At 42.7% G+C, this 72,089-nt stretch overlaps 2 protein-coding genes across 3 annotated transcripts in view; both read right to left on the reverse strand.

Annotated features, from left to right (window-relative positions):
• Nucleotides 1-14,604: 14,604 nt before the first annotated feature.
• Nucleotides 14,605-48,761, reverse strand: NUP62 (nucleoporin 62). 2 transcript variants are annotated; one of them, XM_085860158.1, is made up of 13 exons: nt 48,628-48,686; nt 38,995-39,133; nt 37,767-38,424; nt 35,807-35,919; nt 29,830-29,937; nt 25,173-25,412; nt 24,702-24,966; nt 21,638-21,779; nt 17,984-18,033; nt 17,740-17,874; nt 17,174-17,285; nt 15,030-15,096; nt 14,605-14,925 (listed from the first exon to the last, which is right to left on the reverse strand). In XM_085860158.1, the coding sequence occupies exons 3-13, from the start codon at nt 38,396-38,398 to the stop codon at nt 14,840-14,842; spliced, it is 1,950 nt and encodes a 649-aa protein (XP_085716284.1). In that variant the 5' UTR covers nt 38,399-38,424; nt 38,995-39,133; nt 48,628-48,686; the 3' UTR covers nt 14,605-14,839. The 2 variants fall into 2 exon arrangements, with proteins under 2 accessions (XP_085716284.1, XP_085716283.1); XM_085860157.1 differs by lacking the exon at nt 38,995-39,133 and having other exon boundaries at nt 48,628-48,761.
• Nucleotides 48,762-69,756: 20,995 nt separating this feature from the next.
• The window catches only part of LOC147010956 (ileal sodium/bile acid cotransporter-like), a 7,806-nt gene continuing 5,473 nt past the window's right edge, over nt 69,757-72,089 (reverse strand). The window contains exon 6 of the mRNA XM_085858809.1: nt 69,757-70,602. Coding sequence (XP_085714935.1) covers nt 70,439-70,602 — 164 coding nt within the window. The 3' untranslated portion in view covers nt 69,757-70,438. The remainder of the gene's footprint in view (nt 70,603-72,089) is intronic.

Genomic DNA, 72,089 nt, shown 5'->3' on the forward strand with positions numbered 1-72,089 from the left:
AACATGGGCTGTGGTGAACCGGTTGAAACAGGGTAAAGCTCCAGGGATCTGTGGCATCCATGCTGAACTTCAAGGCTGGTGGAAATGCTGCACTCGTGTTGTTGCATGCAGTTTTGTGCTCTGCCTGGAACACAGGCATCATCCCAACTGATTGGAAGAGGGGCCTTGTTGTCCCTCTCTGGAAAGGGCAGGGTGATCGCCAAGACTGCAACAACTACCGAGGGGTGACGCTGCTCTCAGTGCCGGGCAAGGTCTTTGCTCGGATAATTCTTGATAGGGTTCACCACCATCTGCTTGAGCACCAGCGTCCAAAGCAGTCAGGCTTTACACCAAAGAGGTCAACGATTGACTGTAACCTTGCTCTTCGTGTCCTCACCGAAAGCAGACGAGAGTTTCGGCAGGGGCTGCTTGCAGCCTCTGTTGATCTCTGTAAAGCGTTCGATTCAGTGAATCGGGATGTCCTCTGGACGATTCTTGGTCTTCGTGGGTGCCACCAAAACTGATCGATCTGATGTCTGTACTCTACTCTTGTACTGAGAGTGCTGTGAAGTGTGGTGGTACCATCTCTGACTAATTTCCAGTTGTTACTGGAGTTCGTCAGGGGTGTGTACTGGCCCCCACACTTTTCAGCACTTGTATGGACTGGATTTTAGGGAGGATGTCGGAAAGATCAAGCTGCGGTGCATCGTTTGGGAATGTCAAGATCTCGGACCTTGATTTTGCAGATGATGTAGTCATCTTTGCGGAGACTTTCAATATCCTTTTGGGGGCCCTCAAGGTGCTGAATGAGGAGTCTGAGCCGCTGGGATTACGGGTTTCTTGGGTCAAAACTAAGATCCAGGCTTTCAATGACATCTTGGATGCTGCTGTCCTGTCTGTGTCTGTTTGTGGTGAGGATGTTGAGGTCGTGGAGAGATTCACTTACCTTGGCAGTGATATTCATGTCTCTGCTGGCTGTGAGTCAGAGGTCAATAGACGTCTGGGTCGGGCCTGGGGAGTCATGGATTTACTGGATCGTGGGGTGTTGCGCTGCCAGTACCTGTGCGGGACGACGAAAGTCCGAGTCTTCAGGTCATTGGTGCTTCCAGTCTTGCTCTATGGATGCGAGACTTGGACTCTGACCAAGGATCTGAGACAGAGACTTAAATCCTTTGGTACCAGGTCTCTTCGGAGAATCCTTGGCTATCGCTGGTCAGATTTTGTGTCCAACGAGCGGTTGCTGAGAGAGACTCGGATGAGATTTGTTACCTGCATGGTCCGTGAGCGTCAGTTGCGGCTGTATGGACATGTGGCTCATTTTCCTGACGCTGATCCTGCTCACCAGATTCTCTCAGCGAGGGAGACTCGTGAGTGGAGGAGGCCAATTGGCCGACCACGTGCCTCGTGGTTGCAGCAGGTTGACCAGCATCTCAAGGAGATGGGGATGGGCCTGGCATTTGCCTGGGGGAAGGCCAGACGGAGGCCCCTGGAGTACCGGCGGAAAGTGGACGCAGCGACGCGCTGTTCAGGCACATGCTCCCATACCTGACCTGACCTTATCAAACCAATGGGAGACCAAACGTGCTTTGTGGATGGGGACATTGGGGGGTTTTTATGGCCTCTACCTTTTTTATTCGAAAAAAAATTATACCCACACCGGAGTTATTATTCCAATTAACGAACAGCACACCAGACCAACACACAGATGGTGAGAAGTTTTTCTATGTTAGAATAAATCAATCAATTAAAATAAATGAGATCAACAGGGAAGGGCAAAATAATGCGTATTACAATGATTGTACTACACACTTAGGATTACAGGAACCCTCATGCTCACCAAACCTTGACCGGCATATTCTGCTATCTTATCTCGTTCACATGGCAGATAGGGAATAACAAGAAGAAGACTCCAATAACCTGACTTCCAGAAGATGCTTATGTGAGGTCCTCCAAGAAATCTGCTCGAGGGAGCTAGCAATGACAGAGTTCTTAATGGCAAAGACAGGTCTGGCAGTCACTTCCTGGGCCCCATGGCCTCTTCACACGCACACACACACACACGCACACACACACCATTGTGCTGCTCTCTGGGCTTCCTCCACAGCACATCTCTTTCTTCCTGCCACACACCACACCCACCCAAACTTTATCAATCGTACAACATGCTGCACCCTGTACAGCCAGCGCTCCACCCCCCCATATTCACCCCCCTCCCCCCCCCCCAATCATGGCTTATTTGGCGCTCCCCACGAACCTTAGTGCCATGATATGCCTACTGCCAGCAAGCGGTGGCAGTCTCTATCTCAGCGTTTAGCCGTGAGGTGTACCAGGGTCATCCTGGCAGGGGATATGCTTGGCTTGTGGAGCTGGACCAACAGTTCGTTCGAAGGAAAACACAGATGACAAAGGAATGGTTCAAGAGCTTAAGAAGAGGAGGCAAGGAAAGTGGAGGCTTAGACACATGAGGGGAAGAGGAACACAATTCTCATATCCTGAATGAATTTCAACACGTGACCTATCGTTTTCACACAGATACCATACTCTTGCACGAAACATGTACTGATGGCATAACTAGGCCACATTGTTATGGAGCCGAAGTTTCGGTGGCGATAAAAGATCACTAGGTGGAGCAGTAGAGTCGTTTCCACCAAACACCCAGAATTTAGGTCGTGATTCGGACAACTCCGAAAGGTCACGGGTCACTGAGAGGACCGTGGTTGCCAATATTTTCGACAGCGTGAGCTAAGGTCCACTTGTCTAACTCCAATTTACCAAAGTACTCATGCCGTCCAACTCCGGGGAAACCACACCCTCGGCCGACTTTGTCCGAATCGAGTCGCCATCACCGACTCAGATCTGGCGTAACCGAGCGGAATTACCAAAGCCGCGCCGGACCCAATTAACAATTTACCGGCCCGAACGGCCTTACTAATTCTCAACACGCACCAGGCCAAACCAATGAAGAAAACACAAAAACGAGCTGATACATTCAACAAATGGATATCTATATATATATAAAGTTGAAAGTGTGTGTGTGTTTCTCTCTGACCAATGCACGCGAAAAGTACTGGACTGATCCTCACCAAACTTCACATGCTGACAGAACATGTACCCGGGAGTGTCCTGATGTAAAAGAATTGTACTTCCGACTTCCGGTTTCCGAATTATGACGTCATCATCTGATTTCGTAACGTTAATTTTTCAAGTTCATCCGATTGCCATGGGGCCAACGCCATATACAATAAATCTAACATGTGATTTTAAGTTTTTGTTTGTTTGTTTGTCTGCACGCGCTAATCTCCTGAAAGGTGAAAGATAGGAGCTAACCACTGCAACAAAAAATGTCGGGATGGGCCCCGGGAAGGTTATCGGCTATGTGGCAAGGCCCCTCGGCCGGGGGGGGGGGAGGGGGGAAGGGGGTGCGTTTCCCCCTCACCAACCCCCTTAGCCTATGACTGCCATGGCCCAATAGGAAACTGATACTGTGCTCGAGTCAGACATATGTATTGTTGTGGTTGACGAAATTCGCAAACCACCATTCAGGTCCCGTAGGTGAGATATCTCTGTAAGTATATGTGTAGTTAGGCCCAAACCCGTTGTTTAGAGGGAATAAATGTCATTCATTCGGGCTGCGACCCTTTTAGATAGCCGTTTTTCTTTTACTATCTTTATTTTGGACCAGCCGCCATTACTACCACCACAACCACCACCAACCACGTCTCAACAGCCATCACACAACAACCACCAACCGCAACGCCGCTTCACAACAACAGCCACGACCCTTGCCGTCACATCTCGCTCTCGCAACCATCGCATCACCGCCAGTGCTTTATAGTGCGACAGGAGAAATCATATGCAGATTTTTGGATCAGGAATCGCTCGGGGGCGGAGCCACGCTCCCCATTGGACAGAGGAAAAGTGGGCGTGAATGATTCTTGATCCGCGAATCTGCATATAGCGATTATACTCCGACGCACCTGGAGGCGGGGCCAAATCGCCCCACGCTCGCTGATAGGACGGAACAGAAGTGGGCGTGAATCGTTCTTGATCCGATTTCTCGGAAAGCCTGGTGTTTTTGCATCCGCTGCTCGGTGCGCGCCCTGTACGAGTCCAGGATCGGTGCCCACAAGCGGCGCGGGAATGGCGGTGATGCGATGGTTGCGAGAGCGAGATGTGACGGCAAGGGTCGTGGCTGTTGTTGTGAAGCGGCGTTGCGGTTGGTGGTTGTTGTGTGATGGCTGTTGAAACGTGGTTGGTGGTGGTTGTGGTTGGTAGTAATGGCGGCTGGTCCAAAATAAAGATAGTAAAAGAAAAACGGCTATCTAAAAGGGTCGCAGCCCGAATGAATGACATTTATTCCCTCTAAACAACGGGTTTGGGCCTAACTACACTTATACTTACAGAGATATCTCACCTACGGGACCTGAATGGTGGTTTGCGAATTTCATCAACCACAACACTACCCCCTCCCCTTTTTACAGACTCGTCCCGAGTCGTCAAATTTTCGTGTGCCATCATGTGTAGTTCTCCCCTAGTACATTTTACCTACGGATCCCTGAGTGCGACATTCATGGTATTCGTGTCCCCAAAATAAATAACCTGAGGGCTGAGTAACTACCTAAACAAACTCACTCACACGGACGACTTAAATAAAATTGCCGGCGCTAAGACAGACATGCCGGGGGCGCACTCATATGTACAGTACATCTTAACCTTCACTTACAAATTTTACACGAAACCATGGCCCAGGATCAATGGTCTCTGCAAAAAGAAAGCAGTTAGCAGGGAGCCAGGCTGCTCGCATGCAGTCTCTGACTCAACAATGCAGGTGACGGGGAACGTGGCCGGCTGCTCACTCGCAGTCCAAGGCCTTCCCTTTTTAACTGAACGCAGTGAACCACAACGGTGCATGGGCTGCACAAACGCAGTCTCCGTGCCAGCTCAAGTGGCACACGCAATGAACACAATGAATGGATGGATGAATGGATGGACGCAAACACGGTGCACGGGCCGCCACTGCAGGCCCGTGTTGTAGCTGCCAACAGGGCAGTTCTCGCAGCTTGCAAACTGTTGCTTTCTGATCCTGGCGCACATGGCAATGAACAGGGGGGGGGGCAAGCAAAAATTGAACGGGGCTGGTGAACAGGGGCAGTGGGCATGGCATAGGTGATCAGGCAAACACAGCCTGCAGAACAAGGCCGCTGCAGGCAAACACAGCCGGCAGATGAACTGGCCGGCACAGGCCTTGCAGAAAACAGCTGCAGACGATCCGGCCGGCACAGGCCTTGCAGCACAGCAGCTGCAGCCGATCCAGCCGGCACAGGCCTTGCAGCAAAACAACAGCTGCCGATGAAGTGGGCCGGCCTTTGCCTTGCAGCAACGCAGCCAGCAGATGAAGCTGGCCAGCCTTTGCCGTTCAGTGGAGGTTGGTGGAGGGAGTGCGATGGTGCTCGCCACTCGGAAGGCGGGCTCGGACCTACCCTACGGTCTCCCTCCCAACCTATCGCCTTTGCCTGTCACTGTCTATACCCACTCCCTTAATTTGTCAAACCCCAATTTAGCCCCAACTTTTTTTTTTTTGTTGTTTTTATTTTTACTTCCCCACTATAAATCTTCCCCTAACCCCCTTTACTGTCCTTGTTCGGCTAACCTATCCTGTCACCTCGCCTACTCCCAACCCCTACGTTCCCTTCCCGGAGGGGAACAAGGGAGAGCTAGCGTCCTGTGTCGAGGCCCAATCCAAGCCTCAGAATGGCCTCCCCAGACTTCAGCGATCTAAACCAAAGTGGGTCCAGTGGCCCACAACGAGAGCGAGGGGATGGATGGTGCGGAGGGGTACACTTCCTATTCTACCCTATCCATTTAACTGTTAAACTACCCCGGGGCTTTCAACAAGCGCCTCTCGCTTAAACTATCGGTTCTATAAACCCAGATTCCCGTCGCCTGTGTTAGTGTCCTTACAATTTCGGGCCTCGCCCCCCAATTTTCTCTCCGTGCCCTCACACGGTCTCATGGCTGGGACGCGTGGCTCCCCTTGGCAGGCACGACCCTCTGCCGATTCTCCCGCTATGGCAACCCCGGGCACTACACTGCCTCCGAGCCTACCAGCTCCCTAAACACCGGGGAGTGCCCCCCATGGCACCTCCTCTGAAACGCACACGTGGCAGGCTGGCTTCCCAGGCCCCTTTCCGAGGGTCACCCGTGCCCACAACACTGCCCACGCGGCTAATGGCGCCCCGGGCCCCCGCACCAAGCAGGCGCACCCGTGCCCACTACGCTATCCCGGCCCCCCATGGGCCCTTGGCCTACCACGGCCGACTAGCCTGGTGCCCGGGGTACCCACTCAGCGATACTCACCTTTCGCAGCCACGCTCCCAGCCCGTCAACAGGGCTCCTGCACCCCTCCAAATGGGTTTCGAGCCTACTTTCCCACCAACAACAAAACGACTTCCATATTTCAATTTAACTAACCCCCTAACTCACTCTACACTGACCCCGGGGTCTCTTGGGCGGGAGTCACTCCTCCCCCCAATCACTCATCGCACCATGCATTCCCCATTCGCTCCACTCACACAGACCCGCTGGCCTCACTCACTCACCAAGCACATGCTTCCACCTCACTCACCAACAACTCTTCAACACACACACCACTGAACTCTGCCATCCTTCTAACTACATCCCCTAACTAACTCGTGCTCCCACGTCATCCCTTAAACTATAGCATGTTCCTTTTAACACTACGTAGCTAAACTACGTCCCCTCTACACATTCACAAGTCTGTCTCTGTCTCCAAAATAATCCCATACTCCATTTTCCCAACCTAAATCTGACTACAATCCCTCTAACTCATCCATTCCACGGGCCCCATGAGGACTTACCCCTGCCCCCATGGAGCCGGTCTAGCTATGCTAACCCTTCCCCCTAACTAGTTTCCATCCTGTGCCCAAGTAAGGGGGTCTTCCACCCCTTGCCCGGGAATCCTGTGCACCCGAAAGTGAGGCTTGCTTTTTTTTTTTTACATGCGCAGCACCAGCGCGGCAACTCACAGCTCGCACACTTTGCACCTGCCCGTGACGTCATGCAGCTGCACGTGTACCTCGTCCCTCCTTGGACGGTACCATCCGGCAGGGATACCCCTCCTGCCGGATTCCAACCCCACGTGCAGCCATGACGTCACCGTGCGCATAAAAAAAACACAAGCCCCACGTCTCGAGGGGTTCCCCACGCGAACACATGTGCTTTGCCCGTTGGAGCTTAACACACACGATCGCGTGGAGAACCCGTCCGGTCCAAATCCGTAATCCTGCCTAAACTTTGTCCGTCGCGGGATCGGCAACATTCACCGCGCTCGTTTCCGGACCGGGACTTCACTCTCGCAAGCGAGCACATGGGGGCCTCGTGCGTTGCACAGCACGGACCTCGCGCTCGCTGCTGGGTGAACCCGGCACGGTCCCCGAAACAACTGCAGCCGCTACTCGGCTTTCTTTCCTCTGTCGCAGTCTCCGTCTCCATTCGACACACGCACACTTGCGTGTTACGACGCTAACACACCTCACCATTAAACTCACACCGGGAGACGCGGTTGCATGTTCACACATGCCGACCGACATCTCCCTCACATACAGCGACCTTGCACACGCTGTCTCTCTCACACTCACGGTCTCCCTTGCACTCGGCCGTTCACTCACGCATGCCACCTCCCTCGCACACGTGGCTCCACTCACTCGTGGCCTTCCACTCACTCGTGCCATTTCCCTCACACAAACCATACTACTCACACACGCGGGGGCACTCGCTCGCGGTGCCTCATCCACACACGGCGTGCTGGGAAGCACGATCTTCTGCACACTTACCACCACACCACTCACACACGGGGTCGCTTCCGCACACGGGGTCTTTGTCACCCACCCGGTCGCTCTCACACACGCCCTTGCACCCGCGCTATGCGTGCGTTGCAGCACGCATTTCGCCACACTCGTGAACACACACCTCGACACCACACACACCGGGACAACCACACTGGGGATTCGTGTCCCCACAAGGGTCTCCGGGGCCTCTATACCCCCCAAGCTCTCCGTGCACCCGTTCGCAGCACTCCTCCCCCCAACCTCGCAAAGCACGACCGAACCCACCTGGTCGTGATTTTCCTCAAGGGGGCATCCTCCCTCCCCTCGTTCCTGGAGGAGGCCATCCCGCTGCTCGCACTGGGTCTCCACCCAGTCCACCAGCTCACCCCCATTGTCCTCCACTACCTCCGTGTGTGTGTGTGTGCGTCTCTATCCCCGTCTTCATCGTGTAGTCTTCCCTCTATCGTTCCCATCTCCCGTGTCTCTGCCAACTCAGTCACCTCTTCACCCTTTACCTCCCTTGTCTCAACTATTATTTCCGTCTCTTCCCTTGTTATCTCCCTCGTGCACGTCTCCGTCACCCCAATTAGTTTTTCCCTCTCGGTCACCGTCACTTTTTCCGTCACGACCCTCGCCCAACACTTCTCCCGAATTACTTTGTCACCCGCCTCCACCGCGGGCCTGACAGCTCGTTCGCTCCCACACGTGGAGTCGCCATTTTAAGCTCCCCGGTTACTGCCTTCATGCCCGCCTGCAGGCTTCGGCCCATGTTCTGCGTCTCACCCCGCAGCTCTTTCATTTCTTCCTTCATGTTTGTTTCCATTTCGTTCATTTGTTGTGTATTCGCATCCATTTTTTCGTTCATGCCTTTTATTTCGTTTTTCATTTCATTTGTGTTTGCATCCATTTTCGTTTTCACTTCGTTCATTTGCTTGTTCATGCCTTTTATTTCGTTTTTCATTTCATTTGTGTTTGTATCCATCCTCGCTGTCATTGCCGCCAGCATGGCGCATAGCTGGGCCATGTCGGGTGCGCTTGGGTGAGCCGATTCGGCAAGGATCGGGGGGTTTTGGTGGAGAGGGGGAGGGGAGGTGTCATACACCGCGGCCGCCGCCGCACCTATTTCGGGCTCTGGGTTCAGTTGGGGGAGTTTGTGTTCCTGCACAACCAACATTTCCTGCACGGGGTTTTCATCCTGGACCATGGATTCTACACATTCTAAATCCATTTCTAATACCCCCGGCTCCCGCTCGCCTTGAGACGCCATCTTATTTCTCGTAAAAGGTTAATTTGAATCGCTCGTAATTTGGAGGGAATCGGGGGTCGCTCCTCTCACCCCTGGACCGATTCCCGTAAATTTAGCTGGAGACAGGAGAGCCCGTTTTCCCGCTCTCCGACACCAGTGCCGCGAGGAGGGGGATGGGTTTGTATCTCACGACCTGACATCAGTGTTGCGGATTCGCACCCGCCGGCGTGCGAGCGGCCACGTAACTCGAATCGCGGCACGTCGCCCACCGGACGGATAATCCCGTCGTGACCCTCTCGGACTAACGCCGGGAACTAGTCACGGGTGGGCCTTTCGGCCTCACCACGATCGTGCCAATTGGCCCCCCGCGTGGGATAGGGTTGCTCGCCAAATTCGACCTACCTAAGTACCCACACGGAGGGTAGACCGGGCGATCGCACCTCGCCGCAGGTCGACTTCGGACACGGGCCACTTTAAGCGACCCGTTCCGTACTATTGGGATAACCGAGCGGTGTTATCGTCAACATCGACGGTTCGATTAATTATTGGGCGTATTTAGCCCACGACCAACCCTTTACGTGAAGTAAGATGGAGATTCAATAAAAGAAAAGACGAAGCGAAACGGGAAAAACAGTTCAACATAAAGCACATTTATTCCGCGGCAAACGGAAAGCACACATATACAATTATACACCAAAAGCAAATGTAAAAGTGCCACGACAATTCTGCACAAAAAGCAAATGTAACAATGCAGATCTACTACCGACTACCGAGCACACGGCAACTATGAGCTCATTTGCGGCTCATCACCAGACGGGTAGGCTCGACGCGGTCTCGGCCCCATGCCCGTCTGCCCCCCCTCATCGTTGAGGGTGGTCCCTTTTTCTTTTGCTTTGAGTATATGTGTTGTCGGCGCCGTCTGTGAAGTAAAACTGCATAAGTGTTGCCGTGTGCTCGGTAGTCGGTAGTAGATCTGCATTGTGTTTCTCTTTTACATTTGCTTTTGGTGTATAATTGTATATGTGTGCTTTCCGTTTGCCGCGGAATAAATGTGCTTTATGTTGAACTGTTTTTCCCGTTTCGCTTCGTCTTTTCATTTATTGAATCTCCATCTTACTTCACGTAAAGGGTTGGTCGTGGGCTAAATACGCCCAATAATTAATCGAACCGTCGAGGTTGACGATAACACCGCTCGGTTATCCCGATAGTACGGAACGGGTCGCTTAAAGTGGCCCGTGTCCGAAGTCGACCTGCGGCGAGGTGCGATCGCCCGGTCTACCCTCCGTGTGGGTACTTAGGTAGGTCGAATTTGGCGAGCAACCCTATCCCACGCGGGGGGCCGATTGGCACGATCGTGGTGAGGCCGAAAGGCCCACCCGTGACTAGTTCCCGGCGTTAGTCCAAGAGGGTTACGACGGGATTGTCCGTCCGGTGGGCGACGTGCCGCGATTCGAGTTACGTGGCCGCTCGCACGCCGGCGGGCGCGAATCCGCAACAATATACACACACACACACACCTAAAAGAAGTGGTGGCTGACGCCTTTATTTAGGCCTTCAGCTCAGAGGATAATGGAGCTGAGGGCCAGGGTCTAACTTGGACCTGTACGCCTTGTGCGGTCTTCAGGATGACTCGGTTCGGCGCCCGTCCTGGCCACCAAAACCTCGACTCCGTTCTCTCCGGCTACGACACACGACCCTTCCATCTCTGGCGGTGGATGGTCCCTCTCAAGCTCAATCCTCAGGAGGAGGAGGAGGAGGAATAAGACGTTCCAGACGGCAGTGGCAAGACCAGTCCGGGCCTTCGGAGACGAGCGCACCCGCAACACGAGTGCTCCAGCACGATGAGCGCTCCAGCAAGATCAGCTCCTTCCTTGCTTCTCACTCGCTTGCTCCTCTCTCCCTTCGCTTCTCCTCGCTGGCTGTCTGGCTCACTGCTCACTTTTTATGTGCTCTGGCGCTCAACCCTCCCTCCTCCCTCGGTGCGGGGAAAATCCCGGGGTGGGGGATTATCGTTCTTTTCTGCAGCATCCTTCCAACCGTCATTCTTGTTAACCTCCGCCATCGAAGATGGATGGAGGTTACTGTTTTCACCCCTGTCTGTTTGTTTATTTGTGAACAGTATTACGGAAAAAAACTCCTGGACGGATTTCGACGAAACTTGGTGGGGGGATTAGGTATGGTCCAAGGATCATGCCATTAGATTTTGGACTTGGTCCAAAAAAAAAAAAAAAACTTCGAAAATTTTGCAACTTTTTTTCAAAAAAATTTCGATTTCATTTGAAAAATCTTTGAATTTTTTTTTTTTGCATTTCTTCATGTTTTAAATGATTTCCAACCCCCCCCCAAAAAAATTAGAAATTTTGCAACTTTTTTTTCAAAAAAATTTCGATTTTATTTTTTTGGCATTTCTACATTCGCGTCAATCCAGTTTAGTTTATTCAATAGTGGTTCAGTCGAGTCTGATCCGTTTTGACCTGCAATGAATAGGATATCAGGTTCACTTAAGTGACCCAGCAGTATTGGCGGTGGAGGTTTTGCACTCTACAGAGTGCCCCCCCCTCTAACCGGGCGTCGTGGCGTGCGCCTGTAATCCGGCTACTCGGAGGCTTGGGTTGGAGGATCGCTTGAGGACGGGGCCTCTGCGCTGGGCCGCACGATGAGAGTGTGTAGGGCAGCCCGGAATCATGGCGAAACCCAATCCTTATCCCTGTGTCGTAAGAGGCGACCAGGGTTGCGTCAGGAAGGGCATCCGGCGTAAAACCTGTGCCAAATCAGTATGCGGATCATAACGGATGATCCGCTGTGGTGACCCCTAACGGGAGCAGCCGAAAGACGAACAACAACAGAGTGCCCCCCCTCTAGTTTACACTGCAAGAATCTCGGGGTGGGAGATGATAGTCCTCAGCTCGCAGCATCGTTCGAACCGTCATTGTTGTTGACGCTGCAAGAATCTTGGGGCAGGAGGGTTGTTGTTTTTCTCTGCAGAATCCCGATAAAACTCCTAACTATTAAAATAAATCACAGCGCATTTACATTGATTCTCCCACTAGACAAGGGAAGGAAGCTATCTATAAAACACATACTTACCGAAATAACTGAGCTATAGGAACCTGGATGTTGTGTGTGATAGTTTTCCAAATTCGCAACACTTTAACCTCAGCATTGCCCAGGTTAAAAAGGACATTGTAATACTGCACTGTACACATTTACATAGAGAATTTACGCACCCCTCTCCCCCCCTCCGTGAGAGCGTGGCCACATAACCTATGTTACCGCGCTCCTGACCGTGGCCACATAACTTGAGAGAAGGAGAGAGAGAGAGAGATGTTTGTATAAATTTACCTGCTTTCTGGTCAAAATAAGTTGTACTCTTCCCTCCAGGGAATGGCATTTATGTAAATGCACCTGCTTTACTTTGCTACTTCATATAAACTTACCTGATAAGAATTTTTGATTTTCTTTAATTTTGAATTCACCTGTTTTACTGCCACAAACAAAGTGTCTTTTACACCACCTTATCTAATGTCACATTAGTTATTCATGCCTGTTGTTTGTGTCCTTTATAACGTCCTTAAAGATAAAAAAAACAAAAAAAAAAAAAACTTTGTTTCCTGTTTGGAATGATTTTCTATTTTGTTTGACTGCCAACAGGCATGCAGAGCATAAAATAATAAGAATTAAAAAAATATTCTCACTGCACATGTGCAATCAGGAAGAATTCAAAGCCAAAGTAGTGTTAAATGGCAGGTTTGTTTTCCAATTCGTTTTGAAAATATAACATTCAATCGAAATTGTTGTTCCTAGATCATAAACTGATGGCTACAGAGACAGTCAGACATGAACCAATTGCTTAACCCAGCTTTTCGCTTCACATGTGCAGGGTAATAAATAGGGTGGTCCAAATCTCATTACTCACAGGTGACCTCAAGCTGATGCACTGTAGATCAGTCAGTGGTTGAGAAAAATAGGCTCATGTATGAGAGGCCACATAAATACATCATTCCATGAACCAAAATAAAACATCAAGGTCAACATCTCAAAATAATGAAGTTGTACAATGATGGCTTCAAACAGAAAGCAAAGACCAACTTTGAGTGGTCCATAACTCTTGTAAATGTCAATTTTTATGATATTTAAATTTATTTTTTCGATATATTGATACCATGTGCACCCTGAAGCTTCCAAAGTGGACATCAAACTGAGGTTGTGATGCTCATATACCGTGTCATAGCTCCAGACATTGAGGACCAATCGATGGGTGCTCCAAGAGAGGTTCCCAAACTTGAATCGCCGATTAGAATTGAATTGACATCACTTTGCTCAGGCTTAAATAAATAAACAAAAACGATAAAAAAAAGAAAATAAATTATTTTGCTTTATTTCTGAGTAGTTGACGCTTTACCATAAAACTGCACGTTAGTGACATAGCGGGTGTCTGCTCTTAACTACAAATGTGGGGCCATTTTTCTGGAAATTGGCATTTAAACACTGGGATACATTTCACACCACCATTACCCCTCTCCCCCACCCCTCCCATCTCATGTGTCTTTCCATTTTCATTTCCTGGGTCTACGGTATGCCTGTGTTCCATGAACCCAATTTAATCCCCAAGTTGGCTCGTGTTCCTGGCCGGTACCTTCTCAGCAATGACAACAGAAGACAGGGAGGACAAATCAAATAAGAGTACTTTGCGAGCCTTCTGGTGCTTGTCCCACAGGTTGTTATTCTCAGAAGACAAGACTTTTTCATCAAGTACCTCACCTTCTGTCCTCGTCATGCCATAAAGGTAATCAGGAAGCTTAGTATCTCTCCTTACTTATCATTGATGGCCATAATGGAAAGTAGCATTTTGATCGCTCTGTACATCGGCACACTACCTGCCAAAGATTTTTTTTTAAATTGCAATAAAGTTGGTGTGCTTGAAACACAAGGCTAACAATGGTGGACTGGATGTACTCATTTGAATCTTAAAGTTATAAGCACTCGGTGGGGGGTGAAAAATCGAACCAGGACAACACAGAATTAGATATACTGGAACATAATGGTTCACGTTATTCAAATATAATTTGCAACAAGTTTTTAGTAATCACAGCTTCATTTCTGGAGGTACTTTGAATAAGTTACAGTAACAGGCATTTCTGCAACACCATTTATTGATTGGGTAATTAAATGATGTGAATGTGTAATTATTTGCCAAGAGAATGTATAAAGAGAAAGAAATATATATATATTTATAAAGCAGACCGACAAAATATATCGATTGACTGAACCCAATACAATGTCAGAATATGGTCACCTTCATTTGGAACCTCAATGTCTGGAAAAAGATATACAAAAAGAAAAAGAAGACAAAATGTCTGTTGAGTATTGGCATCAGAATTCCTCTTTGGATTATTAAGAACAAACACCAATGTGCCAGACCAAGAAAAGGCCAATTCCAGAACGAGGGCAAAATAGCATTCCCGATTACAAAACTGTATGAGAAGAATGAAGCACAACTATCACCACAATGAGAGGACAACGGACAAAGGATTTGAGATTCCAATGCAACAACAAAAATAAAAAAGTTGTTTATTAGATTCCTGAATTACGAGTCCAGTTCTCAACACCTCAAACAATGCCAACACACGAATGGACACCCACCCACCCCAACGAGCATTCCCTACGTCGCGTGACAGCCCAGTTTAAAGTTAACGTTTGAATGGATTTTTTCACTGAATTATCCATCTATTCGCCATTACATCGCCAGAAGGAGCTCAAGTGGTCATTAGAAATCCAGCTGTTCAGCTTCACTCTCGCTTCGCCGTGCCTCGTACAGCTTCGCCACTTCGTCCACCTTCTTCTGGAGATACACTGTGGAATTGAGCAATGGTTAATCAAAATTAACAAGGCACGGTACCCAATAAGCACATCTCAATACGACACGCGGGCGCCAGAGCTTTCTCAGCTTGCAATACCGGCATTCTGATCGATCCACTGTAAGGATCCCATGTGCGCATTGAGGATTTTACAGATCTGCTGCAGCTGTTGGTGTACAAGAACAGAGGGGAGGAAATTGCAAGGGAGTGTTAGAAACGACACACAAGTGGACCTCAAAGCCATGCCATGCAAGGGAAATGTGTGGGGTTGTCACAATAATTACGATTACTTAAGTAACACCATGATCATTGTTGGTACGTCGTTTTTCCTGAAAACAAATAACCAAAGAAGAAAATCTCATATTTGAAATTGAATGATACTTGGTTTCATGCTGTGTACCTCATCATCGTTCACACGAAAATAGAGAAGTGAGAATTTAACAACATGCTAAAATATTTGACTTTTTCATTATAATTACAGTACCAGATGGCACAAAAAAAAAATGCACATGCCATACACATACAATTACCAGTAGGGCCGTAGTGAGTAGCAAGCAAAGCGCGAGGCCAGCACGCATAGCGAAGTCTATGCGGTTCGCCACTATCGCACTGTACTTCAGCGTCCAAAATCCAAGGTAAAATGCTTCATCATTCGAAGCCCATTTCAAAAGCAGACAAACTTCAATGTTTCCCAAAAACCTGCAAGCTTGGTTAAAAGCAGGGCTTGATGCGCCGTCTGTCCATGCCACTCACGAGAAAATATTGAAAGCTGGTATGGGAGAATGTCTCCACAAGCTAGTATGGGACTGTGATGCTGAGGCTAGAGATGGGAATGAATAAAAATATCCAATGCTCCAGGAGACCATTAATTTACTAATCTCTGCATTCAAATTAACTGTTGATTTGAATGCTAAACTGTACTTTCCTGTTGTATTTTGCAATCCTTATTTCATCGACTCCGTACAGCGAGTGCTTTGTTGGTTCTGTATGATTTACATCAGGTTCGTAAACCTTAGTTTATAATGAAGTATTCTTTGATGCCTGCTTCTCTTCAGTTGTGGTTACACTGCAAGTTATTTCCTCCCGATATAAACGTTCACCGTGGTTTCACATGGTTATCATCGTTGAGATTGTCATGCGTCTTGTGCCTGCTCATCATAATTTTAAAAACTCATGGACACATTTTCATGTCATTCAGCGTGGACATTTCCACATTTACAGAGACTTGTGTCTGTAAATCGCTCTCCTTGTAATGGATTTTATTTTTTTTGTGAGAATGAATTAATCTTGCACTGTACTTAAGTAGCCCACATCACGCTTCGCTATTGTGCTTCAGCATGCGTAAACATGCGCATTCTCCACCTCCATGGGAAAAATAGTGTGCAAATCAAAAGTGCTTATGCAGAGCAGAAGTGGAAAAAGGGGGTTTTCTGGAACAATTTTCGCTCGTTTTCAGTGGTGAATGTGACCAAGATACAAACTTTAAATAAAAAATATTTTTAAAATGTATCATTAAATTTCTTTGCAAACTTCTGAGTTCAGAGCCGATCTGGGACCCGGGAAACTTCTGGCAAAATTACCGAGTCAGCTCCGAACCGAGGTTTTGCTCCCGAGTCCCAGCACTAGAGCTGCTGTGCTGCGATGTGGTTCCCCCTGTAGGTTAGATAAATAATTTGTAATATGTTGAGGGTGCCGTCGATAGCTCGTCTACGATTTGCAAAGGACACCGTGGGATCTTTCACGTCCACCAACTAATGCTGGCAGACGGGACGCCCAGTTGTAAAAAAATTATTGTATCACTCGTTCTGCCTTTGTATGGGAGTGCATACTCGTATGTATATATGGAGATTAGAAAGCCCAACAGAAATAACCAATATGGGCAATGAGACCCAGCCTTCATTCTCCTCGATAATAATGTCACCTACATCTGCAAACAGGGAAGATCGGTGAATGGATGAGTGAACTAAGAAAAAAGAAAGAAATGAAGGGAGAAATGACGAGTGAAAGAAGAGAGCAGGGAGGTTCCCAAGAGATAAGACTAAAGGGAAGGGGAAAAAAGATTTATCGGACATGGGAAGCAGTGGGGGAAATCAAAGAATCCTGCCATTTGGTGCCACAGCAAGTACATGTGTAGCCTTCATTTGCAGTCATACAAGGACAACCAAATGTTCTCCAGGATGAAAAATAAAGGCATCATCATCAACATGCTACTTCAGTGCAAATTAAAAGGGATCAAAGCATACCGGGTCTGCAGTTTCTCCCGGGCCGCTGGAGGTGTTCAGGTGATCGATGACTTCCTTCAGGTCCTGTGACATGCGCTTCAGCTGTGCATCAATATTCTCTGCCAACTTGTACCTGTGAAAAAAATGTTCAAGAACAGCAAAGTGTGGCAATTTTTTTGGAGGTAAGCAAAACAATGGAGAACGTAAAACGTAACAAGGACTCATCCCTCAAAGGTTCAATTGTACTCTTCCCTCCAGGGATTCAAAGCAAGCACGGTGTGCCACCACCAACACGTCATCCCCTAAACCCCTACATGCAATGTTTTCTACCACCATCAACCCTAACCAACTCGACACACGTTTTATATCGCTGATCCCCGATCTCCTATCCCCTACCCCTCTCTTGTATTGTTAGTTTATTATCTTGCTCGTGTCGTCCTCTGCCACCTCACTCTTCTATGAGCCTCAATTTTGTATACAACAAAACAAAAATAAAATAAAAAGAGAAGTAAAGGATCCTACAAATGGAAGAGAGAATTGTGAGAATATTATGAAGAGAGTGTTGTAAGGTATGGGATGCAACATACGTGCGTTCCCTTTCTTCATTGGTCGGTTGCTGGTATATTGAAGAGCTCTGTTCTTTGACTGCCTCTTCCAATGGATTGAGCAGCTCCTCGAGCTCCCGCTGCTGTCCCAAGATAAAATCCAGCTCCTGGTCCAGCCTGGAACCAAAGGAGGTGCGCGTTGGTAGCCCTAACATCACAAATACAGTTCCAACAGTCTTGAATAAATTAAATAACGATTCAAAAATAAAATAAAATAATAATATACCGTTTCTGGTCCAACTTGACTTTTTCAACCTCTTTGTGTAGAGCCGTAATCTAAAAAGGAAGGCATAAAAGGAGAAATTAAAACTATTTATACAAATTCAAACAATCATCAACCATTATGGATATAATTACATTTCCTTTCTTCCTTGCAACCTCTAATCAGAAGATAATTTTCCAAGTGAAGACTTCCTTTTATACAATTTATGCCGCTGTATGCAAAGGTTATGATTTCAGTGCATGCGAGGCAAATTCAATTCATCAAAATAGATAATAATGTTGCAAATGGAACACACACACACACACACACACACACACACACACACACACACACACACACACACACACACACACACACACACACACACACACACACACGTCAACAGCATGGATGAGTTACAAGAAGCCATTTCATCACGTCCAACAGTCAGAGATAATAAAGTGCATGGAGATGTCGAAAAATGACCTCGAAACAACAAGGTTTTCCCTCGTATACCTTGTCTAACGTATTTTCAACCACGTCCAAACTTTGATAAACAACAAAACGAGATTATGGTCATACAATTTTATGCTAAGAAATGCAATTGTTTGATGCAGAGGTCAAAAAACAGAAACAAGTGATGTGCAAAGTTAGTTGGCCTGTATGAGTTTGTGTGACGTGTTAAACGCATGAGAGCACATTAAGAAATCAAGGCATAGCCTAAAAGGAAGTTATCTTTCATTACAAGCGTAATACAAAGAGGACCGTGAGTGTACTTACAACTTTTAAAGCAAAATATCTGGGTGATTGCCAAATCACATGCATGGTCTCATTATTTACCAATTTGGCTAATATACAATGACAGCCTTGATTTATACCAGGAATCAAAAACATAAAATAACTAGAAGGGCACTCAGTCGAGCACAAATGCCTCCGCCACGTATTGCCTGATCCATGAGAATGTATCGGGCCCAATGCATTTTTGAAATATCATACTGTACAGCACAATATCGTTTTTGGCCCAAATGCTCAATGGTGAAGAATCACTTGAAAAATTAAATAATTATCGTATCCAGATCCGGATTTGGATCTTCATCAAAATCAAATCAATTCGTCCTTGCCACACACACCCAACGTGTCCACAAGTTTCGTCCAAATCCATCCACAACTTTTTGAGATATCCTACACACAGACAGACAAACAGAAAGGGGGTGAAAACATTACGTCCTTCACCTTCGATGGTGAAGGTAACAAATATTATGCTAGATAAAGTTTTTGGCCCTATCTCGATGGTGAAGGATCACTTTAAAAATGAATTAATTCTCATATCCAGATCCGGATCCGGATCTTCACCAAAATTGAATCAATTCTTCCTTGACACAAACACAAGCTGTCGACAGTTTCATCCAAATCCATCCACAACTTTTTGAGGTATCCTGTTGTATATCGGTTTAGCCATATCTCTCAATGGTGAAGAATCACTTTAAAAATTCTAGTAGTCGGATCCAGATCAGGATATTCACCAATATCTAATCAGTTCGTCCTTGTCACACCAAACCTGTCCAGAAAATTCCATCCGAATACATTCACAACTTTTTGAGATATCCTGCTCTCGCACACAAAAAAAAAAAAGACAAAAAAAAAAAAGGACAGACAGACAAACAGTCAGACACGGGTGAAAACAACCTCCGTCCACCTCCGGTGGTGGAGGTAATAAATAAAACGATGCAATCCAGTACCAATAGCTGGACCAAAATAGTGAACCAATTGTTCACCATGAACAATTAAATCAAACTCTCAAATTCAAAACGATTCAGAAAAATTTGCAGTGCATTTCATTTAAAACTAAATACATTTATAAATTACCACGTTTATAAATAAATCTCAAAAGTATCACATCAGAGATGACCTCATGCAATATTGTAATGACTACAAGCACGTTTTTAATCAATATTCAGAGAGATCAAGCTTGTAATTTAATTGAGGTAACATCCTAATTGGAGGTAACGTCACAGAACTCAATGTACTCCATTTAACAATTTTCTGAATTCACAATTGCAGACATATTTATATTCTTCCTTGTTTTTCAATTTTTTTTAGAAAGACTTCTTTAAAACCTTCTTTCCAAGTTCATCTCCAAATTCAACCTTCTTCATGACCAACAGTTCGGCTTTAGATCTAAACATTCAACTGACATGACTGTTGTGCAATCAGTTGATAAACTCACCGATGTGGTTTGCAACAAAACATCCACGACGAGCGTTTTTATTGATGTCAAAAGCTTTCAACACAATTGACCATGGTATAGTATTCTCCTTTCCAAGCTTCAATTTTATGGTATCACGGGTACTACCCTGCAATGGTTTGCTTCTTATCTCAAGTCACCGTCAACAATTCATGACTGTTAATAAGTGCGATTCCAGTTGGAAACCATTCTACATGGTGTTCCACAGGGCTCTATCCTTGATGCTCTCCATTTTCTACTGTATATTAATGACTTGCGTTCTTCTTCTTCTTCCCTTTTACAATATATATTGTTTGCAGATAAGACAATTGTATGCTCCAATTCCAATTATGATTCCTTTGTCAATACTTTAAACTCCAAACTAAAAAAAGGTCTCCTCCTGGTTCAAAGCCAACAAACTTTCTTTAAACCAATAAAATCAAATACATGCTCCTCTCCAACTCGAAAAAGAAAAAAGAAAAAAAAATCTCTGATCAACACAAACTTGATTGAAATTGATAATATCCCCATCACCAAGGTTCAATCCGCTAAATTTTAGGAGTCATCATTCACGATAAAGTCACCTTGTCTGATCACATCTTTATCACGAAAACTTTTTCTCATAAAACAGGTGTTTTATCCAGATTATGTTAATTTCTACCCTTAATCATCACAATACTTGTTTTACCTTACCTCGTTTATGGAAATATTGTATGGGCATGCACCAGCAACAATAAGATTGTTGCTCAAAAAGAGAACCTTGAGGGTTTGTGCCTTCTCTCATCCTTGAGATCACACTGCACCTAACACCGACTTGATTATTTTAACAAATTGCACACATGGGGATATTCATGTATAATTATGTCCATAATCTACTTCCTTGCACTTTTTCCTCTAACTTCACCTCAATACGTAACGCACACACTTATCATACAATACCCTGTATCAATTTGTTCTTATCCGACACTTGCACATCATACTCCAAGAACACAATGAGATTTTAGGTCCTCGTCTTTGGAACACTATCCAGCCGTCCGTGAACAGATTCAAATCCTCCAACAACAAAAAAAAAATAAAAAAAAAATAAAAAAACTTACTCTTATCCCAATATGTACGTGGACAGTACAAAATACCCCCCTGATAATATTCAATCAATTCTTGTATTCCATTATTTTGTCCATCCTTGTGTTTGCTTTTGCTCATAATCATTTACTTATAGTTCTTGTCTGATAGTTTGTTGTCCAAGGCATTTCCCCACAAGCTTTAGCTTTCTGTAAATGCCTCTATACTCTGTCACACAAATGTGGATTATTTCTTTTTTTACTTACACTTGTACAGAGTATTGAAATAAACTTTGAAACATTGAAATTGTTGTGCGTCACATGATAACATAGCGAATTACTTACTCCAAGTTACACAGACCGATCGAGTCTCAGTCAGGACACTTACTATACCTTATCCCCATTTTCATGCATGACTCTGTCCCATGCGTTCACTTGCGTTGCTTGCACCAAGAACTGCTTCTCCTGCTCCTCGAGCTCTAGACTCCACTTGTTGATGATCTCCTCGAGCTGTCCATAAGTCATGCTCACTGCCCTTAAACACCACACGATATTCAAAGAAATCATCAATATCCATTCTTTTGAGAGGGAGCTGACATGACCTTTGTTTTCAAACAAAAATCAAGGTTCATGCAAGGGCAAAATAAATAAATACAAAAAAAATGGAGGGTTTACAGAACACCTTACCCTGTGCAGTCGAAACAGGACATGGGAAAGGTAATTTAAACTCTTGCCTTGCATTTCCGAACACCATCCATATTTCCCAAAAGCTGCCATTTTGTCTGAGACTTGATATTCCACAACAATGACAGCACGAGCGGCACATTTGATTGGTCAAGATGGCGTAAAATGGTGTAATATTTACTCCAAGTACTGTTGAACTGGAGGTTATTGGAAGGGCCAAGAAGGCGATTTGTGTTCTCATATTCATCAAGCATATTGTTGCAGATTCAGGGTGGCAGGGATCATGAGGAGGTTTCTCGAATCCTCCAAAATCGGCCAACAATCCTGCAAGCTGATGAGCCGCAAATCATTTTGCGGCGAGGCAGGAACCACGGACGCCATCGAAGACGTTCAATTCAGAAAGGGTCAGCGTCGAAATCCGCTTTAACTCTCCGGCAAATTAAACCCCCAGATAGAGTACTGTGTTCTCCACGTTCCACTGTGATAAATCAAAACGGCCAAGCGATACTGCAAGTGGAAAAGTTGGCGAATGGGCTGACCATAACGAAATGGTGTGGGTGAACTCCCTGTTACTATTCACACACTATGTTCAACCAATGGAAACTAACAATCAGTCAGTTTGGGAAACGGTTTATAGAGTTAGCAAGAAGCATGTATTTACAAGCAGTGTCACAGAAGAAAAGCTCTTACCCCTAGCACAGATCCCTTCGTATTCAGTTACTTGGTCACAGTTGTACAACACAGGTGCCTCAGTCATTCCGGGGAAACAAGTTAAGGAAGAGGATAGGGAGCTGGGTGTGTGCTGCCGCTCGCCACAGGGCGAATCCCCCTTACCTGTGGCTAATATTTTAAACCACCCATATTTACTCATGAAAACATGCCGAAGGTAAAATGCTGTGTACCAAACATACATTGGGACCACCGGGAGCACTCCCTCCTTACATTTTAATACGCCACCAACCAATCCTAAAATGCGGAGATTTTGAGCGAGCATGACTCGAAGAGAAATTTTTGATGCTGCCTCGTCAACTGGAACTGCAAACAGCAGGCCAAGAACAAACTCACTTGGGTAATGTGGAGTTTACGTTTGTCAAAGCGGTATATCGACGCTGAATCTGAAATGCTTGGTGTTACACCAACAGGTGAACATATTGTTCCGGCTGTGGAAATTCACAGAACACCATAAAGGTTCCTTATTCAGTTATTCCGGTAAGTCCGTGTTAAGTTAGATTTCCCCACCGTTGTTTAATGGGTTTTATTCGTGTCACAGGGCTGTGATCCTTTGAGGTAGGTTTTTCTTTTTCTATCGTTATTTTGAACCAACCACATCTCCACCACCATTACAAGAACCAACATCGCTCCCCTTAACCACAACGCCAACCACGATCGCCAACCACCTAACCACCTTCGCCGCTACGCCAGCTATCAATTCCCTTCTTCTCCATGGACACAGTACAATAATCTCTCCGCATTCAGTCAATAAACACGAGCAAAAGGAAGGAACTTGAGGGTGCGCGGTTTTTCCCGCCTAATATTCCCGCCTGTTTTTCTCCGCGCTTGGTGGGGGGAGGTGCGATCTGAGCAGAGGTTAAAGGTGAGAAAGGGTGGGGGCCTCTTTTTGGGGGAATGATTTCCTTGGACCTGAGCCAAAACTGACTTCCCCCATCCCCCGCACAGCGTGCGGGGAGGGGGGGGGCGAGAGGGCACGCCCCTCTTCGAGAAGTTTCTCGAAGAAGTTCGAAGGGAGGCGGAGCCGAAAACGGGGAGGAGCGAAGCACTGAGCCCCAGGAGATACAAGGCGGACAAGACGCGAGCTTCGTGGGGTGTCTTTGTCTTTTGTCTTGGTCTTTTTTTTCTTTCAAGCTGGTGTGGATCGGGGCTTTGGTGGTTTCGCCTTCTGGGGCGGACATCGAAGAGGTGCTGCCTTTCCCTCTGGGCGCAAAGTCGCAAGGGTTGTGCGTGGAGGACCAGCTCTGCCGTGCAGTCGGGAGGAGTGTGCCGAAGAGAGAGCTCGCCGACCGTCACACCACGAGGGTGCAGGTAACCAGCGTCAGTCTCGTGGGACCCATTCGGTCAGCCAAGTTCCACGCCATAAAGGCCCACGGGCCCAGTCTGACCCCCCTGTCTGTGGGGTGGTCTTTTCTCTTCTTTTGTGTGAATGATGTGGCGTCGTGTCCATAAGTAAAACTGCTTAAGTGCCTGTAAATGAGTATTGCTTTTATTCGGTCGTCGTGCTTTTCCTTTGCATACGTCACGTGATTGCTTTTGTTTGCCTTGCCTCATACATGTTGTAAGAAATAAATGTGCTTTGTTCAAATGTACCCCGTTCGTTGCGTCTTCTCCCTATTGGAAATGCCATCTTGCATCGTGGAATAAATAGTTGGGTTTTAAACACCCGTTCAATAGAATCGGATCCGGCGATAATACCCGCTCGGTTATCACTGCAGAACGGAACGGACCGCTAAAGCGGTTCGTGTCCCAAGCCGACCTGCGCAGGTACTTAGGTATATCAAATTCAGCGAGTGGCCTTATCTTGCGTGGGTAGACAATTGGCTCGGCCGTGGTGGGGATTAGAAACCCACCCGTGACTGGTTTCTGGCGTTAGCTCCGGAAAGTCACGACTGAATTGTCCGTCCGGTGGGCGACGCGGTTGCTATTAGTGGAAAGCGGCCGATCGCACGCCGGCGGGCACGAATTCGTAACAATATGTTGCAACTAAAAGCATGACACATTCCTTCATGATTCTCCAATCCACACTCATCATTCGACATACGTGGTGCTGCTGTTGCTGCCTGCAGCTGCAGTTACAGTTGCAGTGGTGGTGCTGGCCGTTGTGATTGCTGTTGGTTTGAAGAGAGACAGAGCGGATGAAGCTATGCTTGTGGCTGTACTGGTAGTGGTTGTAGCAGCAGTGGTGCTGAGCTGGCTGGATGTTGTTTTGGCAGCCAAACCAAAGGAAAAGGCAGCACCTGCTGGAACGGCAGTGGTAGATTGCTGCAGTGGAGCTGGTACTGCTGCAGTGGAGCTCAGAGAAAAGCCTGATAGGCACGCACAAATCAAAGCATGCACACAATGCACAAACCCAGCAAATACATTCCATGCAATGACGAAAGGCGGACAGATGCTACATAATATCAAATAACTCTTACAAAGCGTCATGTGGTGGTTTAACAAAACAACAAAAACATTTTAGAAATCAATCATCGCAAACCACAGCCTTGGAAAATAAGTAAACAAGACATACCTGATATAGGTGCACTAATATTTCCACTGCTGGGAGTTGCACCGACTGTGGTTGTTACGGTCTTTGCAAGATTGAGACCCAGAGGAAATGCAGCAGCGGATTGCAGAGTCGAGCCCAAAGTTACGGAGGGGGAGCTGGCCGGGGGAAGAGAAAAGGAGAGTGCTGGTGTCACTGTGCTTGCAGGAGCAGATGCTAGACCCAGGCCAGGAACTGCAGCAGTTGCTGTGGCAACGGTGGAACCTGTAGATGTCAAATAGAAAAAAAACAAAATTTACATTCAGCCTTCGTTCCCTCAAGTCATTAAGCCAAACAGTCAATTCCACATGAAGAAACAGCCTTTGAAAAGTTCCACTGTTGGTGTTAAAGGCCCAGTCACACCTTGACGTTTTAGCCAGCAATGGCAACATATCAAAATGTACGTAAAACGCTGGCCTACGTTGAACTTTTAATGTTTTTTTTAAAGATTCGGACGTATTCATAACGAGTTGGTCGTATGCACAACATATTAGTAATGGACACAGAACGTTTCATTGTCTTATAGATAACTTATAGATAACGAATGCTTAGCCTGTTGTCGGCGTTCACAACCTCTGCCCAACGATAGTCTAACTTGTGCATAGCGCGCTGCACGTATCGCCAACGATGACGTGGCGTAGGTTATGAAAAGGCTGCCGCACAACGACTGAAATCATAACGGCAGGAGAAATGGAAGTGTGAAAATCGGAGTCACACCTTGGCGATCTTGCCAGCGTATGCCGACGTCTGAAAAATGCGTCTAAAACGCTGGCGCACGTCGAATACGGTATGGGTAAGTTTGGTATACGTGCATAGAACGCTAAAGTACGCTATCATACGTTGTATTAAGTGGAGTACGTCTTGTAATTTTAAACGTGTTAAACATTTTATGACGTACTTGCCGTATGCCTCACACGTTCCGCATGCGATGGGAATAAGTTGTACGCAGTACGCACGATATGCGATCGTTGGCACGCGTCGACAAGTTACTTGTAAGGTACTCATAAGTCGAAACACGTCAAGGGAATGGTTAGCGTCAGTGTTCCAGACTCCGTTTTTTATGTTTTTTTTTTTCTTCGGTACGACGGTGATGTTGACACTTCAATTTCTAGTGTGGTTATGATTTAAATCGTTGAGTGGCAGCCTATTAATTATATTATATTATAACCGCACTAGAAATCGAAGTGTCAACATTACCATCATGCCGAAGAGAAAAAGAAATAAAAATAAAAAAAACAGGGAGTCTGGAACACTGACGCTAACCATTACCTTGACGCGTTTCGACTTATGAGTACCTTACAAGTAACACGTGTCGACGTGTGTCAACGATCGTGTAACGTGCCTACAACACGTTACTCATATGTTAGAAATAAGTTTTGGGTACGCTAAACATTAACGTGACGCGTTTCGACTTATGAGTAACTTACAAGTAACGTGTATCGATGTGTGTCAACAATCGCGTGACGTGCCTACAACTTATGGCCAGCGTTATGCAGAACGTGCGAGTCATACGCTGGCATGTCTTAAAATTTCAAGCATGGAAAATGAGGACAACTGCAAAGTACAACGTTTAAAGCCAGCGTACAACGACGTATGGCAGTGTTTTTCAGCGTGCTCTCAATGTTATCAAAACTTACCCATAATGTATTCGACGTGTACCAGCGTTTTACACAAATTATCCAAAAATCGGCATCAGCTGGCTAAAACGTCAAGGTGTGACTGGGCCTTAACATGGGATTTTGTTTATTAATTCGTTGGTTAGAGAGATTTCGGACAATGGTCACATTTTCACAGGTCATGCCCATCCCCAGTTTCTCCAAGGGCGTGAAGACATCAACAAGGTGTGGATTGATGTCACAGGTAGATCGGACCAGAACAAGAACGGACAATCCCCATTCCCTTAATAAGGTCATTAATGAGCCAACTGGGTTTCGACTGGTAATCCAATTGTGAATTGATCATTCTCCTCTTCGTTTCAGAAGCGGACAATCCAAATCATTAATACTGTTGCCTTCAGCCAAATTTGAAATCACAACCTCAGGGAGTTGCCTTAACAACATTACAGGTATCCCGAGTTAAATTCTTGGATAAAATACGTAATTTCAGGAGTGTTTTGCGGGCTTTTATTACCACCATTGGATTCCAGACTTAACTGAAGATTGGCAAAGTGTGCAATTATCCGGTCAAAAAGATATTGGATTATTGTTACAACTTCCAAGCTACATTTGATTTAATTTGAGTAATGGAACTATAAGTAACAAAATGAGACGTACTGTATTGCTTAATATGTTCCTGGTATCAAATTCCGCAAACACAAAGTAAAAATCCCCCAAACGAGTGAATCCATCCATCCATTCCATCGCCGACGATCACGTGGTGTAGGCTACTCATAGGCTGCGGCTCGCCGATTCAAATCATAACCGCACCAGACATCGAAGTGTGAAGCCGCTGTCACACCTTGACGTTTTAGCCAGCGTATGCCGACGTATGAAAAATTTGCCGAACCAAGTTGGCACACGTCGAATACGTTATGGGTAAGTTTTGTATACGTTAGTAGTACGCTGGCATACGTCATAGTATGCTGGAATACGCCGAGAAATTTTCAGCATGTTGAAAATTTCTCAACGTACTCGGCATATGACACACATTCCACATAAGCTGGCCATAAGTTGTAGGCACGTTACGCGATCGTTGACACACGTCGACATACGTTACTCATAAGTTGAAACACGTCAATGTAATGGTTAGCCGTCAGTGTTCCAGACTCCGTTTTTTTTTCTTCGGTATGACGGTGATGTTGACACTTCGATTTCTAGTGCGGTTATGATTTAAATCGTTGAGCGGCAGCCTATTAATTATATTATATTATATTATAACCACACTAGAAATCGAAGTGTCAACATCACCGTCCTACCGAAGAAAAAAAAAATAAAAACGAGGGAGTCTGGAACACTGACGCTAACCATTACCTTGATGCGTTTCGACTTATGAGTAACTTACAAGTAACGTGTGTCAACGATCGTGTAACGTGCCTACAACACGTTACTCATAGGTTAGAAATAAGTTTCGGGTCCGCTCAACATTACCTCGACTTATGAGTAACTTACAAGTAACGTGTGTCGACGTGTGTCAACGATTGCGTAACGTGCCTACAACTTATGGCCAGCGTTATGCAGAACGTGTGAGTCATACGCTGGCATACATCGAAAAATTTCAAGCATGGAAAATTTGTCTAACAGCTCGGCGTACTATGACGTATGCCAGCGTGCTCTTAACGTATACAAACTTACCCATAACGTATTCGACGTGTGCTAGCGTTTTAGCCAAATTTTTTCATACGTCAGGCATACGCTGGCTAAATCGTCAAGGTGTGACAGGGCCTTTACATCAGAATGCCGTTTGCGTGTACACTTTCGGCTCGCTAAGTAAGGCGTGCAAAAATTAGATATACATCCTAGCAATAATGCTGGATGAACCCTTGGGTGGTGGAGACCCCGGGACACTTGCCCCAGTTGCTCTTGCATAAATACGGCCTCGACTAACACTTTACAGGAACGACAAGAAGAACATTATGAGACAAAAGACTAAGGGCAAGCAAAGTGCATGAAAAGTGAGACTTTTCAACTCTGTCGAGAAACGGAGCCGAACAAACTGCAATGAGGCTGCTTTTGGGTGGGAGTTTTAGGTTGCATCAGTGCGACGCCACAAAAACCTGCACAGTAATGTAGGGAAAAGTTATACTTGCAAAGTAATAGACAAATAAAGCATCACATTTACAAATGCAGTTTCCATTCGAAAAATAATGGAATTCGTGTGATGGTACACAAAAGAAACGTACCTCGAGTTTGAGGAAACAAAAACAATTTAAATCGAGTGTTGGGAAGAGGGAAGAAATATGATGAATTGAGGCAAAGTTTTACTTGACACGATATTGCAGCAACACTGTGTGGACGGGACTGGCAACATTGCACTTTTTAAAAACCCATCCTTAAACCTTAATCTGCAGCCCACACGTTTGAGTGGCCTTCTGGCCTTGTGATGGGCAAACTTTCCATTAAAAAAAAAACAATCTTTAGCAGCGTATGTGTCATGTCAAATGCTCACGATGTACCTGCTTTGCCTTTTCATAAATTCAATAATTCCTCCAAATCCTTCCTGTACATTCCGACTGATGGTGGACTTGTCCTCTCTGTACGTTCCTACGTATGGTGTCTCTATTTTCTGACTTAGGGTGTCCATGTCCTCCCTGTACATCCCCAATAATACTGCCCTCTTCCTCTCTGTATGTCGCTACTTATTGTGCCTCTAAATTTGTTCCTTCAGTTTTTCCATCCTCCCTTGTATGGCAACTCCTTCCACAGCATCACTATGTCACCAACATCACATCTCAGTCATTCAGCTCTTCCATGAACCTCAATCTAGGCAAAAAAAAAATCCAAATTAATTGACAGTTTGCGACCTGCATCACTGCCTCGTTGTTGTCGTGACAAAACTCATCAAAATACACTCTGCTAACGAGCTATTCTGCTGGGTGGAAGAAATGTCAGATACAAGCACAAATAAAGGGAAATACAATACCACTGCAGTGAAATAATTTATCAGGAAACATAAACAACACTCCATACAATGAAGAAGAGCTCACCAGGGACAGCTCCCCCTCCAAAGGCAAAGGTAGCTGTTGGAACAGCCGCTGGAGCCGCCGTATTGGTTGTTGTGGCTACAGGCACAGTGTTTCCGAACATGAAGCCGGCTGAAAAAGACAATCACTAAATTACCTTTTATCCTGCTTACAATTACAATTGTATTTACATTTCCTGTTACAATCTTCAGCATGTAAGATTTCTGAAAGTTGTGCACAACTTGCTCTTCCATTAACCTCACTCAATCAAAGGAAGAAAAAAAAAAAAAACGTCAAGTAAATGCCTCGCTAAAGTAATACATACAATGAAAATGCTGCCCTCTGCAAAAAATGTTTTTTTTTTGCGGATACATAAGCATACTATTGCTCTTGGCAGGGTTCAATTGATACGGGAAAATGCGAGCACCACCATGTCGCTTGCAACCATCTTATAGAACAAATAAATAAATAAAAAATTGGTCAGACAATGAAACAATGGGGGCTGGAAAGATAGCTTGGAGGTATATGCACTCATATTTGAGGTGTCTAGCCTGGGTTATAATAGTGACCCACCTATAACTGTCACCCTGGTGTTTCGGATACAGAGCAAGGCCTAATTGTGTGTGCTGTCTACTGAGAGGACGTTAAGCCGAATGGCCCGTCTGCCGGCACTGGCCGTTGTTGGACGTTGCATTTTGTGAAGTGAAGATGAGTTAACGCCGGCACCCTGAACAAATTAGGAATTCCTGTCTTAATTACTTTCAGTCAAATGTCAGGCCTATCCAGCTGGTATGTGAAAGAATTTGGCCAAAAACATTGGCTGACCAAACATACAAGGTGGGGATCATTGAGTTGGCAGCAGCATTCACAGTAGACGATAAAACACCGGCACTGGAAACTCCTCAATACTTCCCATCGATCGATTCAAATGTGTTGCATGTCTTTGTGATTCTTCCCAGCTACATTCTGCAATAACAGGAAGTGGTGCAAATAAATCAAGTGAAAGAGAAAAATCTGGGTCTCTGGATAAGAAGCAAGTTTGGTTACAGAGGCCTCCAGCAGGAAATTTCCTTGTACAGATAATATATTCATGGCCAGAGATCCTCCTTAACATCTCAAAGCCAAAAACTTGTCCTTCTGACTTGTTTCTTGAAAGGGGGGGAAAAAAAGAAAAAGTTTTTCATAATATTGTGCTCAATTTTGTGTTCACATTGGTGTCGTGCATTGCCGAAAGTTCAGAGTCGATTCTTGCCAATTAATATATATATATATATATATATATATATATATATATATATATATATATATATATATATATCAAGGCAGCAGAGGCAAAATATGGACAAGGCTGTTTAATTGCTGCAAGATGTATAATCAAAGCAATGGCCTCAAAAATAAAACAGGCAGTCATAGACTGGTACTTACGAAATTGTCAACTTGACCTCTGACCTTGTCTAATAAAAGCTGTCTCGAGAGAAGGTAGCGATGCAAACCAGAAGTTTCTACTATGATTCTGTACCAAACCATCAAAAATCGAATGTTTGACCTTGCTGTGACCTTGACCTTTGACCGAATTTGACCAAAATCTAATCAGCGCGAGCCACCACCCTCCTGAATCGCGTGGTGTAATTTGACATTGGAAGCTTCTTCCGTTCGAGTTATCATTTCTTGGATGTTTGAATCACTGTAACCTTGACCTTTGACCGATTTTGACCAAAATCTAATCGGCACTAGCCATCAGCCTCCTGAATCACGTGGTGTAATTTGACATTGGTAGCTTCTTCCGTTCGAGTTATCTGTACCAAACCATCAAAAATCGAATATTTGATATCACCGTGACCTTGACCTTTGACCGATTTTGACCAAAATCTAATCCGCACTAGCCATCACCCTCCTGCATCACGTGGTGTAATTTGACATTGGTAGCTTCTTCAGTTCTCAAGTTATCGTGCCTACAAACAAACAAACAAACAAACAAACAAACAAACAAACAGAAACGGAAGGCATCAATATACTTACGAAATCTTTAAATTTCGTAAGTAACAAACAGAAACGGAAGTCATTAATATACTTACGAAATCTTTAGATTTCGTAAGTTACAAACACATGCACAAACAAACAAACACACAAAAACAAACACACAAACAGATGATGGAAGTCATCAATATACTTACAAAATCTTTAGATTTCGTAAGTAATAAACTAGAACGGCACTCTGTGGAGCACATCCCTCCACCAGGCTGAACAGCTTACATTTTAATTACAAGTGAACAGGCAAACAAACGTATGTATCTTCTTCTTCTTTCGGCTGCTCCCGTAAGGGGTCGCCACAGCGGATCATCCGTATGATCCGCATAGTGATTTGGCACATGTTTTATGCCGGATGCCCTTCCTGACGCAACCCTGGTCGCCTCTTACGACACAGGGATATGGTACACCTATTTTAACCGGGGTATACACTGGTCCAGTATACTGGTACTCATTTCGCCGACCTCGGAAGGATGACAGACCGAGTCAACCCCCTGGTGTATTAATTCAGTGGCCCAACGGGGCTTGAACTCAGGACCTTTTGGAGGCAAACAAACGTATGTATATGTGGGAAAATTACACACCCGGACTGGGAATCATACCCACGTCCTCTGGTTAACCATGACACTGGTACAAATCTAATCAATTTGTCCTTGTCATACACCAACCTGTCCACAACCTTTTGAGATACCCTGCTCACAGACAAACAGGGGTGAATACATAACCTCCATCCACCTTCAGTGGTGGAGTAATAAGCCTATCTGAATTGGTGAGCGTGGTTTGTAGGACCAAAATTACTTGATCAAGTCCAAATCATTGACGATCGACTATATATGGGATTTGACATTTGACTAAGGTTTTAGAATCATGGGCTCTGTGATCAGATGTGAACACCAAACAGGTACTTCCAAGTTCTCAACTAAAAACGTATGAAAAATGACTAATACAGTGAGATCTTAGTGCACCGATGGGTTATCTAACGTATAATGGAGGCCGTCACATTCTGGTCCATTCTAATAAAACTAGTTGGAAGCCCGAAGTAAAATAAAAACAAAAGGTCTTTTATTATTTTGCTGGTTGAAAGAGCTAAATCAAGGCAGTAATATAATTTTCCCATAGGTTTAGGTTAATTTGAAGCAACTTTACTTCATAATTATAAATCTCCCACATGTGTGTATCAATTTGAAGAAACTTTTATGAAATTTGTCAGCCGGACAGAATTGGTCAATTATAGATACAGAGCCTAAAGAACGTCTACACCCCCTTTCAAATTTCACACCTTTGGTTGCCTTATATCAGATTTTTTCCACCTCTTCACATCGTAACCAACAACTTCCAAGTGAAAAACAAATTCTACAAATTTCAGAAAATTAATGAAAAGTACAAGACTAGAATATCTAGGTCGGATAATGGTCAACCCCCTTATAATAACGTTTATAAACCAGAAGGGCACTCTGGAGAGCGCATATACCTCTGCCACGCAATGCCTGATCCACGAGAACATATTGGGCCCAATACATTTTTGAAATATCATTCTACATATCGTTTTTGGTCCTATCTCTCAATGGCGAAGAATCACTTAAAAAAAATTCTAGTAGCTGGATCTGGATATTTACCAAAATCTAATCAGTTCGTCCACGTCACACACCCGACTTGTACACAAAATTTCATCGGAATCCGTCCACAACTATTTGAGATATCCTGCACACAGACAAACAAACATACAGACAGACAAAAAGGGGTGAGGACATAACCTCCTTCACCTTCAGTGGCGGTGGTAATTAGCTCAGTTGTAATCAATCACCTTTAAAATCACACACAAAGTTAAGTGGCCTCCACCTGTTTTAAATTGGAATGATTTTGATTGTTTCATAATGAGACGGGCACTCGGTGGAGCACATACCTACACCATGTAATGCCTGATCCACGAGTACACATCGGGCCCAATACATTGATCTTGTGACCTTGATCTTGTGACGAAAATGAAAAAAAAAAAAAAAAAAAAAAAACGAGCTCCGTGGGGCTATGCAGGTGCCATTCGGCTAACCAAATACCGAAACCCCTGCCAGATTCGACAAACCCCCTCGGAGAAGATGGATTTTTATGTCAAAATTCGCAATTTTCTAAGTTCGTGACCTTGTGACGAAAATGAAAAATCGAGCTCCGTGGGGCTATGCAGGTGCCATTGGGTGAACCAAATACTGAAACCCCTACCAGATTCGACAAACCCCCTAGGAGAAGATCCAAATTGAAATCGGCGACCCCCGAAAAACAAAATTCACAATTTTCTAAGTTCGTGACCTTGTGGCCTTGACCGAGGGACGAAAATGAAAAATAAAGCTCCGTGGGGCTATGCAGGTGCCATTGGGCTAATCAAATACCGAAACCCCAGCCAGATTCGACAAACCCCTCGGAGAAGATAATTTTTTTACGTCAAAATTCGTTACCATGCCTTCACGTATCCATTAATCTCACGAAAATTAATATGCATTTTATTGCATGAAATAAGTATTTGATCACCTCCCAACCAGTAAGAATTCCGGCTCTCACAGACCTGTTAGTTTTGTCTTTAAGAAGCCCTCCCATTCTCCACTCATTACCTGTATTAACTGCACCTGTTTGAACTCGTTATCTGCATAAAAGACAGCTGTCCACACTCAATCAATCAGACTCCAACCTCTCCACAATGGGCAAGACCAGAGAACTATCTAAGGACATCAGGGACAAAATTGTAGACTTGCACAAGGCTGGGATGGGCTACAGGACAATAGGCAAGCAGCTTGGTGAGAAGGCAACAACTGTTGGCACAATTATTAGAAAATGGAAGAAGTTCAAGATAAGTCAATCTCTCTCGGTCTGGGGCTCCATGCAAGATCTCACCTGGTGGAGCCTCAATGATCATGAGAAAGGTGAGGGATCAGCCCAGAACTACATAGCAGGACCTGGTCAATGACCTGAAGAGAGCTGGGACCACAGTATCAAAGAAAACCATAAGTAACACACTACGCCGTCATGGATTAAAATCCTGCAGCGCATGCAAGGTCCCTCTGCTCAAGCCAGCGCTTGTCCAGGCCCATCTGAAGTTTGTCAATGACCATCTGGATGATCCAGAGGAGGAATGGGAGAAGGTCATGTGGTCTGATGAGACCAAAATAGAGCTTTTTGGTTTGAACTCCACTTGCCGTGTTTGGAGGAAGAAGAAGGATGAGTACAACCCCAAGAACACCATCCCAACCGTGAAGCATGGAGGTGGAAACATCATTCTTTGGGGATGCTTTTCTGCAAAGGGGACAGGACGACTGCACCGTATTGAGGGGAGGATAGATGGGGCCATGTATCACGAGATCTTGGCCAACAACCTCCTTCCCTCAACAAAAGCATTGAAGATGGGGCGTGGCTGGGTCTTCCAGCATGACAACGACCCGAAATACACAACCAGGGCAACTAAGGAGTGGCTCTGTAAGAAACATCTCAAGGTCCTGGAGTGGCCGAGCCAGTCTCCAGACCTGAACCCAATAGAAAATATTTGGAGGGAGCTGAAAGTCTGTGTTGCCCAGCGACAGCCCCGAAACCTGAAGGATCTGGTGAAGATCTGTATGGAGGAGTGGGCCAAAATCCCTGCTGCAGTCTGTGCAAACCTGGTTAAGAACTACAGGAAACGTCTGATCTTTGTAATTGCAAACAAAGGTTTCTGTACCAAATATTAAGTTCTGTTTTTCTGATGTATCAAATACTTATTTCATGCAATAAAATGCAAATTAATAATTTAAATATCATACAATGTGATTTTCAGGATTTTTGTTTTAGATTCCGTCTTTCACAGTTGAAGTGTACCTATGATAAAAATTACAGACCTCTACGTGCTTTGTAAGTGGGAAAACCTGCAAAATCGGCAGTGTATCAAATACTTGTTCTCCCCACTGTATTATGGCAGCCTCAAAATGTCAAAATATTACAACTCAAAATAAAATACCTGTGGTGGGCGCAGTATTGACAAAAGAGAAGTTGGATTTCGGGGCAGCCGTTCCATCTACTGCGTTACCAAAAGAGAATTTTGTTCCTGTTCCTGCGGTGGCTTGTGGATTCCTGAAAACAAAGCAAAAGGTAACAAAGGGACGACGAACTCCGCAAAGCAAAGGGACGACGAACTCCGCAAAGCAAAGGGACGACGAACTCCGCAAAGCAAAGGGACGACGAACTCCGCAAAGCAAAGGGACGACGAACTCCGCAAAGCAAAGGGACGACGAACTCCGCAAAGCAAAGGGACGACGAACTCCGCAAAGCAAAGGGACGACGAACTCCGCAAAGCAAAGGGACGACGAACTCCGCAAAGCAAAGGGACGACGAACTCCGCAAAGCAAAGGGACGACGAACTCCGCAAAGCAAAGGGACGATCAACTCCACAAATGGTTTGTGGAGTTCAACTTCTGCAACTACAACGAGCAGCTTCCATCCGTGTGAGTCTGTCGCACTCTATTCTAAAGGGTTCCTGCCGTCATAGAATAATAAAAATGGTACCATTGGAAAGATCACAATCAATTTGCTTTGGAAAAAAAATTTCAAAGTAGTAAACATCATGACCATTTAGTAAACATCATGACCATTTAGTAAACAGTAGTAAACATCATGAAAATGGAGAGGGGACTTGATAATCACAGGTAATGACAACAACAAAAAAAAAAATTCAGTTGAGGCCACTGCAAGAAGGCAAAAAAAAAATTCAACAATTTTGCAGCAAAAACAAATTCAACCACAATTCAACAAAAAAAATTCAATTTTTTTTTTAGAAGGCCACTCAGTCCAGCACATACCTCCACCATGCAATGCCTGATCCACTAGAACACATCAGGCCCAATAAAAATTTGAAATATCACATCATGTGATGTATCATTTTTGGCACAATCTCTCAAGAGTGAAAGATCACTTCAAAAATTAAAAAAATTATTGTGTCCTGATATGGATTCAGATGTTCACCACATCGAATCAATTCAGCCTTGTCACATACCCACCATGTCCGCCAAGTTTCGCCCTAATCCATCCATACCTTTTTGAAATATTGTGCTATACATAGTTTTAGCCCTCTCTCTCAATGGTGAAGAATCACTAAAAAAATTCTGGCAGCCCGATCCAGATCTTCACCAAAATCTTATCACTTCGTCCTTGCCACAAAGTCAACCTGTCCACCATATTTCAGCCGAATCCATCCACAACTTTTTGAGATGTCCTGCACACAACCAAATAGACAGACAGCGGTGAAAACATAACCTCCTTCCACCTTCGGTGGCGGAGGTAAAAAGTAATGGAAACCTTCAAATTAAACTGCATTAAAACCAGGTCTTTATATTTTTTTAAATGTCACTGCAGTGCACCAACATCACAGGTAGCTCGTTGGCCTCTTGGTTTTTAACTGACCTCTCCTCCGGTGTAGCTCCCTCTATTCGTTCAGCCTTCTGACCCTCCCAGCTCCTCCAAGATGTACACGTTCCTCAAGGAACTCCTCTCCTGGTTAAACTCCCACTACCTACCTCCACTTGTTTTCTCCTTTTGTGCACGTCTTCCTGAGACTGTTCTCCCCCCCCCCTCCTCCGTAAAGTGCTTCAACCTCATGGCGCATCGCCAATCGCATGTCAGTCCCCATCCGTATCCAAAATATTTTCTACCCCCATTAACCTTACCTTAAACAACCCTCTTACATGCAGGTTTCTGCATTTTCTTCCATCCTCTTCATTCATAGCCTTCTTATTGCATACCAATGTTACCCCCACTTTCTCATTGTCATTTCATATCCTCCATGAGCCTTGATCTTGTAATTAAATGAAAATAGAAGGTAACATTGAGTCCCTTTGGAAACCCACTAGAAACCCTTTGGAAAAGCATTACAAGGCCATGCCTAGCAAAAAAAAAACAAACAAAAAAAAAACTCAAAGCCATACCCAAAAGAAAATCCACCAAGTTGAGCAGGCTGGGATGGTGCTGGTGGTGGTGGTTGTGGTGCTGCCACTGTTGCTGTTGCTGTCGCTGCTGCTGCTGCGGCTGCTGCTGCTGCTGCTGCAGATGCTGCTCCCAAAGGGTTGGCAGTATTGTTAGCTAAAGTAGAATTTGCAGCAAAACCCAAAGCTGGGGTAGTTGCATCTCCAAACAATCCCAATGGGTTGGCAGCATTGCTAGCTACAGTGGAATTGGCAGCAATACCAAAAGCTGGGGTAGTTGCATTTCCAAACGAGCCCATAGGCTGTGCAGTCGGAGCAACAGCTGCTGGACTACCAAAAGAAAATGGAGTTGGCATTGCAGTAGCAGCAGTAACAGTGCCTGATGGAGCAGGTGTGGTGGATACGGCTCCAGGTGTATTGAACGAAAACCCTCCTGACGCGGCTCCAAACTGAGTCTTCACGCCAAATGTTGACGAGGCCGGTGTCATTCCAAAAGAGAAAGCGCTTGTGGGTGCGGTTTGCCCAGAATTCAATCCAGGTGTGCCGCCAAAGCTGAACATTGGAGCAGTTGTTGTGGTGGGAGCTGGGTTTGTGGCACCAAATGATAAGTTTGGTTTTCCAAAAGTGAAACTCATAATTGCAGTAAAAATGGAGAGAATGCCTGAAGAATAAGTACAAGATATTACCAAAAACAGCAGTATGAAACAGTTACATAATGAGGGAAATTCAATAAACAAATTGAATATTCATTTCATGAATAGTGCACGTGTGCAATACAATGGTGTCATGTGCAATATTGCATGGGTAAATGCAAGTCATTTGTTGACCACTTAGCATCCGACTTCTTCGTGTGTAGCGCTTGTAACCACGATGTAAAGATGGCTGCCCCACTTCAGGAGTGCACCATTATGGAGCAGTGAGGAGTCGTCAGGTTGTACACTGCACAAAGTGGCACGAACTGTATGTCACGGAAAAATATTTATGAATGGTGTGAACCATTTTGAAAAGGACGATCGAGTGTGGGCGATGAGCCATGGCCTGGGTGACGAGTACAGTCGTGGCCAAAAATCCTGGCACCCTTGCACATTTTTCAAATAATGCACCATTTTTCTTGCAGAAAATTGTTGAAATTAAAAATTATTTTAGTGTCCACATCTGTATTTCTTTGGTTTGCAGTGGACCAAAACAAACAAACAAAAAAAAAAAACAGAAAAGAATTACTAAATCTTACCTTATTCCACTCAGAAATCCTAAAATCTCCCAGACAATATTATTGACACCTTTTAGAAGTTGTTCGAAATAATTAGATTTCAAGCAGGCGATTCTCCTTCACTTTGGAATTGAACTTACCTGTGGTGAGTTGCAGTTGCCTGCAAAATAAAAATCACTCATTCAACCAGTTTGAAAAGAGAGGAGTCATCATTCTGCTGTTTTGTGTCACTGTGTGTACCGCAATGAGAAAAGAAAGAAAATCAGACAATTGTCTGGAGGTCAGACACAAGATCTCAAGGCTACAAGTACATCTACAGACATCTTGATGTTACTGTGTCCACCGTACGAAATGTTATAGTCCGGGAGCCAACCGATCAAAATTAAAAAAAAATTGCCCGGTCTGCTATAAAATTTTTGTGTTGATTTTCATAAAGAGACACCCTTTGAGTATATGAAAACCAATGTTGGCAATGGTGAAACTCTTGCGCAACAACACAGTCAACACTTTTGCGAGCCCCCTCTGATAACAAAATGTTGGCAAAAGCGAAGATGTAGGATGGGGGTAGGGGTAATTCATATTGTCCTAAAATCATAACCACTAAACCTATATACACAAATGACCCCTCATATTAAAGAGGAGTTCATTTCCTATATCACAATTGGTGTAGATTTAACCTACCTTCAATTGACAAGGTTATATGTCAAACAACAAAATATTTATGTAACTCAGAAATGCTTGACTATCAATGGGGTCAGGAACAAGAACATACTTTTACATGCCATGGTTTTAAGGAAGATAAAATTAGAAATGGATTAACACAATATTGTGACATGAAACATCCTCTTCAGAGGAAGAGTCACTCTCTGAAACAACTCCACCACATGAACCTCTCTGACCAAGGCATATGCATGTCACTCAGCAAGGCACAGCAGCCTTTTTGCATGAACATCGTTTCAGACATTTGGATAATTTGCACATGCAAGACACCGTTTTGTCTATGTTTGGCTTGGCTGGCTTAGACATGAGAATTGGGACCAGTTTTCCATTGATAAGGGTTCTGCCAAATGTTGTGGCTGGGGGAAGTGCTCGGTCACTGAGATGTGCACGTCTATACAGAAGCAATTGATACAATGCTCTTAAAACAAGGAAGTAAAACGCATCTTCTGTTGCTGGCAGTGACCTAAGGTCTAATTTTGAAGAGACAAACATATGCTGCCTGAGGGTATCCAAACAGCTGAACCCTTTTTGGCCATGCAGAGCAGTCCAGTATACTCTGGCCTCATCAATGACACATTCTGTTGCTGCCATTTCACTATCTCTTCCAAAATCAACAAGGTGGGGAAGGTTTCCTATCAGTCCCAGAGAAACCTGTGCCGCTCTTCTTTTCACAGGAACACAGGCATCATCCCAACTGACTGGAAGAGGGGCCTTGTTGTCCCTCTCTGGAAAGGGAAGGGTGATCGCCAAGACTGCAAAACTACCGAGGGGTGACGCTGCTCTCAGTGCCGGGCAAGGTCTTTGCTCGGATAATTTCTTGATAGGGTTTGCCACCATCTGCTTGAGCACCAGCGTCCAGAGCAGTCAGGCTTTACACCAAAGAGGTCCAACGATTGACCGTATCCTTGCACTTCGTGTCCTCACCGAACACAGACGAGAGTTTCGGCAGGGGCTGCTTGCAGCCTATGTTGATCTCTGTAAAGCGTTCGATTCAGTGAATCGGGATGTCCTCTGGAGGATTCTTGGTCTTCGTGGGGTGCCACCGAAACTGATCGATCTGATGTCTGAACTCTACTCTGGTACTGAGAGTGCTGTGAAGTGTGGTGGTACCATCTCTGACTTATTTCCAGTTGTTACTGGAGTTCGTCAGGGATGTGTACTTGCCCCCACACTTTTCAGCACTTGTATGGACTGGATTCTAGGGAGGATGTCGGAGAGATCAAGTTCTGCGGTGCATCGTTTGGCAAATGTCAAGATCTCGGACCTTGATTTTGCAGATGATGCAGTCATCTTTGCGGAGACTTTAGACATCCTCTTGGGGCCCTCGAGGTGCTGAATGAGGAGTCGGAGCCGTTGGGATTACGGATTTCTTGGGTCAAAACTAAGATCCAGGCTTTCGGTGACATCTTGGATGCTGCTGTCCTGTCTGTGTCTGTTTGTGGTGAGGATGTTGAGGTCGTGGAGAGATTCACTTACCTTGGCAGTGATATTCATGTCTCCGCAGGTTGTGAGCCGGAGGTCAATAGACGTCTGGGTCGGGCCTGGGGAGTCATGGATTCACTGGATCATGGGGTGTGGCGCTGCCGGTACCTGTGCGGGAGGACGAAAGTCTGAGTCTTCAGGTCCTTGGTACTTCCAGTCTTGCTCTATGGGTGCGAGACTTGGACTTTGACCAAGGATCTGAGACGGAGACTTAATTCCTTTGGTACCAGGTCTCTTCGGAGAATCCTTGGCTATCGCTGGTCGGATTTTGTGTCCAACGAGCGGTTGCTGAGAGAGACTCGGATGAGATTTGTTACCTGCATAGTCCGTGAGCGTCAGCTGCGGCTGTATGGACATGTGGCTCGTTTTCCTGACGCTGATCCTGCTCACCAGATTCTCTCAGCGAGGGAGTCTCATGAGTGGGAGGCCAGTGGGCCGACCACGTGCCTCATGGTTGCAGCAGGTTGACCATCATCTCAAGGAGATGGGGATGGGCCTGGCATCTGCCTGGGGGATGGCCAGACGGAGGCCCCTGACGCACCGGCGGAAACCGGACGCAGCGACGTGCTGTTCTGGCACATGCTCCCATACCTGACCTGACCTCTTCTTTTTCCCTTCTGAATGGGTAGCTCACTGTGTCACATCCACACAACACATATGTGCACAGAAGTGTAGCTGCGACATCAAGAGGATTTTCTGGTACTTCTTGCTCAACACTTCTACCAGCTCATGAATAGGTAGGTATTGATTCTGCCGTTGTATCCAGAGTTCTTGCAATGTGTTCAAGCAGCAGAAGTGATATATACACAGCATAATTATGTCTGTATCTGTTGCATGCACAACAGCTCGATGGTGATCAAGATATTCCACACAATACGCAAGATGAGCAATAATCCTTGTGTCTGCCTCTTCATGTTCTTCACAAGGTAAGTCCAGAACTGAACTTGATGCTGATGTGATGGAAAGAGTGTGACCTTTGTTTTCCATCATACTACCAAGAATGATGGTCACTCCATCCGGAATAGCTTCAGGACTCTCACAAAGGGAAGTGCCAATGAAGTTCTGAAGATTTCCTTTATTTCTTGGATTCTTCATGAATAAATTCCAGTCCGAATTTCTAGACTCTTGGATGGTGAGAATTGTCTTGCCTGGTCTGTCTGGTTTCTCCTCTGCTGCTCATCACCCTTCAAAGTATGGCTATCATCAAAATCATACTGATCACCAATGATGTTGACACAGTTGCACATTTCAGGTTTCAACTGCAGGATACACCTGCTTGCGAAGATACAGCTGGGGAAGTTCACCAAATGTTTTCGCACCCATTTTTTGGTATTTATTTACAAATGCCATTGTGTCTACCAGATAAACTGTGTATAGGTCACTCTGTGGTAATGATGGCAGCTGTAAAACAACATCCTGCTCAGCTTCAGCAATTAGCACTGCCACGAAATCAGACTCGTTGCCTTTGCGCATTACAACCCCTGTGCTAAGCGTGGATCAACCTCAAACAGGGATGATGGATAGTCTGTCCACTCATGGGAAAATGCAATCTGTCTTGTGACTGGGTCGGCATCTCGATAGAAACACAGCACACGTGTAGTTGCAGTCTCATCTTGATAGATCCTGATTAAACTCTGTTTCCTTGATGGTTTTGATTTCTTCTGAGGAGAAAGTTACCAGCTTCAGTGGTTCAATCTTAATAGAGACCACCTCTTCTGCTTTCATAATGGCTTCCATGCCCTTAGCTTGAGCATGGACCAAGTCTTTTGAAGCAGCCTTCTCACTAGTTGCTCTATTGAGCAGAACCACTTGGTTGTTACACTGGAATGGGTTTATCATCTGCTGGCATATCACTTTCTTGATCTCCTCAACATGCATATGTTCTTCTGTTGCCTGCTTCTGTGTTTCTCCATGATGAGTAGATTCCTGTTGGCCTAGATTAGCCATAGACTTTATGTTCTCTGATACAGCTGTGAGAAATGGTGCTGTTTTCACATATTTATCTCGAGCAGCTGGTGCCTGAGATATGCGTTTGAACAGAGATGTCTTCCCTTCATTGTTGTATGTCTGCTCCAGGGCCATGTCACTCCAAACACCATTGAATTTTCCTTTGGAAGAGTGAACTGTGAAGTACCCAACCTGGATCCAGCAAACCTTAACCGAACTGTGTTCAATAGAGTAAGAGGATTTTGGGGGTAGGGGTAACTTTGGTTGACAAAAATGTTAATTTTCTCTTTAAAAATTGATAGAACTCAATCAAATTTGCTGTTTTAATTAGCCATGGATACCATGTTCATATCACATTAAGAGAAATTAGTATTCTAATGCAGCATCTGCCTATGATAAGAAAAGTTCTAAAGGCCATCTTTAAAAAAACGTTATTTTTAAGGCATTTTTCACAAAATTATGTACTTTTACGAGGTTTACTTTCACAAAGGCAATTTTTTTTGTCATTTTACAATGCACTGATTGAATTCTTACATTTAGTTCACATTTATTTTTCATGAATGTGATTTTTTAATTTTTTTAGAAATTTTATTGACAATTGCTGTTTTATCAAATTTTTCAAATCTTCCTCAAACAAAAACGGCCGCCAAAATTTTTCGCAAGAGCTTATGAATTGCCAACATTGGTTTTCATGAACTGCAAACATATATCTAAACATCCTGGGGGTGTAAAATTTTATAGCAGAGGCTGTAAGGTCCAACCCTAAAACAGCCTCGTACACAGGTTGGCTCCCGGACTATTATCAAGAAGTTTAAGGCCCATGGCACAGTTGCCACAAGAGAAAACTTTATCGAACATTGTTCGAATGGTGGAGAAAGCATCTCGATCAACTGCCAAACAGGTTCAAGCTGACCTTCAGACACAAGGTATGACAGTTTCAACTCGCACCGTCCGTCGCCAAATCAATGAAAGGGGGTTCTATGGTACGAGACCCAGGAGGACCCCACTGCTGAGAGAGAAACATAAGAAAACCTGACTGGAGTTTGCCAAAACACACCTGAACAAGCCAATCTCCTGGGAGAATGTCCTGTGGACAGATGAGACTAAATTAGAGTTTTTTTTGGAAAAGCACATCATCTCTATGTTTACAGAAAATAAAATGAAGCCTTAAAAGAAAAGAACACCTTCCCTACAGTCAAACATGGAGGAGGTTCGGTGATGTTTTGGGGTTGCTGTGCTGTCTCTGGCACTGGGTACCTTGAATGTGTGCATGGCATCATGAAATCAGGAGATTACCAAGGCATTTTGGAGCACAATGTTCAACTCGGTGTCAGAAAGCTGGGTCTCCGTCGAAGGTCATGGGTCTTGCAGCAGGACAACGACACCAAACACACTTCAAAAAGCACCCAGGAATGGTTCAAGACAAAACGCTGGACTGTTTTGAAGTGGCCAGCAATGAGTCCAGATCTAAATCCCATTGAACACCAAATCTGTGGGGTGATCTGAAAACAGCAGTTGGAAGAAGGAACCCTTCAAGTCTGGGAGAACTGGAGCAGTTTGCTCAAGAAGAGAGGGCCAAACTTCCAGTAGAGAGGTGCAGGAAGCTCATTCATGGCTGGAGGTGGTGCTTGACTGCAGTTATTTTGTCCAAAGGCTGTGCTACCAAATATTAAGTTGAGGGTGTCAATAATTTTATCAATGCAATTTATTTTTATTTTCTGATTTAAAAGGATAAAAAAAAAGTTCTGAATAATAAAAAAATAAACCAATGTCACCCGCAGGGTGACCCGTATCTTGCCAAAAGGTGACCACGTGTGACTTCTTTAAGGTCACACTGAGGTGAACAGAGCTGCTATCCACCAGGAGCGACTCCTTGAGGAATATCTGCCTACGAGAGATTCCGATGAGAATCGTTCTCCAGAGTAACCATGAAAAATATGCGTTTGCCTCATAACGTCACCAAATGACGTCATAATGTCTCAAGCTTGACATATCAAGAAAGCACTCATCGAGGTGTTCAATTTGAGGTACTCCACGATATGGTTCCTAAAACTTGAAAGTTTGACCTTGGGGTAAAATATGTTTGACCTAAGGCGCTAACCATGAAGGTCAAGGCCAATCGCCACCAAAAATTAATCAGCTGAGCGCCAGACCATGAACTATATTCCCATGAAGTTTGAAGACGATCCGATCAAAATTACTCAAAAAAATAAGGGTTTCGTCAACTCCCCTGATTTGCGACAAAGTGACCTTGACCTTTGACCTTCAAAATTTTGTGCGCTGAAAGGGACCTCTATAGGCCTCTGATATGCAAAGTTACAAAAATTTCCAATGATACCTGAGCTCTGCAGAGTGATTTATACGTGATTCCAGACCAAAAAAAAAAAAAATAAAAAAAAAAAAAAAACACATGAAAGTCAAGGCCAATCGCCACCAAAAATTAATCAGCTGAGCGCCAGACCATGAAGTGTATTCCCATGAAGTTTGAAGACGATCCGATCAAAATTACTCAAAAAATAAGGGTTTCGTCGACTCCCCCGATTTGCGACAAAGTGACCTGGACCTTTGACCTTGACCTTCAAAATTTTGTGCACTGAAAGGGACCTCTATAGACCTCTGATATGCGAAGTTACAAAAATTTCCAATGATAACTGTGCTCTGCAGAATTTTTTTATACGTGATTAAAGACAAACAAGAAAAATAAAAATTAAAAAAACAAAAAACATACAAGCTGACTAACATATCTTGCAAAAACTTCGTTTTGGCAAAATAAAAAAGGTTCTGCAATATTAACAATGAAATAAAGAATTCTTGAGACAAAATACTTCTGTCAGTTTCAACTTATTTTTTGGGAGAAAATTGCGAGTTATTTGAAAACTAGAGTATTTTGACTGCATGCAATCGACGGGTATGCCTCCGCTCTCCCGCACAAACACTTGAGTGTTGACATATTTGACCCTTAACCTTTATCATATCTGGCCCAAAATCTAATCAGTTAATTGCCCTGTCTAACTTTACCTTTGTTCCAAGTTTGAAGAAATTCTGTCCAATATTTCTTGAGTTTGGGCATAAACTGTAAAAATTTCAGAGTTTCACATTGACCTTTATCACATCTGCCCCAAAATCTAATCAGTTAATTGCCCTGTCTAACTTTACCTTTTTACCAAGTTTGATGAAATTCAACGATTTCCTTCTTGAGTTATCGCGTAAACGAAAATCCAGACGGACGGACAAGCCGGAAACATAATGCCTCCGGCACCCTTGGTGCGGAGGCATAATAAAAAGTGCAAGGGTGCCAATATTTTTGGTCACGACTATCTGACGTCACAGACAATTTGTCCATTCTTTTCGAATCGGTCAGCACTATTTACACACATTTCTGCAACATGTGTTTCATACCATGTTGTGCGGTCATTTTCTTATGAGCCTGGTGTGGCTTAGTGGTTAAGGTGGTGGCTTGGGATCCTAAGTTCGAGCCCCACTGGCTGCTGTGTTAGCATCAGGGGGGTTGACTCAGCCAGTCATCCTTCCAAAGGTCGGCGAAACGAGCACCAGTATACTGGTAATTATCCCTGCAGGGTCGAAGGCGACTAAAGGGTTTGCATCAGGAAGGGCATCCGGCCGTAAAAACATTGCCACAAGAAAGGGTACCATGATTTGGAGCCCGCAAAAAGCTGAACCCTGCTCATGAATAAAGGCTTTCAAATGGTGTGGTGGTGGTGATGTGCGGTCATTCTCTTAAGAACGTCACACTTTGTTTGACATCTTCACAAAGTAACAACCCGATGACTCGATGCTGCTCTGTAACAGTGCACTGCTGTAATGGGGCAGCCATCTTTACCGCTCCATTAGTTGTGCTACACATGGAAAAGAAGAGTACGAAATGGTCAACAAATGACTCGCGTGTGTGCCTGTCTGTCCATCTCTGCGTGTGTCTCTGTCCGTCCGTCAGGCAGTCAGTCTGTCTCTGCATAGATCTACCTCAATATAGATCCCTCATTTTCAGATCTACTGCAATGGTAAACGCTTCTTGTTTATACCTTATTTGGTACAAACTGGGGGGAAAATAAAATGCTGTTAAAGTCAGAGCTTACACCTGTGTGGGCAATATCAATCAGGTTACACACCTTCAGTCACCAAAGAAATGCAACGAGTTCTCAAAAAGGAGAAAAAAAATATATATGAAATAAAATAAAATAAAAATCCAGCAATGAGGGACTCGAATGTATCCGATTGGAAAGAGAATAAATGTGCAATTTGTATTATTTTAATCAAAACCGAATCAAAGCAAGGCCCCGGAACAAGATTTATCAACAAATTCAAATTTCATGCATAAAAACCGACACTTCAAGGATGTGAAGCACTTTTAATAAAACGAGTGCGGGCCCGTATGTGCAGCTTCGTTCCTTCGCTCTCGTAAACGACGACTGGATTGGGGCATTGCTTCAATTAGATCGGACCAACCGTATCATAAATGGCCATAACTTGGGAAACATACTCAGGTCCCCATAGTAAATTGTGACGTCACATCAAACGAAGAAGAAGAATTGTGACGCACCCCCTCTCTCTCCCCAAACTCTCTCGCATTGTGACGCCATCTCTCTCTCACCCCTCTCTCTTGGGAACCGTTTGTCCGATTGATATCAAACCTTGAAAAGGCACATACTCAGGTCCCCAGGGTCGATTGCGACATCATACCAAACGAAGAAGAATTGTGACGTCAATCGTGCAAAAATAATAAATTGTGACGTCATAGCACAGTGTCCTGTTATTGGTTGACAGATAAATGGCCGTAACTTGGGAACCGCTCGTCCGATTGACATCAAACCTCGAAAAGGCACATCCGCGGGTCCCCAGCAATATTCCTGGCAAGTTTCAATGAGATCGGACCGGCGGTCGCAGACACACACACACACACACACACACACACACACACACACACACACACACACACACACACACACACACACACACACACACACACACAGAGATTGCTGGAATTCGAGATAGATACCCATCGTCAGGATCGTAAGACCGTCAATCTTGCGGATAACAAGTTGATCTGTAACTTACAATTAATCACTTCAGATTCGTCTCGGAGTCGTTTGTTGACAAGGCCTGAAAAATATCCACATCGACGTCTTCGGTTAAACAGATTCGCCACGAGCGCAAAGGGCTTGGTTTCATGCTCCGGATGGAGGTCGCGTCTGAGGTAAATGCAAGTAAAATTGAAGCATCGACTTTGGTCGCTTAATGTCGACCGGACGGGACAGTATTTTGACGATCTATGTAAAGGGACAATTGAGATAAACAAAGATAACGCAAGGGCCCATACGGTAACATCGACTAGTTTAGTAGCAGGCCTCCATCACTGCATACAAACTCTGCAGTTTTTAAAAAAAAAAATTCCTTCAGAATAAATTGAGACGTTAAAAAAGAACAAAAAAACAACAACATGCTTATTTGGGAAAACACTTCAATTTTACCACTTCCTTATTGTCGTACCTCAAAAACAACCCCGTCAGTTCGGGAGAAAGGAACCACAATTCCTCCCGTCACCCTTCCTCTTCACTTTATCCGTTCGCAATTCCAAATAAACAATTGTGCGAATCATTTATTTACCTTTTATGGACTCGAGGTAGTACAATAATTTGGGATAAAGTTCTTATTCATAGAACTCGACAAAAAAAATCTCCAAAGATACCGACGCTAACTATACCGTTGAAGCCGACGGAAAGTGGATGAAAAGGAAAATCGACGAGAAGCACCAACGGCGAACAAATTACCGATTTGAGTGTTGATCAATAACTTTGTAACCGAATATACCCGGATTATGGAACAGTAAAATAGGGTGATTGTAGTTTATTACAATCTATAAATTACGTACTGGAACCACATGCGTCCGAAACCATGTTAAATATCTCGTGAGGAAATCCTTCAATCACTACATGTTCACGGCCTTGCTCAAAACTGCACTACCAATCCCAAAACGATTCCGCTGTTTTGTTCGTTCCAACCGCAAAAAGGTCTTCAAGCAGTCTCCACACGCCTGACTGGGGTTGGTGTTGTCATTCGGTGTGTTCCGGACGTCGATTAATTTTGACTGCAAACCGCCGTTCTGCGGTATTCGGAGTTTAACATGAATATTAATTTAATGCATGATGAACCGGAACTGACGAGGCGGGAACCGATAGTGACGTCACAGAGCTGCGTCGTCAGGGCAGCAGGAGACTATTTAAAAAAAACGGTTGAGCTGAAGAAACCTACACTGTGGGTTGACTTTGCCGCACAACACGTTCTTCCGTTGGAAATACTAGTGCGGGCCCAGAGGTGCGTGCTCATATGTGCAAAAAAAAGAGAATTGTGACGTCATAGTGACGTCATCGCACCGTGTGCTGTCATTGGTTGGCTAATAAATGGCCGTAACTTGGGAACCGCTCGTCCGATTAATATCAAACCTTCAAAAGGCACATCCGCGGGTCCCCAGCAATATTCCTGGGGAGTTTCAATCAGATCGCACCAGGGGTTGTCGAGAAACGGTGATAGGGACACTGCATCAGCGGCACAGCTGTGTCCCAAACCAATGATGCAACCAGCAGCCACAAGGCTGCACTCGAAAGAGAGATTTTCGAAATATTTTCCATGTCAGTTCTCTTTTTACTTTTGAGCCATTTACTTTTTATACCTTTTTACATCTGTGGCCTTATAGCCTGGGATGAAATCAGACTTTTTCAAATAATTTAAATCGACTTTATTTCAATATTTCAACAAAAATTCAACAAAATTCAAAACAAAAAACAAAACTTCTTTCAGATGTAAACATCTACGTCTTCTTCTTCCCGATCTCAACATCTCCTCCTCGTCTTGATGGCCGTTGCATCTTTGGCTGATATTACTTGCCAGATCTAAAGGTGACAACATCGAATTTCAAGGTTAAAATGATCGTTCAGTATTTTCAGAAACATCCTCATACATCGGAGTTCTTAACAGCCTTATTGTAATCATTAGGACCACACACACATGAGGTCAGAGCACTTGGACGTGCTCCACTACAAGCAGTTTCCTGTAAAGCGCTCAAGTCAGCACTCCATTGGAAACCGTTGATCAGGAACGACGAATCGTGGTACACATCGGATAACCCCGACACGTCGAACCACTCACTCACTCACAGTGTGTGATCGGAAGTACTGGCGCCGACAAGTCGGTTTATATTGACGAAAGGAGGACGTCGTTGGAAACACCAGTCCGGATCTCACCTGCTGTGTTTCCCCTCAGTTTACAACACTCACCTTCCACCTGGTGCTCGTCCTGTCGAACCTTCGTCGGCGGACTTCGTTGTCATAAACGCTGAGCGTTTCGTCAACGGGAAATCTTTGAACAACATCATCCATCTATCTATCTATAATTCCAGCAATCTCTGTGTGTCTGTGTGTGTCTGTCTGTCTGTCTGTCTGTCTGTCTGCGACCGCCGTTTCTCGACGACCGCCAGTCCGATCTCATTGAAACTTGCCAGGAATATTGCTGGGGACCCGCGGATGTGCCTTTTCAAGGTTTGATAGTAATCGGACGAGCGGTTCCCAAGTTACGGCCATTTATCTGTCAACCAATGACAAGACACGGTGCTATGACATCACGAATGACGTCACAATTAATGTTTATTTATTTATTCTTTTTTTTATTTTTTGCACGATCGACGGTCCGATCTGATTGAAACTTGCCAGGAATTTTGCCGGGGACCCGCGAATGTGCTTTTCAAGGTTTGATATTAATCGGACGAGCGGTTCCCAAGTTACGGCCATTTATCTGTCGACCAATGACAGGACACGGTGCAATGACGTCACGAATGACGTCACATTAATATTTATTTATTTGTTATTTCTTTTGCACGATTCAAACTTGCCAGGAATATTGCTGGGGACCCGCGGATGTGCCTTTTCGAGGTTTGAGAGAGAGAGAGAGAGGCTGCACATACTGGCACTCACTTATGGGCCCACCCCTACGGGCCCGTACTAGTCTATCTATAATTCTAGCAATCTCTGTGTGTCTGTCTGTCTGTATCTGTGTGTCTGCGACCGCCGTTTCTCAACAACCACTGGTCCAATCCAATTGAAACTTGCCAGGTATATTGCTGGGGACCCGAGGATGTGCCTTTTCAAGGTTTGATATTAATCGGACAAGCGGTTCTCAAGTTACGGCCATTTATTTACCAACCAATGACAGGACACGGTGCTATGACATCAGGATTGACGTCACAATTCTTTTTATTTTTTTTTCACGTACAGCCACGCACGTATGGGCCCGCACCTACGGCACGCACATCCATGCCCACATGTCTGGGCCCGCACGTACAGTCACGCACGTACGGGCCCGCACTAGTCTATTTATAATTCCAGCAATCTCTGTGTGTCTGTCTGTCTCTCTGTCTGTATGTGTGTTTGCCTGCGACCGCCGTTTCTTGACAACCGCTGGTCCGATCTAATTGAAACTTGCCAGGAATATTGCTGGGGCCCTGTGGATGTGCCTTTTCAAGGTTTGATATTAATCGGACAAGCGGTTCCCAAGTTACGGCCATTTATTTATCAACCAATGACAGGACACGGTGCTATGACATCACAATTGACGTCACAATGAAATGTTTTTTTTTCATATCATGTCACAATTGACGCTGGGGACCTGAGTGTGTGCCTTTTCAAGGTTTGATATCGTTCTTCTTCATCCGTTTCAGCTGTTTCCCAAGTTATGGCCATTTATTTACCAAACCAATGACAGGACACGGTGTTATGACGTCACGATTGACGTCACAAGACGGGCACGCGAGTGCGAAGGAACGGCCTGTGTGGTTGTTGTTTCTGGCACGGGGTTTGAAAGTTTGGTTTTTTTTCACGTACGGGTACGCACGTACGGGCACGCACCCACGGGCCCGCATCAGTCATTTTAATTACCTCCATACACATTAAAAGCTTGTTAACGAGCTCCAGCTCGAGTACAAACAAACGTTTGAATTTGTACAATAAACGTTTGTACAATTTCTGCTTGTTTCACATTCAAACTTCGCATCATTCTACGATATTCTGACGGTTTTAACAATTCTCTGTTTGCTTCTACTTGATACCAAGCAAGAAGTTCGGAGCCTGGGTTGCATTTTGCTGACTATCATTTCTGCATTTGCGAGAAGGTCTTCATCGTCTATATCTCGCTCAATTTGAACTCCCTCATTCATATCTTGCAGATTTTGGTGTTGAGACACTGGAGCAATATTTGCCCATGCATGTTCAGGAGGACCAAATGCTTCATGAGTTTCTATAGCTTCCTCAATAAGTTCCAAATTTTCTGTGAATTTTTGCTCATTGTCATATATATATATTGTCTGCCACAGCAAAATAATGTGAAGCATAATCATTGTACCCTCCTTTTGGGTCCATATCCTCATTTAAAATACATCAGTTTTGCTCTATAGAAGTTACTAGATTCTTTTTCAGCACTGGATTTTTGAAAGCCAATGACAGCTTCTCGTTTACGCTTGTGCGTAGTTCCTTTGCTGTTCTTCAATTTTATGTACTTTGACAATTGATCTCTGTCGGATTGCTGTTCATCGGTTTCGTCGAAGACAACTGGCACGCTGTCATCAATGTCGTCATCTTGGTGAGAATGACTCACTGTGTAATTTGCTGCAAATTCTGCAAGACACATACTTTCTAGACAATTTGGTCTTAATGCGTATCTCACTGCAATATTACTTTGAAAGATATCTTCATCTGCATCATCCATGTCTTCTAGTACTTTCTTTGGTTTCAATACAGCTGCTCTCTCAGACGGTGGATCTGTATTTATGAAGACTATTTGTCTGCTGAATTTTTTCATAGGTATAGACAAAATTCGATCGACACTTTCCTGTGCACTTACTTCTTGGTGATTTAGCCAACAAGAACCAACATGTTTCAGCATTGTGTAAATATCTCTTTCTTTGCATTCCTTACATATCTGCTTTAACAACTCTCCAATACCCTTATCGTTTTTTGTCATGTAGGCTGCAATGTACATGATACAAGCATAAAGCATCGATGATAAACCGAGTATCAATATTTGCTTGCCATGCTTTCAACACAGTTGGATTATACTAGTTAACAAACTCTTCGGATGGTGTCCTTTTGGTGACTATGCTTCTTGCTTTGTCACATACGGTCAAAGCGTGCAGGTACTGCTCTCCTGTAACATTTGCCGCTTTCAACAGTTCAGCAAAAGTTAGATCACATGCTGAGTCTTTCTCTTCCATAATTTCTCTAACTTTGCCAAGAATAGCTTTTGCATCAGTTTTGATTTGTGATGATGTTTCAGGATCCTCAGGTTCTTTTGCAATAATTGTTCTTGGACTTCGTGGTTTTGGAAATGAAAATCTGCATGATTTCTTGTTTTTTTTCGACAGTACAATGAATAACTGTGAACTTGCAACTTTTCTACAAGTGGAAGCAATACAGGATCATCCTCTGGCAAGGCACATGACACGTGTTTGTCAATAAATGACACGACATCTTCATCAGTATCAGCACCTAATTTTGGAGCATCTTTCACCAAAAGGAGTGTATGTGCATGTGGAGAACCCCGTGCTTGAAATTCAATACGGATAACATAGTCCATTATTTCTCCAAAAAGGATGACTCTTCGATTTCAAAACATCTTTGAACAAAAGATCAAGTCTGTAATGAAACTGACGAGCAGCAGTGACAGGATTTGACCTCAACCACATCGATCTATCTGCAAATGACATGTTTTTGACGTCATCGTCACTCAGTCGTACCATACTGTTTAGCAATTGTTTGTATAACATCAGGCCATTGCATATCTGCTGCAGACACTGTAAAAAAACCATGTGGGAATACCAAGCTGTCTAACCTTAAGTGAAGACATCATAGAATACAGTTTGGAACTAAAATGGGCACTCGGTAAAGCGCATACCTTCGCCGCCGCAACTTTTTTCTGGGCACATTTGAAAAACGTCATTTTAAAACGTCCATGACGTCACAACCGTCAGTCCGATTGACGTCAAATTTGGTGTGTAACCTCCTTGAAGGCAGTCCAACAAAATGGAATGATAAACACTGTAAAATTAAAAAGTTGAAAAATGACGTCATCTTTTGACGTCATTTTGACGCACTTCCGGGGACGTCACGTCCAATCAGGGACTACCATTCTGAAAGCTCGTAGTTCACTGAACGTTTTAACGTTGGTTTCATGTCAATAGCTCTATTAGATCTGAAGCTATGCCTACAAGTATATTTTGACCTTGAGTGTGACCTTGACCTTGACTACAAAGTTAATTGGCAAAACCTGTACATCCTTAAACAGATATTTTGGGACTGATCCTAATGCCTGGATTTGGGAGACTTTGCATTATAAATTATATAGATATTTGAATGTAAAATATCAGGACATTTTAGCCACAATTGAAAAACGTCATGTTCAAACGTCAATGACGTTATAACAGTCAGTCCGATCGAAGTCAAATTTGGTGTGTGACGTCCTTAAGGTAAGTCCTACAAAACGGTATGATCAAAACTGATGAGATCGAAAATTGAAAATTTACGTCATCTTGTGACGTCATTTAGACGCACTTCCGATGACGTTACGTCAAATCCGATACTACATGTCCGAAAGATATCTCGTCATGGAACAATATGGCGGTGGTTGCATGTCGATAGCTGTATTATGAAGGAAGTTATGCTCAAAAGTTTGTTTTTGACCTTTTCATGACCTTGACCTTTGACCCGATCGCTCCCAAAATCTAATCAAATCGTCCTTGGATACTCACGAATCATCCCACCAAATTTCATGCAATTCGGTTTAATACTTTCTGAGTTATGCGAATAACAAACAAACACACATATTCACAAATAAATAAATACACAGCGACCAAAACATAACCTTTCGCAGAATGCGAAGGTAAATATGCGGGTGTTCCTCTATCATTTTTCAAAATTCTATATGCCCGATCTGATTTAATCATATTATTCATATTATTCATCAGCTGAATATTCTTAACTGTTCCAGCTGCAATCCTGTTTCCTTGAAAGTGCTTTCCGCTCGCTCTGCGAAAAACAGTGGTTTATATCGCTTTGAACTTGTATACTTTCAGTTGCATACTGAGCACTCAGAAGATATTCGATTGATTTTGCAAACCGACCATCGACATCTAGCAGTCTTTGAGTGAAGTACCTTTTTGCATGTAATTTGACTGGTCGTTCAGCTGTTAGTGCATTTGTACCATCTGGATATTTGTCAGGATTAGATAGTTCTTCAAAGTATGGATCACACAAAAGTGGTTTCGGTTTTTCCGATTCTCCTGGTGCAATACTGATGATAGACGTGGGATTTTCTTTCATCATACTTGTTTCATATGGCAAACCATGAACTTTAGAGACCTCCTCAAAAAACAAATTCATCTTCGGCATTTAGTTCCTCATCTGCATTCTCATCACCATTGTTTTCATTTTCTTCGAATTTTGAAGAGACAGACATAGTATCATTATCTTCCTGAACATATCTTGAACACGACATAGTGTGACTGACCTATCAGGCCAAGGTGAAACTCAAAATCTGTTTGGTTTCTAGATGGTACAATATTCACAGTGCCAGTCAATGTAGAATGCACATGTATTTTCAATGAAAATATATCCTCCAATGCTTGAAGTGAAATGTGATCACCCCAAAGAGTACTATATTGCAATTCATCCAAATATGTCAACCACTGTAGTTCTTTTCTTGTATCAACATCATCTATACGACTGATAACCATATCTTGCGACGATGGTTTTTTAGTATCAGCATTTCATAGGTCTTCAGTTGCTATTCTAGCAGCGACAAAATCTCGATAATGTTCAGAATTTTCGCTCATGAAGTCACCCAATCGTCTTCGTAAAGAAATAGCATTTAAAGTTGTCACACCAAGTCTGTCAAGTTGATAGCACACAGATTAGTAGGTACATTAGTAGCAGGACCATGAATGCCATGCTGTTTCCCCCTTGGCAAACCAACCATTTTCATGACAGGTACTCTTTGGCATATCAACCTAAGTTCCAGAGCATTCAGGTCTTTCAATTCCGCTGGTTATTCTTGTAAAAAGAGATTGTTCGCTTTTGCTTGTGCTGGCATCTTTCCTCTCTTCAAAGTAACATCACATGTTCTACAAATCCATTCACGATTATCATACGACTTCACTCTGAAAGCCAGCACATTATCCAACAACTCTTTAGAAGCTTTTGTGTATTTGTTTTCTTTCAACTGTACCACGGACATTCTGTACATGAGACGATGACATGAACAACAAACATAATCAGTGGAATCTCTGACTTTCTTCAAGAACTGTTCAATAACAGCATTATGTGATGGTATGTCAACACGCCTATTTCATCGTCTATTTTTCATTGACACTGCATTCTTTCATATCCTTTGTATTCTTTTCAATGCTGTTTCATCGATTCTGTTCTTTGTTTGACGAAGTTTGTTATTTTTTCTGTGTATATTCTGGTCTTCTGATGTTTCCGGTAATCGTTTATTTCCATGATGTGCTCTATCTTTTCCATGTCTCTGTTCTTTTTCATCCACACTTTCATTTTTTCTCGATTCTTTCAATAATCTATTATTAGTTTCAAGTCGCTTACTTCTCTTTTCAGGTGTCTCCTTGTTTCTTGAATCAATCTTTGCGTGCTTGTCAGCTTCCAGTCGCTTACTTCTCTTTTCGGGTGTCTCATTATTCCTTGATTCACTCATAGACCTTTTAACAGTTTCAACTCGCTTCATTCTCTTTTTAGGTGTCTCATTATTTCTTAATTCCTTCATTGACCTCTTGACAGTTTCAAGTCGCTTACTTCTTTGTGCTGCAGTTTCATTTTTACGCAATTCACGCATTTTCAATTTCATTTCATTTTGCTTTTTTGAAGCAGATTTCATTCGTCCCATTTTCTCAACTGCAGTACTATACGAATATCACAAATACAATAATATATACAACTGTTAAGACACATTAAATTAGTACCTGCAGCTGTACAACTTCTTTTAAATACTATCTCAAAAGATTTTTTAAATAGTTAAAAAACAAGAAGAGTTTGGGATACAACACACAAATATAAGTTATCTGATATCAGACAATAGCTTATTAGAATTGATTTATAACACAGTCACAACATACACTGAATGAAACACACAAAGCAATCTACGAGTAGTGATATTTTTAATTGTACGTTCAATACGGTAAATTGTAATTAGAAGCATCTCGGATTAACACGTCTTCTCTATATCTAGTAGTAATTAGTGTATATAATACTTCTGCCAAATAGCAGCTTGTAGATTGTATCAGTATTTCACTAACAAGTAAATGCAGAAGCTATTCAATATTGTCAGCAGTTAAAAAATATATTAAAATATCAAATGTATCAAAAAGAACACTTGTCAATTATAATTAGTCAATGCAAACTCTATCACTTTATTCAACAGTTCAAATAGTACAACAGCTTTAATGTGGTTTCCCAGAGGCTAGTCTCGAGTAGTATAATGTACTGTTCCTTACAGCAAGTTTGTCGTCTTACTGCGAGTTCAAGTTTGTCGCCTTACGGCTAATTCAAGTAATGCAAGGTTAGGCTCAAGAGTGCAGTTCTCTCGCTCAATTTGAGGTTTTTTTTTATGAGGATGCCTTCCTCTGAATGAGTGTCATGCCTTTTTTATATCTGGAGGTGGCCTTCCTCAGATATGAAGGTTTTGCCTTTTTTATGAGGTTGCCTTCTTCTGAGATGAAATATTCACCCATTATGATGTAATGAAGGTTTTGCCTTTTTTCACAAGGTTGCCTTCCTCAATGAATGGAAATGAATGAATGATATGAATGATATGAATGAAGCTTCTGTGTTAGACCAACATAAAATGCTGAAAAAAAGAAAAAAACTTTTAACATTGTATGTATAACAGAATATTTAATCATCAAAAGGTTAAAATCCTTTAATACTTTATTATACAGTATATCCTGATTAACTGTTTCTCTGATCCATTTTTTATTAAAAGTCATGTGCTCCTAAGCATTTCAGCCATTGAGCGAAAAATATAATATTATCACCAAGAGCCACTCAAAACACAGAACAATCAGCCAAAGTCTGAAATATATTTATCATTGTTATTAATGCTGTAAGCTCTATCTCACCTGAGCTCCACAAGGAAAGAAGCTAATACCACAAAGCTAGCAAGCAGCACAACAGCAGACAAGTAGCACTGACACAGCAAAATCTAGAAAAGACAATAAACAACAACAGCTAGCAACTGTAAGTATGTTAGTATGTTATTACTGTATGTTAACTAACCTTTTTCAGCTTAGTTATAAAGTTAACTACTTAACCTATTACTTAGGTTTTTACATTATGACACCCAAAATTTGTAGACATATTTTCTAATGCAATGACAATAATATATTATGTATGCTAAATTTGGAATCCGTAAATTTCAAAGCCATATTAAGAATGCTTTTTAGGTGATGCATTGACACAAAGGATCTGCAACGGCATGGAAGCCAGCGGTAATGCTGATTCCATAAATGAAAATTTTCAAAGATCTCCCAAGATCATTCCAATAATAAAGATAAATTATGTTAACTAATTTTATACTACACTAATAAAGTTAACTAGCATAACTTATTCAAAATTAAGTGACCAGCTACAATTTTCAATCACTTTCTTGAAAGACCCCAGATCATTTCAAAAATAACAAGATAGCATGATGCTTGAATACACAAAATTAACTCATAATTAATAAAATTAACCAATTAACTTTTTCCAAATAAACTGTAGATCAGTAATACAGTATATCTTCTGCAGAAATTAATAAAGAAAAATAATGTTAACTATTTTTCTGCTCATAATTAATAAAATTAACTAATTAACTTATTCAAAATAAATTGTAGAGGTAACATTTCTTATGACGATACTTGGAATACCCCAAATGAACCCATTAATAAAGAAACATAATGTTAACTATTTTTCTGTTCGAAATTAATAAATTAACTAATTAAATTATTCAAAATAAATTGTAGAGGTATAATTTCTTATGACGATACTTGGAATACCCCAAATTAACCCATTAATAAAGAAAAATAATGTTAACTATTTTTCTGTTCTAAATTAATAGAGTTAACTAATTAACTTATTCAATATTCATTGTGGAGGTATAATTTCTTATGAGGATACTTGAATACCCCAAATTAACACATTAATAAAAAAATATACCATCAGAGATGGGGAATCCCCCGCCATTGAAAAATAATTGAAATCAGATAAGCGTTTTTCCATTTATTACAAAAAACATTTTTTTCAAGATGGTCGCCCCAGTTGGCCATCTTGGATCCGGCCACGCCCAAAATCAATAGGGTTCTTCCTTTTCAGGTGGTACATGTGTGACCTAAATTTCAAATCGATATGGCGAAAAAACATTTTTTTCAAGATGGCCGCCCCAATCGGCCATCTTGGACCTGGCCATGCCTAAAATCAATAGGGTTCTTCCTTTTTAGGTGGTACATGTGTGACCCAAATTTCAAATCGATATGGCGAACAGTTTATGAGTTATCGCACTCACAGCTATAAATGCTGACGCCCAGCCAGCCAGCCCGATGGACGGACCGCCCCAGTCGGCCATCTTGGATCCGGCCACACCTAAAATCAATTGGGTTCTTCCTTTTCAGGTGGTACATGTGTGACCCAAATTTCAAATCGATATGGCGAACAGTTTATGAGTTATCGCACTCACAGCTATAAATGTTGACGCCCAGCCAGCTGGACGGACGGATGGACAGCCGGACGGACGACCCGGGTGACAACAATATCCCCCTTCCGCCACGCAGTGGGGGATAAAAACTGTGTTAACTATTTTTTCCCTGCCCAATAATAAAGTTAACTGATTAATTATTTAACTTATCACATATTTGGCAAATATTTGGCCAAAAGCTTGCCAGTATATAGCAAATCAATAGATGTATGAACGTGTAAAATTTCAAATCAAAATCACATATATTTTGAAAGATACAGCAGAATTTATGTCAAATTGATCATTAATCAGTCATTAATTAGTTAATTAATTAATTAATATTAATCATAGAATGTTCCAACTTAGCAGAAATATGTCTTTTGGTGACATGAATGTATATACCAACTTTGAAGGCAAAAGCATAAACGGATTGGAAGTTATTACATAATTTATGAGTAATGAACCACCAATTAGTGAATTAACTATTTAATAATTGTAGGAAGTCCAAAAACAACAGGGGTCATCCTCTCCATCATATCTACCCACATGTAAAATTTCAAATTGATAGCTACAATAGCTTTTAAGTTATCGTGGTAACACCTAACGCGGCAGCAGAGGACATGGGCGCGGACGCGGCGGTTCTGCCAAAACCATAATATCACCGAAAAAGTTTTTCGGTGATATAATTACAAAACCATTTTCACCAGTCCCCAATATGCTTTTGTGAATTGATGAAAATAGTCTATACAGCACAAACCACAGGTTGATCCCAGCACCAAAGCGAACTACAAGCTAAACTGACACAGCACAGAGAGACAGCAAAATCAGAGTAGTTGCGAAGAAACCTATAAATACAGAAACATAGGTTTACTTTACATATACAGATTTCAACGTATGTATTATCAGATATGTAATCACAGATATATATCCCCAAGCCAATAACTACACTGGTCAATATATACCAAAAGAATACACAACAAACCATACAAAAGCTTCTGAAATACAATATAATTATACTTTATGTATATATACAATATAATATTATACCAATATATCCTTAACTGCAGATCATGCTAGCACTTGATCATCATCAAAGCATTCAATTTATACATGAAGAAAAACTAGTTTACCTTATTACAAATTGAGTGAAATGATTCGCTACAATTTTCAAAGCGACAAATAGCTATAACTTGCAAGAAAACTGCCCAAAAAAACTGATTTTTAGCAGAAAAGCACCACCTAAAGGGCACATATGAACTACACAAATGCCACATACTATTCAGAACACACATATCACCAAGTTGATCAATATTAACAAAATTTGAGTTCAAACGGTCTAATAGTTCCCGAGTAATGTCGAAAAAACTGTTCTTTAGAACAAAGGTGCCCCCTGGAGGCAATATATGACATTACACAAATGTCACATACTCTCTCTATTGAGTGCAGCTTGTGGCTGCTGGTTGCATCATCGTTTGGACGCGGCTATGCTGCTGATGCAGTGTCCCCCTTACCAGTACACTGGTGCTCATTTTGCTGATCTCAGAAGGATGACAGGCTGAGTCAATGTCCTGGTGTATTTTAATTCAGTGGCCAACGGGACTTGAACTCAGGACTCGAGGATCCCAAGCCACCACCCTAACCACTAAGCCAACACCAAGCTTATGCCACATACTACTAGACAGGTATCAGCAAGTTGATCAATATAAACCAAATTTGAGCTCAATCGGCCTGATAGTTTTTGACCAATGTCCAAAAAACAGATTTTTAGAACAAAAGTGCACCCTGGTGGTCACATATGACACGACAAACTTTACATGCCAGTCAGGAGTTGGGTATCAGTTAGCGGATCAATATGAATGGAATTTCCTCTCAATCGATCTACTAGTTCCTGAGTAATGACCAAAAAACTGATTTTTCAACAAAAGCACCCCATGTGGAGAAATAATAATAATCACAGAAAGTCAAAAATAAAATAATTTTAATAAAGTAATGTCATTTTTAATCAATCGGTTCTTCACATTGGGGTTATGTATCTACATACCAAGTTTGAAAGCAATGCAAAAAACCATTTTCAAGTTATCGTTTTCACACGAAGGATCTGTGCACACATCCGCGATACGGAGAATTGCAACATGCAGTTTAAGTTGTAATAAATGTCCCCTCAATGTGGCTTTAACATTGACTATAATATAGGCCTAGTACTATTATTCTAACTGTGACTCATGTCATAGCGAGGGCCCCTCGCAGTAGGGGGAAAGAGTTCTATAGTCAGACACTCATATACAGTATCTCATAAACGATTCAATTGACCTAGACCAAGCAAAAAATAAAGTACAAGCCCTTAGCCCAAACCAGATCCTGGAAATTTGCTTTTGGGTAATGTACCCCCCCCCCTCCCCACTTTGGGCATGGTGGGACAAATGTGGGGAATTAGATGTCAATTGGACGAACAACATTGTCCGAGGGGGTGGTGATTTTGATGTGTTTTGATATTTTAAAATATCTAAAGATAACCTTTAATAGTATTACTGCTCATTATTTTAAACTATGCAGCTGATCGATAAAATATAATATTATATTCTGTATATATAGTATAGACATATTCATCAAGTCACTTTATATATAAATTGTCTTTTGGAAAATGTTTTAATATAAATATATTATTGCACATTGGGTGGGGAAAAGTCGCTTATTGATTGGCTTAATATCCCCCAGGGGCTGGAGGATTTGCCGAAATGTGTAACATATATTATCTAATTCCCCACATAGTCCTGAGGTGGGGGGGGGGGGGGTCAGGATACTTTTGACTGGGACATAATAAATGGTTTTCACAAAGACTCTAATCAGAGAACACTATGCACCCCTACGCGATGGGAATTAACACAAAATCAAATATTAAACAATAAACTAACATACACTTCACTGTCTGGCAAATTAAAACTGAATTGGGAGATTAAATTTCACTGCAAAGTCACGTCTGCAAACCTGGAAATGGGGAATTCCAGGAGACATCTTCAAAAGCGAAAAACTTTCTGTCGCTTTTGAAATGACCTTCAAAATAAACAATATCAAAGACGTTATACTTTGACAAGTAAGTACAAGTACAGAATATCAAACAACTTACTAATATAAGCTACGGGCGCTCGCTATTTCGACAAGAGTCTATTTGCACATTATATTTCCCTGATTGTAGGACAAGCCGCTGGCATTATGATTCTTCAATTCGGACTGGATCTCCAACAGATAGGAGAGAAAGTGTAGAGTATGAATCATGTTGTCAGCGATAAACCGATATCAAAGACCGATCAACATGAACGAATGACAACTAGGGCCCTATTACTGGATCTATTATCCCCAATTATCGCCAATGACAGAAACCGATAATATCGTAGAAAAATGTTATGGAACATCGAAACATTGCTTCTGTTGTACAGCTAAGTATATATTTCATTCAACAATTGCTTAAATTCTGACAAATTTTTGTGGATAGTCAACACAGTTTACAGAAGAAGTTTGTTCAACACAAATTTGAGAATCGCACCATCAACAAAGTCAACAGCAAACGGAGTAGTTCGTTCTAGCTGCTTTAGTTAGACGAATACTAAAAGTTGGTCTTGGTCTTAATTATTTTCAAATATTCTTTCTTATGGCTATAGTTTCTGCTGTATTTGATCTATTTATTCTTTTTCTCAAATATAATGTGATTTTTTTGAAGTATAAAAAATAAAATTATTACATCTAATAGGATTTATGAATAAAATCTGTATTTTCAGAATAGAGTAGACTATATAAGTTTCACGAATACTTGCACTAAATAGATCTACTCTCCATATTCATTTTTGTGATTAATAATAATACTTATTTATAAATAAATAAATATTATTTTTGATAATAATTTCTCAATTGATTGATGTAACGAGCAAAATATTTATGATTTTTAGATTAATTTCAGCCAATTGTTCAATCACCTCAGAAACCGTCAGCCAGAATGACTTCATAATTGGTATGGACCCTCTTTAGGTAAGGTCCATCAAGATTGTTCAAAGTTTAGAAAAAATTGGATTAAAAAAAAACATGCCTTATGTTCATAATGGGGAAATATTGAAAGTGTTGTAAATTCGTTGTTATTGGTTTCATTCCAGGGAGGTTTGATCTCGCGCATGCATAGCTTGTCACTATTTGAAGTCACAAGGTCAAGGCAAATCTGATGACCTTGAAAGATCAAACTCCAAGTTTTTGTTTTTTCAGACATCATGGAGATATGACAAAGTTATTCTGGCAATTCCTTGCTCAACGAGCAATTTTATTTGTTTGTTTGTGTGCAGGATATCTCAAAAAGTTGTGCGCATATCTGTATGAAATTTTGTGGACAGGTTGGGTGTGTGACAAGGTAGAACTGATTCGATTTTGGTGAAGATCCGGATCCGGATCTGGCTACTAGAATTTTTAAAGTGATTCTCCACCATTGAGAGATAGAGCCAAAAGCGATATATTTGTTGGGCCTGATATGTTCCATTGGATCAGGCATTGCACTGTGGAGGTATGCGTTGTACCAAGTCCCCTTCTCGTTTTATCTGTTCCCTCGTCTGTTTTGTGACTGAGTGGAAACATCTCAAATTAGGTTTAAGTTTACCTCGCGTTTCATTACCTCACGCTTTGATTTATTTTCATTATAAATCTTTGATTTATGTTCATTAAACCCTACTTGTTAAATTTCCTTGTGTTTGTTTATTCGTTATGATATGTGCATCACTGCTTTCCGTCTCGCGTGTGCCATAATTTCCAAGTATCTCGGGTTTGCCTCTAAGTGAAAACCGTTCGGCCATCCGTCCAGGTCGGTGTTAACCACCCCACCGCGACAACTAGGTCAGGAGTGAGATATAACCGAACTGACTGGACACGACAATATTCAGACATGGAAACAATCAACATACACTCTCATTTCAAATGGATGAATGGATGGGCAGGTAACCTTTATTCAAAGAATGATGTCGGGATGGTTTCACATGATATACTTTATTATGACGATCTTGTTGAAATACTTTTTGGCATATATTACCTACATCCAGTTTCATTTCACAAAAATGCTTTTCAATCCTTATTTCTGCCGACTGGCGGCCATTTTAGTTATAAAGAACCTGATGTTGAACACGTCCTCACCCATTTCTTGGACATGCATTTACCGATGTTGTTTAAACTTGGCACACAGATAAAGAATGGTGGCTTACATATGCAAGTCATTCTTTTTCCAGATCAGATCCAAGATGGCCGACTGGTGGCCATTTTAGTTGTTAAAAACCCGATGTTAAATATTCCCCCAACTATTTCTCGAACATGCATTAACCGATGTTGTTTAAACTTGGCACACAGATAAGAAATGATGGCTTACATAAGCACACAAATTATTTTTGATATACAAGATGGCCGGCTGGCGGCAATTTTCGTTAAAAAAAACCCGATGTTGAACACATCCTCAACCATTTCTCGAACGTACATTGACCGATGTTCTTCAAACTTGGCAGACGATGATGGCTTACATATGCATGCTATTTTATTTTCCAGATCAGATCCAAGATGGCCGACAGGTGGCCATTTTCTTACTTAAATGTGTCCCCAACCATTTGGAGTCCGATTTTGTTAAAACTTGGCACAAGCACAGTACATGATGGCATACACATGCACCTAACTTTATTGTTGCCATTTTAGTTGGACATAAATATGGGCTAGCCCTTTAACTCAATACAGCAAAATTACTAAAACAATGGGGGCTATGACGTTTTCTGTCTTTTTTTTACTTGTTTTGATTGTACTATAAAATATTTTGTCGATTTATGTGTGAAAACACTTTGCATAAAATGGACATACTATTATATAATGGATAGCAATAATATTCCACCGTTACCATACCCATCTGAGTGTGATTGCCCCTCAGCCACTTGTGCCGTCACTTGCCAGCCCTGACCAGATTGATTTACAGGCGTAGTCCTGCCACCACTCTTGGCCCTTCATTGCCCGATGCTTAGGTATGCCGAAATGCTTACTTCATGGAATCCTTTCGGGTTATGAAAAATTCAACTATTCATGGACCTCCCCACTGTAAAATGCAGTAGATTCATATTCAGTCCAAGTAGTGAGCTTAAACCAATTTGAGTTAGGCTGTCGGAACAGAAGAAGAATGATAATTACAAACAGGCTGTTTTGGATCTGTCAGGTTTGCAGTTCAGCGATGCTGTCCAAGAGTTTTAATGAAGGTTGTGGGATGTGAAATCTTCTGTAGACGACTGGCAGGTACAGCTAGCTAACACTGCGTTTAGCAGGTGGTTCTGTGTTTTTCACAGACTACAACTGAGTTGGATTGTCCTTGTAATATCTATACTATAACAGATCTGATGGTGAAATGGTCGCCATTTTTTCTCACATGGCCAAATGGGTCTTTGTCAAACTTTCAGAGGTCATTCAGTGAGTGCTGAGGAGTGTTTTAGGACAAAAAAAAATTATAAACAAGTTTGATTTTTTTTTTTGGTTGTTTTTAGATCCTCGTGGAGGATCTCTAAGATCTAAGATCTCTAAGAACTCAAACCCCAAAAAAGTCTTACTCACGTTGTTGTTCTTCATCTTCTTCTTGTGGACTTTTTCGTTTCACAGCCTACAGTTTTCATCGAAACTTCCTGAAACTTGGCATATATATATATATATATATATATATATATATATATATATATATATATATATATATATATGTAAAAATACCCTGCGCAGACAGTAACCATCTCCGATTTTGAAAATTCCTCCGAGAAAAAAAGTTATGACGTCAAAAAATATCTCCGCTAATGGAAATCACCTAAAAAATTATCTCCGAAACTAGGCAAGCATTTTGAATTCTGTTTGCGGGAATCGAACAGGGCATTAGCAGAGATGAATTACCGCACATATGATACATCACTATGACGTCATATCAATTTTTTTTATGACGTCATTCCTATTTTTTGACATTTTTTGTTTCACAGCCCAGAGTTTTCATCGGATCTTCGTGAAACTTGCCATGTATATGCAGAAAGCCCATGCGCAGGCAGTAACCATCTCTGATTTTGTAAATTCTCCCGAGAAAAAAAGTTGACGTCATAATATCGCCGCTAATGGAAATCGCCTGTGCCATTATCTCCGAAACTAGGCAAGCTGTTTGAATTTTGTTTGTGGGAATCAAGTCGGGCAATAGCACAGATAATTTATCGCAAACCTGATACATCACAATTACGTCATATTCGTTTTTATGACGTCATCATTAAGAGGATGAGGATCTTAGCTCATTTGAGCCTGTTTTATTTATTATCGCTCTATAGTGCCTATCCCTTTGTAGCTATGTGAAAGGTAATATTAAATGATCCCTGACCCCATTCATTAGTGGGTGTGGGGAAGTGTTTTAGGTCCCCAGAAAAAAATAGAAAAAAAACCCCAAAATTTGATTTCTTCAAAATGCCAACAGGATGAGAACAGCACCAGGCAATGCTGGGTACCTCTGCTAGTCATATATATATATATATATATATATATATATATATATATATATATATATATATATATATATATATATATATATATATATATAGTTTTTACTTTGCAGGGGGTACGTATGAGGAAGATGTTAAGTTTGGTGGTCTGTGTGTTCGAGTAGCTTCGTACATTTTTCTGTAAATCAGGGACCTGTTAGAAGAAGTTGTCCTGTGCTTATGTATGCCGTGAGTGGTGGCAGAGTTGACAGAGATATTAGATGGGGAAAGCATAATGCATTTTTGTCCTCACCGTGAACCATGTAAGGCACCAGATGTGATGTTACCATAAGGTATATTTTTGGATGCGTTTCAATCTCTTGTGCAGCATTTAAAACCTCTGCATAACCCGCGATGGTTTTGGCGGTGCCGGTGACGACACTGCATTTGCATGGGATCTCCCCCATGGTGGCGACATGCAAAAAAGAGTGGAGCTGGTCCGTTGGAAAGGACAGTGTCCCGTTGGAGTCGTTGCCTTGAGCCTCGCCTTCTACACATGCTGTTCTCTTTTCCTTTTTGTCTTCAATCTTTGGTTGGACTGCATTTTCTCCAGTCTCCACATGTGGCCCTTTCGTCTGCCTGATCGTTGTACAAGCTCTTGCCATTCTGTCTCTCCACTCTCTTTTTACCCATGGGACACTTCGCCTCTTCAATGGGTACCACAGCTGCTCATTGGACCGTACTGTTCACTGGTCCATGCCGTGGCTTGGAGACCTGTTTGAGTGGAGCCATTTTGATCCAGTACCGGCATCCTTTTGCATAGGCCTTGGCTGCTCTTCCATTGTGTGTTAATGAATTACTGTATGCCCATGGCACCATTATGTCTTTTATTCTGTATTATGATTTTCATTTTGTCATACGGAGTGCACTTTGATTTATTTATTTGCCTGCATTCACGTCCGCCTATCTTTTGTCTCAGGATTCTCCATTTTCTTTGTTGGCACTATGGCCAACTTCCAAATTCCTGCCCAAACTACTGCTGGGAAAGGGATGGCAAACCACCCAGCACGATCCTTGGCCAAGAAACTGCTTAGGCATTGGCCAAGAAACTGAGGCCAGGTTGTGGACTTGTGGCCACCGAAAGGCACAAATAGCAGTTTAAATGCACACAGAGTATGATGCATCAGTCAGTAACTCCTCGCTTGATTAGAATTGGAAATCAGTCAAGGTGTTGGTACTCGATGAAATGAAAATAACTATAGTATTGAGAAAGAGACCCTCGGATCCATTTTCACATAAATCGATGCACATAAAATCAAGGGACATGCAAAGCACCCATCCCTTTACTGTATATGGGATGGTTTCTCTGTGTGCAGCTTTAACATGGGGAATGAAAATTCGTTCCTCGGCTTCCACTGGACGAAATTGGCTGCAAATTTCAGAAGTAAATCCGTTGTACGTCGAGGTAATATGTTCCAAATTTCAGCAACGTCCATTTTGGCATTCTCGAGTTTTAAACGAAAAACATCGAAATTCACATTGGTATCTTGTCGGTCTGTTTTGTCCATCCATCTGTCCGTCCGCCAAAAATGTGTTGGCACTCACATCTCAAAGGCTATTCATTGAAACGAGCTGAAACTTCGAATATACATTGGACAATACGTCCAATTAATGGCTTTCAAAGCAAATTCCACCTAAGTGCCATTGTTTTTGCTTTTTTGATAGGTTTTAGCTCGAGCTCTGTTCTTGGGTGGTATAAGTATGTAATGGTGGTGATATTAGAAGGGAAGCAATCAAGGGAAACACAAGTCACCCCTCCATTTGTATGGAACGGTTTCTCTGCAACTTTTACACAGGGACTGAAAATTCCTTCTGGGGGGGGGGGGAGGGTATTACTTGGTTCCTCCAAAGAACACGTGGGTAGTTCAGCGTGCACACGAGATTTTTCTATCGTCTGGCATTTTCCACAAGCCATGGAATGTCCCCTCTTTTCTTTTGTTTGCCACATACCATGAAAAGGGGCCTTTTCTATGCCCCTGGCATTTTCCTCAAGATGATATCAACTTCCTTTGTGTATAATGGTGTGTCAAAACCTCTTGAAGAACACTGAAGCATTATTAATTTTTTTTCAAAAAAGGCAAAATTAATTTATTACAAGTACCGTATATCACCTTTTGACAACTACAAAGGACTCCCGCCAATGATCAGTAATAGCATAATGGTATTTGACAATACACTCACAAGCTGTTCTTCCGTGTCAGAAGTTCTGCATGTGCAGACAAATTTATGTGCGAGTTCATGAGGGCGTCCTATTTTACTAGTGTAGTGCTTCACGCTACTGGATGAAGAAGAATGGCCTGGCCACAGACACCTCCTCATTGAGGATCCTGTTAACATGATTGCACACATGTCATACCATTATACATGAACTTTCAAGTGTGCTTCAAGAATACAGTGCTTGTATTACACAGCTCGAGTAAAGGATTCCTTAACACAATCAAGGATGGCAGAGGGGATAAAAAGGAAGGTAGTTTCACCAAACATTCACATTTTAACGATTTCTAATACTATTCAGGACAAGAACATGCAAGTTCATTCCGTGTGATTTACAAGGATTGGATTTGATCCTGGGACCTCATGAGCCTTAATCTGGACACTCAGACAGGAATGCCGAACAGGCCAACTTAAGAGTTTTACTTTACTCCTGATTTACTTCTAAGCCAGTGAAACCTTACAGCGCTGGAAAAAGCTCAGTGGGAGAGTTTGTTCCGATTGAACGACGGCACTTTGAAAAGGCAGCTCTGCTGTAACCCTGTTAACCAGAATAAAAGTGCATTATACAAATCAAGTGAACCTAAGAGGCACTAAAAAAAAAAAGAAGGAAATAAAACAGACCAATAGTGCCAAAAGCCCATGTTGACAAAAGTCGTTAATCAACAGAAAAAACATTCTGCTCTTGATAAACAGGTTTCACAATAAAGGCCAGCATTTAATACCTCAGCTCGTGCCAAAGTGCATGCATGAAATATACATTTATTACAGGAATACCAGTGATATCAGAGTTTAGAGCACTGCTGGCTATCAGGAAGATGGGCTGGTAGATGAACTTTGTTCTGCCATGCCATATCCGCCACCTTGGATGGTTCCTTCTTGAAGTCTTGCTCCTCCACACCAAGCTTCACAATGGATTCCTGATACTTCCTCTTGTATAACTGATACGCTGCAAAAACAGATTGAATAATAAACAAGTGCCAAGCACTTCGGGGGTCCACATGCTACGCCCCCGTTGTTCTGAAAACAACAAACACCACTGACTGCTAACCTCTTCCCAAAACCTTCCTCCCCATATTTTATTCTTCATGGGGCCTACACTATCTTTGAAAAAAAAGTTTGGTCAAAAGCAATCAAAGTAGTTAAATTAGAGTACCCTTTCCCTCTTCCAAATCACCCCCTTAAATCTCAAAAATCTATTAAAGCTAATAACTTAATTTTTTTCACCCCCATGATGCAAGAGGCCATATTTGATGTGAATAGCCTGATCTTGATATCGAGGTATCCCCTCTCCCCTTCCCCACACTACCCCTCTAAAATTACTACCCCCATATTTTACTCCGTGTGCTAAGTTTGGTTGTGATCGCTCAAACTGTTACAAAGATCCCCTCAACCTAATCCCCAAACACACCACATGAGGCCTCCATTATGTTTGCCAAGTCTGATGGCCCTACAATTTTCCGTTCTCAAGATTATACAAGATATAAGGTAACGGACAAACAGATAATCAGAAATATGGAGTGTGACTACAACAGTCAAAGCTTTGCGTGATGCGAGACTGATTAGCAAACCAATAAATTTCTTGCAGCTTGTAAAAAACTTTTTTTTAAAAGAACAAATAAATAACAAAACTATAAACCTGGTGCAACTCTGATGACAAAGGTGTGTTGTCATGAAGGCAAAAGTTAAATTTTTGCCTCCACCAACAAAGGTGGATGGAGATTACATTTTCACCCTCATTTGTCTGTATGTCTGTCTGTGAGAGCAGGATATCTCAAAAAGTAATCAACGGATTAGGATTAAATTTGGTGAACAGGTTTGGTATTTGAAAATGATGAATTTATTAGATTTTGGTGAAGATACGATTGCAGATACGGATACGAGATTTTTTTTTAAAGTGTTTCTTCACCATTGAGCAATAGGGCAAAACGAATATATATATATATATATATATATATATATATATATATATATATATATATATATATATATATATATATATATATATATATATATATATATAGCACAATATCTCAAAAAGTTGTGGATGGGTTATGACAAAACTTGGTGGATAATGTTGGTATACTTTTGTTACATTTTAACCATAAAGGTCTCCACCTTCCCACCATGCAGGCATCCAGACATAACCATATTCTTTTTTGCATTATTGTGTCTTCTGTGTGTGTGCTGTTTCTAATAAATAAACAAATAAATAAATATATAATTATATATACATATATGTATGTATCTAAAGAAGCTCTTTCTAAGCACTCACTGACTAATTCAGTCACTTACTGATATAAATGTTTCGTACTTTCTAGGTCGTTCCAAAGTTTAAATTTGTTTCGAAACGGCAAAGGGCTTACCTTGGGTAGCCTTTCATGGTTGCTTTATGCATCTTTCCTCAATTAGAAGAGCATGGGAGGAGTCGATTTA

Source organism: Eptatretus burgeri, chromosome 16 (genome assembly GCF_056783735.1).
Source record: "Eptatretus burgeri isolate ZD-2024b chromosome 16, Ebu_testis_v1, whole genome shotgun sequence".
Lineage (NCBI taxonomy): Eukaryota > Metazoa > Chordata > Myxini > Myxiniformes > Myxinidae > Eptatretus > Eptatretus burgeri.

Excerpts from the sequence above, each read along its gene's own strand:
- NUP62 (XM_085860157.1), bottom strand. The coding sequence starts at position 38,398 with ATGAGTTTCACTTTTGGAAAACCAAACTTATCATTTGGTGCCACAAAC. Across the intron at positions 35,920-37,766 it reads CTTGGTGGATTTTCTTTTGG|GAATCCACAAGCCACCGCAG; the intron begins GTATGGCTTTGA and ends CTTTGTTTTCAG. Across the intron at positions 17,286-17,739 it reads AATGAAGAAAGGGAACGCAC|GTACAAGTTGGCAGAGAATA; the intron begins GTATGTTGCATC and ends TTTTTTTCACAG.